We start from the raw sequence: 72,089 nt of genomic DNA, 5'->3' as shown, positions 1-72,089 counted from the left end.
GCTATAAATACTTAATCTGCAAAGCATACTTTTAAGACTTTTACCTTGATTCTTACAGTGCATGTTGCGATGTTGAGGGCTCCAACGTACAAGACAGTCTCTGTATAACGAAGACTGTTGCAGTACTTATTCCTTATTTCTCACAACAAGAGAGTTTAAAGTACGTTTCCTGACGTAAGAGTGCAGGGCCTTATACATGGTGGAGCAACCAAAAGTTGCCCAGATGAGTGGATGGGTTTGGACGTGAATATATGCGTATAATCACAACCCGTATCGCGTACACCATGTGTACACCCGCCATGAGATCCTTACCGGCTAAGAGCGTGAGACGGGCTTGTGAGTATGAGTGCAGCTGTGATAAAGAGGACGATGGTATTCACAGTAGAGTAGCGGGTGTCCATTGCGGATAGTTACGTGACAAGAAACCCGTGCGAGCGGTGTGAATAGTTGTTTGCTGACACGTTCAGTTGTGTTAAAGTGCCAGCAAAGAGTGCCATGCAAAGCATAGTCCGAAAATGGTTTCAGATAGGACCTCTTCTGAAAAAGTCAAAAAACATTCAGAAACGTTGCTGAATACACCAGAAAATTCTTCAGAATCCTAGCAAATCAACCCGACACCTATCGCAAGAGACCAGCATATCAAGTTGGTCATGCGGACGATTACTACACCTGTACCTGCACATGCGTCGCTACCGACTGTCTGTTGTTCACGCATTAAAACCATTAGTTGCTCCTCAGCGCCGTCAGTTTTGTGAGTGGCTATTCACTGAGATAACAATGAATTGCTTGTATATGGATCTGTTCTTTATGTCTGATGAAGCTTGGTTTCAACTGAGTGGTTATATCAACCCACAGAATCACAGGTTCTGGGCAGCGTGAAATCCGCATAACTTCCACGAAAGAGCACAGTATGATCCGAAGGCTGGAGTTTAGTGTGCAGCGTCTGCATGAAAGATTATTGGTCCCATCACTGGAGCCTTAAAGTGTAAGGTGTAACGCAACAACTCTTACACTCCTCAAAAAGTGCAGCAGAACATTTCGAAAGAGACTGCAGCAATTTCAGCAGTCCAACTTCGATCTATCTTCAGCACCTTCTCGAGCAGCGCCCAAAAGTGCAAAGAGATGAATGTTGGTCTCTTTCAACATCTGCTGATGTGAGATGAGTACTGTATTTCCTTTTCTCTGCTGTGCTTCTTTGCACGCTGGAACTCTGTTCACCCGACCACTTTCATTTGGCCAACCTGTAGTTCGGTGTATTCTGGATACGTGGCTAGCGCTGACATGAGCTTATTTGGCATTGTCAAGATAGCCACTCGTGCCACTTATGAGTTAATAGTTTTTTTGAGTGTGTTGGAGAGGAGTCGTACTGAAGTTCTTAAGGTGCGGACCGGTCACTTTATGTACGCACCACTTAGTTTCGAGACAGCATATGGATATTTACCTATTTAAAATGGGTGGATTTAATGACGAACAGTATAGGAATTTGAGATGTGTTGGGTTTTTGGCGACAAAATTGGTTTGAGTGGTTTATCTACGTTTGAGTGACGCTCAAGATCATATCTATTCTGATCGTTGTTGAACGTGGTGATAAACTCATGAGACAGTAAATATTTCATTAATTCGGTAAGGAAATACTAATCAAAGCAGTGACTTACTTTGGAGTGAGAATGAGAACCTGAGAGGAACAGCATGAATTACACCAGATGTTCATATCAAAATGTCAGTGGCCTTGAAGAGCAGTAAATGCACTGTACGTAATCGGCATGTTCTCACCAATAAAACTAAGTTGTAGTTTATTGCAGGCTAATTCATGGAATACGTCTTTCTGTTATATGTGAAATACAGAACATGAACTGAGTGTGAGCTTCCTCCCAACATCTTCTGTTAATGCGACTGATGCCTCTGCTACATAATTCACCAAAATAATAATAAATTAACTGGAAGGGAATATTACAGTGAAAGGTAATCACACGCAGTTCTCTTAAGAATATGCCGCAATTGATCTCCGAAATATCATTTGGATAACGTCAATACCTAGATGCATGATTTGAATTTAAGAGCAAGAGGAATAGTCACACAGTGAATAAAACTGGTAATTAAATGTTGTGTGATCCAGCTCTGAACAACACTAGCTTTTTTTTGCTTTTGAATATTAGTGAAACTGACATTTAAAATAAAGGTTCAGTCAACTACAGGAGAAGGAATAAACGCAAAATGATAATTTTGTATTCAGATATACCATTTGTGGAGAAAAGGTCATTCACAGAACATGAAGACCACATTTAAGGTCTCCCAAAATTTAATAATTTGGACAACACCTCTGTAATTGCTCTAGGAATTCTGATATATTCACTAAGACACATATTGACTTTCGAGAGTGGTTTGTGTGTATAATTCATAAACAGTTTGTGGTAATTTACTATGCTATAGTGAAGTAAAGTCACAAGTCGAACTTATTAGACTCTATGTGAAGGAAAGTCTCAGGAAGTACTATGAGGACTTTGAAACAATTTTCACCAGTGGAGGGACTGATTCACGAGGATAGCTTGTGTGCATACTTTATAAATATTTCGTGAAAACAGGCCAAACAACGACTATTTAAAATCCCCGGTCGCGATTTTTGTCGTTATGTGAAGGCTAAACACAGGAACCACGGTAGCGATTTTGATGCGGTGCTCACTAAGCTCACTAATACAGTGATAGTTGAGGTAACTTTGCGTATATAATGTTATCACCACTACGCTAGACAAGGTGTCCAACTAAGATACTTAGTGCTACCCTCGAGAATCTAGAGAGTGTAGCTGGTATTTAGGGCGTCCCTCCAAAGAATGGTTCAAAATGGTTCCAATGGCTCTGAGCATTATGGGATTTATCATCTGAGGTCATCAGTCCCCTAGAATTTAGAACTACTTAAACCTAACTAACCTAAGGGCATTACCCATCCATGCCCGAGGCAGGATTCGAACCTGTGACCGTAGCGGTCACGCGGTTCCAGGCTGAAGCGCCTAGAACCGCTAGGCGACAGCGGCCGGCCTTCAAAGAATAGTCAGACTTATTTGCTCTGGTGTTTCACCAAGTAGTTGCAATTTGGCTTTTGCAGTGTGTGGCTGGAATCAGCCCAAAGAAATACCATTCATCATATCATTCGCGTTAATAAGGAAATGGTTTTCGAAGTCGAACTCTACGTGCCCATTCGTTAGAGCGGTCCCTCATTAATGTAGTGTGATATTAGGTTTATCAATGTGCGTCAACAGGACAGAAAAACACGAAGATCAGCCAGTACTGCAGCAGCGACTGAGTGACGCGCCAGCCGCTGCTGGAGAGCTGTTCATTTTTCGTGTTTTTATGTCCCTGTTAACGCATATCGATAAAACAGATATGGTACCAGAATAATTTGGGACCGATCTCTTGAATGTCCACGAAAAACTCAGCTTTAAAAATAATTATCTTAGTAGCGGGAAACAAACCGCAGACGGCAGAGTGAGTTCGGCGCCTGTTATAGCCACTTCCAGGCACCTGACTTTAGCGACTGTCGAGACTGAGCGCCGTTATCTGTGAGAACTTTCCCTACATCTCCATTCACATCCATCAAACATTTATTATATACCAGAAAAATGTGTCTTATCTGTTTAATGTCTCACACGTCCTGGTACTGAACATTGCTTACGAATAGGCGACGTGGTGTTGAAGCCAAGCGGCCCTGCTGAACCCACAAACCATCCCTTGGGTCATTCTATTTGTGAAAATCGTGTCAAAATATGTACAGTTGTTCCTGAGATTAGCCTTCACATACAGATAGAAAATATAATTCAGGGGGCTATATAACATGTATGGATGATTCCAAGGAGTTCTGCCATTCACTGGTAGACATCAATGGCACTGTTTTCATAGCTGCGGAGGACTTACATTTATCATAGTTCAGCCATTTTGGACGAAATGTTTATACATCATATAAAAAAACGTCCTCACACAGTTCATACAAACGACAGACCACAATTTATTCCATTAAAGTCATTATTGTTGAATACTGTATTGAGCACATGACTCGCACTTCTTAGAAATTTTAAGCGACGGAAATGTGTAATGGTGACTGATTTCAATCTATATTAATTAAGTTATCTTTTTTTCAAAAAAAAGGGAAAATTAACTTTTTTCTCCCTCTTCCAACAGAAAAACTGATGCCTGAACTGTACCCTTGAAATAAGAATTATCTTCATACATTAAAAAAAAATCTTTAGATGTTGGTTGTCAGAAAATTACCGCTGAATTTAGCTGATGAGAAGTTTCTAACAATGAATGTACGTGGGCTGTCACTTGTTAATAAGAGAGTGTTTATCCCGTGTGTGTCACAGCTAGACTTTCTGTCAGTTTTTGTTCAATTTAATTAGGTGGTAGACTATAAAGGACTGGGTATTGTCTGAGTTACTTCTCAAACAGTAACCAAACTACGTTCTCATACATAGCGACACGTTAGTAGTTTCTGACAACTGTGAGGGTATAACTAATGACAAGTATCACAAATATGTCACTGAATGTCTAATTTCTGTTTGTGGTTTCAGGACAAATACAAGTTATAACCCTTGTGTAATACACGGTACCTTTCTAAATGAAGCATCCGCGCCAACTTCTCCTAGCTGAATTGTGGTCAACTTGCTTACCTTCTTCCAAAGATGATTCGAAGTCGTCATCCCAATTGATTTCATCATCGCCGGAAGCAGGCGCTAACTCTCTTGCCATAAATAGTGCATAATACAATGGCAAACGAGAACGTTCCAATTTCACTATAATGAGGAAAGCAACATGTTGGGGTGCCAACTAGTTTTGCTTTATTCATCCTATCAAACATTAGTAAACCGACTTCTGGAGCCCGTCTGCTACCGATATTCATAGCAAAATTCCTTGATACTAATCATTATTTCGCGAGCACCATAAGAAAAAGGAAAAAAGAAAATGATTCACACGATCTTAGAATACCCGATCTTAGAATACCCATGAAATCGCACATATATATGTTTGCAGGATAAAATTTTCACTCTGCAGCGGAGTGTGCGCTAAATGAAACTTCCTGGCAGGTTTAAACTGTGTGCCAGACCGAGACTCGAACTCGAAAACGGTTCTGAGCAAATTAGGACTTAACATCTGTGGTCATCAGTCCCCTAGAACTTAGAACTACTTAAACCTAACTAACCTAAGGACATCACATACATGAGTGCCCGAGGCAGGGTTCGAACCTGCGACCGTAGCAGTCGCGCGGTTCCGGGCTGAACTGCCTAGAACCTCTCGGACACCGTGGCCGGCAGACTCCAACTCCAGACCTTTGTTTTCTGCGGGCAAGTGGTCTACCAACTGGGCTACCCACGCAGAGGCAGGTTCAATCCTCACAGCATCACTTCATATGTGTATTTCCTGAGGCAACTCTTAACAAACTCTTCCGTTAATATACGAAATAGCACTACACACACTTAATCATGTGTTGCGTCTCTGGATATAGTAGACAAGACATGATTTTGAGATCAACATTGGAGTGTATGTGTACATCATCCGAAGCAATTTACAACAAATTGTTCCGCTTTATCTGAGATCACATTTCATACATGGATTCGTGTATTACCTCCTCGGAACCCGATGGTAGACTACAGGCACTAGTGAGCTACCTTAATAGTTTGGCGTTTGCCCACCCATGTCTCGACTATGACTGGCTCATCTTATCTACAAATGACTATTAATTGCAGCTAAAATTTGTAATTATTTTATTTATTTATTTATTTATTTAACCTGATCAGATTAGGGCCATCAGACCCTCTCTTACATCGGACCAGTGTTCCACACGTGCAGTATTTCACACATCAGAGTTACATCATGACAATAGTTTAAATGAGAACATTAGATTACTCTAGTGACAATATGAATAAAGAGTAGTGACTAAGACCTAATAAAGTAAATGCTGGCAGTATTTTACAACAGCTGCTATACGTACAGATCATGATGAAAGCAATAATAATAATAGTAAAAAATCAAATAATAATTATAAACATGACTAAGACCTAATGAAGTAAATGCTGGCAGTATTTTACAACAGGTTCTATACGAACAGATCATGATAAAAGCAATAATAATAACAGTAAAAAATCAAATAATAATGATAAACATGAGAAAAATTGGCTATAGTAATGAAGATTTGTGCAGATGTACATTAATATCTTGGTGGTTAAAGTAGATGTTTACTAGTGTAGCGAGTTTTGGGGAATGGAGATTTAAGGAGGGGGAAAGAGGGAAGTAATGAGGTGAAGTGCATTCGTGTACAGAGGAAGGTGTTATTGTTGCTTAAGTAGATACGTCATTAACTGTTTTTTGAATCCGGACATGTTTTTAAGTTCTCTAACATAACGAGGAGGTTATTCCATAGTCGGGTTACTGCTACTGTAAAGGACTTGGAGAAGGTGACTGAGCGATGCAGTGGAACAGAGAGGATTTTATTATAATGGGAACGTGTGTTCCTGTCATGTTGTTCCGACATGAGCGTTAGGGACGAGGAGAGATATGAGGGACAGTGTACATTTATAAGGCAGTAGATGACACAGAGTGTATGGAAATCTCTGCGTTTGTCTGCACACAGCCAGTACAATTTTGCATATGCTGGTGAAATGTGATCAAAAAGTCGAACGTCGCAGATATATCGTACGCAGGCATTCATGACCAGTTCTAGACGTCACGAATTTTCCTGAGAGAGGCCTCTTAGGATAATATCACTGTAGCCAATGACTGGGAGTATAAGCGTTTGTACTACTTTCTTTTTCAGATCGAATAGGGAAGAGTTTTTTTATATTTTTGTAGGAACATGAAGGGGTGCTGATGCTTTTTGCACACTACAGTTACGTGCTCTGTCCAATTTAGATTTTCATCTATTATAACTCCCAAACTCTTTGCTGAGGGAGAGAAGTTAATATTTGTTCCATTTAGGATAAGAGATGGTACGGATTCCCGATGTTTGGGCTAATGAGCTTAGAGTGACCAACAAGTAATGCTTGGTTTTTAGATGGGTTTAGTTTTAGACCTATGTCCTGTGCCCATTTTGACAGTGCATCGAGGTCAGTATTGAAATTTTCAATAGCTTTCTTGAGATTGCTTGGTTTCGCACATAGATACAACTTAAGGTCATCAGCATACATATGGTATTTGCAATAGGTCAGAACCGATGACACATCATTGACAAACAGAGAGAAGAGTATAGGACCTAATACTGAGCCTTGGGGAACGCCTGATACTACCTGCCGCCATTGTGATTTTATATTACCAGACAGGACGCGTTGCTGACGAGACCTCATGTATGAGTGAAACCATTGCACTGCACTTGGTGAGAAATTTAGACCGCTAAGTTTGGCTAGTAAGATGTCGAAGTCGACAGTATCAAATGCTTTGCAGAAATCTAAGAAGCAAATGATAGTCACTTCTTGTCTGTCCATGGCAAGTTTCAGATCATCTGTCACCTTTATCAGTGCGGATGTTGTGCTTCGATGTTTACGGAAACCAGATTGGTATTCGTCTAGCAGATTGTTAGTAGTTGGGTAGTTGGTGAGCTGGTCATGAACTTTATATTCTAAGGCCTTTGATAGTGCAGCAAGAAGGCAGATGGGGCGGTAGTCAGAGGGTGCTGTGGCGATGTCCTTTTTAGGCAGTGGCTTAATTTGTCCCAGTTTCCAGGCCTCAGGGAAATCACTTGTGATTAATGAATCGTTGAAAAAGTCTGTTATAGAGGGCAGTAGTTGGTCAATAATAAGTTTTACCATCTGGATAGTGATGCCATCATGTCCAGTAGATGCTGATCTAATCCGCATTATGGCTTTCTTGACAGTACTGCAAGTGACGTGCTGTAGATAGAATTTTTCTTTGCTACAATCATTCATCCCCATGAAGTAATCAATGATTCTCTGTTTCTTTGCGGTTCTATTGTAGTTGTAGGTAATGTGAAGGAACTGTTTAGTTCTTCAGCTGGGACCATGGGATTTTCTGCAACTTTTATTTTGCCTAAGCCGAGACTGCGGAGATTTTTCCACAGGATAGCTAGTAAACATCTATTGTGAGCTAATGTACGGGCATGCCTGAGCTTAGCGTTTCTCACCGCTTGACTGAATTTGTTTCGTTTCTGCTTGTAAACAGTATGATTTTCAGGTGTAGGGTGTATCTTGTATGCTCGATGTGCAGCGTCTCTGAGATTCATGAGCTCTTTTAGTTCATCAGTCAGCCAAGGTGCAGGTTGCCTTTTTACTTTTCTGGTCTTTATTGGAGCATATTTGTCATATAGTTGAGTAATTTTGTTAGTGAAATCCTGGAGTTTGTCGTTTATGTCCATGAGGGGAGTAGAGGTCATCCCCCAAACTATTTATTGTGCCTTACTTTCGAGTTCAGGCAAATTTATGCGTTCGAAGTCTCGGTATGTAGACAGTTTTTGTTTCTTTCTAGGACATTCTAGTGAATACGTCATGAAAATGATGTCATGGGCAGACATGCCGGGCGCCGATATTTGAGAGGTGCGGATTATTCTGTGCGGAGATTTCGTTGCGAATATATCTACGAAAGTGTGACTGGTAGTCGTGTGATGAGTAGGTGCCAGCTGAAGTAGCGTCATATTTGAGGAAGAAAGCATTCTCTTCAATTTCTCAGTGGAAGGACTATTGCGCAGAAAATTAATGTTAGTGTCACCTGCTATAATTACATGTTCATATGACGATTCGAGACTAGAGAGGGCAGTTTCGAAGCAGGCGAACCCGCCTACTTTAGGAGGTTTGTAAAGGACACATATTAAGCACTTTCTGTTAAGGGATTTGATCTCTATGAACGTATATTCCTCTTGTTTATCTGCATTTTTGTCGGATGTGTGTAGTACTGTAGGTGACAAATCGGAGCGTATGTACGCCCCTACCCCGCCCCCTCGTCTGCATCTGTCGTGCCTGAGAAAGATACAGCCATCTAGGTTTACGGAAGTTGTAGGAATACTTGGTTTGAGCCAAGTCTCTGACAAAAGTATTACGTGCACATCAGCAGTTTGAAATATATATTTGAACTCGTCGAAGTGAGCTGGCAGAGACTGGACATTTGCATGTGCAATATGCAGCTTGGTGGGTTCGGGTGTTGATTGCCCGAGGAGGCTGCCGATCGATGTTTGCGGGTCGTGGTTAGCGGTGACAAGAGGGTCTGGCATGAGGAATGCGGAAGGCGTGTGGTGGGAGAGGGGTAGGGGGGGGGGAGGGAGTGTCCTCCCAGTTTTGTGCAGTGAAAGCGGCCGGGAGGGGGAGGGGGTGGGTGCCCAGGGAGGCAACGGGATCTGCGGCCAAGGTCAGCGAGGTCTGCAACGGTTCTGGAAGTAGCCGTGGGCTGACAGGGGAAGGAATTTCGCTAAACACAACGGGAGTAATCTGCGCGGAACGGCAGAGCGTGATATTAATTGCACTTATGAGGATAACAACCAAAGTATGATGACGGGTTGCCAATTGAGGGTGGAAATGAGACCACCTTATGTAGTAATTAACAAGAGTACATGAGAAAAACTAATTGAAGATGAAAACAGTTATGTGGAAAAACGAAAAGTTGATAATACAAATAATAAAAAAAACTACACGAGAAAAAATAATTAGCGACAAAAAAAATAGTTATGTAGAGAAACGAACAATTTGATAATACAATAGTTAAGCTATAGTTGACAGTGTAAACAATATAAACATACAGGTTAATGGCAGCAAGATTAGACACGATTTAGCTTCTAAAGCACAGGCTTTCGAGTTCATTTACACTGCAAATTGTTTTCTTTCCGTTTTCGGTCTTAACCATTATCCTGCCGTCATTTGTCCATACGTTCTGCAGCCCAAACTTCGAAATCGCGCTCTTCAGAATGTTTAGTCTTTCAGAGGTCAGATCCTCGCGTACTGTCAGACCCGAATTCACGAGATTCTTCTTTGCTCTGAAGACTTCAGATCTTTTCCTATATGACATAAATTTCACTATTATAGATCTTGGTTTTGTAGAACCTGGCGACCTACGACCCACTCTATGACTTCTGTCAATGTCACTCAGAGTCACCTGCACGCCTAGCTTTTCTTGGACAAGGTTTATCACTAGTTCATCTGTGTTCTCTCTGCTGCTCTCTGGAATGCCGAACAGTCTGAGATTATTGCGTCTCTGATATTGTTCGAGCTCGTCCGCCTTCCCGATCAATTTCTGTTCGAGCAGTGGTACTTTCTCCTCACTTGCTTTTAACGATGTGTCCAGTGCACGGATGTCGCTCGCATTCGCCTCCAGAGTTTTCTGTATTTTGTCCGTCACTGCTGCAGTGACAGCATCAGTGGTGGTTTGAACAACGAGCCCGAGCGTCTCCTTTGCCTGCAGCGCGGCACTCCCTCACCTCAGCCTTCACGAGTGCGGCGATGTCAGCGATGGCGGGCGGAGCGGCCGCAACTGCCGGTGTGGACTCCACGCCTGCGCTGTCGCCGGCCTGGCCGTTGCCTGCACTGCGCGTTGTTCGGCGATTTTCCATTTTAAGTGCGGATCCTTGCAATTGGTGCTCAGTATGTGATGTAAAATACGACACTCGGTAGTAGATATACAGCTTTAGTATATGTAGATTAACCTAACTGCTTAAAACACCGCCAGATTTCACGTAAACTTGCGAGCCAAGCTAGCGCACGTCACTCAATCGCCGCCATGTTATAAAAGCGTCTGAATAAGAAATTAAAGTGAAAGATATATTGTTAACATGTTATCAGTGGAAGAGAAGTTAGCAGCTTGGTTGGAGACGTGTATTAACATTTAAACAGTACATGTAAATAGTGAAAGGTGCACTCCCTGATACCGAGTCACATGAATGAATTCGCACTGTCTCTCCACGTTTTAGAACGATATGGCTTCCACACATGCCAACGTTCTCCCTTTCTAAGCCAACTACCAAGTAGTGGTATGGGTAAGTCAACAGTGCTAACTTCCCGCTATAGCTTCCAGCGACACAAATCTTTATATGCGATTGGTTAAAACTTAATAACAAAATACAATAAAATGTAGATAGATTTGTGGCAAAACGCCATAAGTTATTTACTCAGAAGTTGGAAAGCCTGTTTTTTGTATTTCATTTGAGTTCCATAATATTAGGTATTGAATGCAACTGTCCGTTCATTTCTCTTGATTTGATGTAATTTTGCTGCAACAAGAATGTTCTTACTTCATCGACAAATGTGTGGGAAGCGATTTTAATACATTATTCACGTTTCTTGCTAAGTTCGCCACCTTTTAACGTTAGAGCTATATTACAAATCCAGGGACTGTAATTTATACCCTATACACCCCTAAGCCGTTGGAGTATTTTACTACTAGAGCAAATGATGACTTACGAGACTAGGAGTCGATCTCACTCCGTAATGATTTCATACTAAAAGAGTGGATGGGGAAATAGAGATATAGGTCATCCATTAGCCCTGCTGATGAGGATGTGTCATAGGTAATGGCAGACTGTGTCGTAATCAATGTTTCTCCATCAAATTGTATGACGACTGGAGTATTGATAAAGGAGTCCAATTCTCTGGGATTTTAATGAGTCCTCTTCATTGGCAAAACAGCTTCAAAAGTAAACATTTTCCAAATCACGAATCAAGGTGAAATTTCAAGTGAAAATATTCCACAGATAACAATATATTTGTGCTAATATTTCCAAGATATAGCAGGCATCACTAATACTATATCGGATTCCGATGAAAGTGAAGAATCGAACGGAAGAAACAATGAAGTCTCATGCACGATTTAGAGAAACGAAGGAAAGATCACTTTCCCATTTGATATTTATTTCTTGCTATTATTGTAAGCTGACTGTACCCACTGCCCCTTCAGCACCTTAAAAACATTTACGTTATTTGCTTTAGGGTGCAGTGAATGAAAATACCTAACTTGAACACTAGTATCCCAAAGAATCTCTTGCTGGGAACTTTCCCGTTCATGTGGCACAACATTGTACAGATGTATTCACAACGTTATCTGAAGCCAGTGATAAGCAGCTTCATTACATTTAGCGAACGGCATCGCGAAGTTATAAAATGCTATTGGAACAACTGCTTTAAGTTGATACATGATACCATTCTTCATTTACATATCTTGTTGCGTAACAATACATGTAAAATCTAATGAGAACGTCAATATATCCGAAACATTCGCAGTGTCAAGTGTTGAAGATAACAATTCTTCCTCTACGTTCCATCATAGGATACACATAAATTAGTGGGTAACTTTTTATGCTCTTTTTAATATATTAACTCCTATATATCGTCGTCTTTTACACTTTACAATAAGTAATTTGGTGTTTAGTGTAGCATGTAAACTTTGATCATTGTGCAAGGCACGTAGGAGAGCGAAATTTGGAAAATCGGAGATAGACGTTCTGAAAGAACTGAGCTTTTACTGGTGATCATGAGTATAATGTAGATAACAGAGTTAAGAAGTGCACTTCTTGCAAAGGGCAAGGTCCCGGGCTCGAGTGTATGTCTGTCAAACAATTTTAATCCTCCAAGAAATTTCAGTTATCAGGAAATTATTTAGAAAAACGTTTGCAGTAAAGTAATTCCTTCATAGATAAATAACATGAATTTCGCTTTTCTAACCATAGCATGCACAACTTTTAGTAAAAAGTACAAAACAATTCTGATGGCTTAGATAATTTGAGCGACAACTACTTTACTTTCATTATGGAAACCAGAAAAATTGCTGCTCTTCAGTTTATGCATCTTTATGTAGGATTCTGTTGTTTCTCTTTCGCTTATTATGTGAGATATTAGCAATTAAAAATTTATGAGCAGCATATCAAAACTCACTTCTGAGTTTAAATTATATTGATACTAAGGACCAATAAAAAAATTGGGCATTCAAAAAAGACTCCATGATTTTTAGGATTGTAGCATAGATCAAAACAAGACCAAATTATCAAGTGAGCATTGACACTAAAATGAATATCTTTGCAGCTGTGAACACTTGTTCATATTTTGTGGGAAATACATCTTTTCTCCTGCAAGCGCTTTCCTGTTATGAACGGCCTACAAAATGCAATAAAGAAACGAGGAAATATTCCTCTGTTTTCGTCCATGGATACAGAATGCAGTAAACACATGCTAGTGTTACCGTAAACTATATTCACAATCCTGTGTAAGTACTGTCTTTCTCATACATTAGTTTCAGTGAAACCATTTCGTGTTCTGATGAACTGTAAGGGTGAAGACCAGGCTACAATTCAGAAGAATTCACAAATTTATTTCAACACCAAATGGTTCCACTGGAGCTCATGTACGGATTGCACTCATCCAGAGCTGTGAATATGGTTTATAGTAACAACACACAGATATTTACTAAATGTTGTATCCATTGACAATTACAGCAGAATTTTTCCTCATTTTTTCACTACATTCCCAAAATTGATGAATAGAAAGAAGCTTGCTATAGAAGACATGTGTCCTATGATAACGAATATAAACAAGTGCCCATAGGCCTAAGGCCATGCATGTTAGAGCCCATGCTTACTACTCATTCCTTCTTTTGGTCCACACTACCACCTACGAAAATACTTAATACTTTTTTTAACACCCTATAAATTTGTTTACATTTTGGAAGTAGGTGGTGAGGATACGAAGAAACTATAAGCAGAAATAATTGGATAGCTGATTAAATAAAATAAGGGATGAAAATAGCGTACTAAATAAGAAAGCGCAAACTATCAGTGCATTTGAGCTACCAGGAGCTAATTATAAAGATGAAAGACATGTTTAATAGATGGAATTGTTACACACTTCAGATACTCCTTGTAAAAAACATTAGCATGGAATGAATAAGGTGTTTTATTGGCAGCATCATAATTAGATGAAGTTATACCCCACAAACCAGTACTTCGGAAAATATATGAGTAAGACTGGATACGATAGACACAGATATATATTACATACTGAATCCAAACTGTCATAACCTAATATACGACAAAAATTCATTTTTTCTGGAGACTGGCCACCAGACTAAACAGTTGAATAAAGGGCAGTTCCACAGAAGATAAAGAGAACACAATCAGAGAGAAATAGTGAAAGTTGGAGACTCACAATAATAACATGACGCTTCACATGTTAAAACATGAAAAAGCTGATGAGATGAGATTAATATTTCAACAGACTAGAGATAGGACAGGTGACAGATTGCTCTCCAGTAAATTTGAAAGATTTGGCAGGGTAGAATATGTCTTTGGTATAATTTCGCAGTTACTAAAATTAGCAGCTTATTTAGGAAACCAGTGATTTTTTTAACTTGATGGGCACTGCTATATACCAGATTTTTCGGACAGTAAGGAAAAAACTGAGCTATTAGCATTAGTTTCATATTTTACACTTGCAAATAATGGCCAGTAGTAACATAAAGTAGAAAAATAAAATAGTAGAAAAGGTTTTTACGCAGTTGAGGGAAAATGTTAGATGATGCCACCGAACTTGAAAACACTTTAAGGCCTTTAAGGATACCATTAATAAAACATTAGAAGATTGGGTAGGATCTAACTCAGATGAGGGAAAATGCTACAGGATGCCACTGAACTTGATAAAATGGAAAGAATACTTACGATGCCGTTAATTGCAGTACAGAAGAAAATTTGAACACTGCAGAGTTAAAAGGAGGATGGCCTCAAATGAGTAATCAAGTCTAATAAACTCTAGTTTTGTGGAAGAACTACTTCTCATATACAGATGGTTAATTATGAATCATGTAATAGCTGACGTTATGTTTACATTTTCTTATATTTTATGTTTTAGATGTACTGGAATCATGAATATTGTGTATTGGTAGATCCGATAATTGTAACAAACTGTAATTATTTCTTTGGACACAACGCTAAAGGGACATAACCAACGTGACAAAGCTAATTTGTTTAGACAAGTGTCCCCTACTGCAACTAGTGCAGTTAATTTCATTGCTGTGTTCAGTTGCTACTTCCTCACTCAAGTGAAGATTTGAATTAATTTACTTATTAAAGAAATAATAATCACAACAAATAGGTAAATTACTTGATTGGTATAAATTGTCATTGTTTATTATTCAGGTGAACATATAAATGATTTGGAACTGTGTATGAGGATATGTCACACACTATAGATAACAAATATTGAAAATGTCATTTGAAAGAGTGTGCATAATAATTTAAAGTAGCAGTATTGTGAACAACTGTATTATTCATTTGAAATTTTTGTCTTAGCTTATATAAGATATACAGTTAACTTTTGCTATATGTCTTCCAATTTTGTACTAGTACTCCTATTTTTTTTTTTTACTCCAGACTACAGTGGAGATGTGTTTTGAACACTGTACCACTTATCAGCCTCATTCATTGCTGAGATTTCATTCAGTGCGGCGCACCTGGAATAGCATGTTCAGCAGGACGTAAGTTCCGTTGAGCACCTGTAGGTAGAACAATACCTAATTAGAACAGATTAAAAAAGGCTAAACAATGAAAAACCGTGAAATGTGGCTGTCGGATTCATACTAACACCTCACATACAATTCATTAACAATTTCAAACACGTAAATCTTACATGTTAGTGTGTTGTGCTTGTTATGTACGAACGCGCGTTTTCATACTTTCCTCGTTACTTCAACGTTATTTTTATGATGTTCATTGATATCAGTATGTTCTTTTCTATGATTATAGGCTTCTATGGTTTGTATGAATTATCAAACTACATCTAATATGATCTTAGGCTGTTGTATCTTGTTATATGGTTTGGTACCTACCACCAATATGGCTGCAGCAGAAACACCTGTACGAAATATATTTCACTATGCAGTACCCTATTCTCAAATACGTTCAGTAATAGATTCACGTGTGTAAGTGGAGTGCGATTCAAATACAAACTAGTTCTCCTCGAATTTTCGAGAAGATATTTCTCAAATAATGGGACTTTCTGTATTAGTTGAATACATAGGTGAGAAACGATACGTATATTAGGTTTTCGTCACAATATTTTCTGGCAAACAGATCTCGAACATGAGACAGACTTTGCTGCATTCCTGTCTTGCCTTGATGCCAGTGAGGAAACGTTCAGATACAGAAAGGTCACAAGAACTTTGTCAGTTTGAACCTAACCATGCTGACATAGAAATTTCCATCATTCTAAAACACACGCGAATCCTTTTTTCGTCTCTTATTCTGTTTACGTGTATAAAATGAATATATTTCCGCACAGGGCACATTATTTATCTATATAATGCAACACAGAAAATGTTTCTGCATTTTAAATAAACACTTAAAATTTCTTAAAAAGTCTGTCATTGTATTAAAGCTATGCTCCAATATAGTCAGGGGAGTGTGCATCTGAAACATTTGAATAATTGGCAGCTGAAAAAAAAATTAAAAGTCACTCTCACACCAACCGGGAAAGCCACAAGACCACGTCAGAAGCAACGAAATCAGCATTGTTCGGCAGTTTCCTTAACAATATAGCTACAAATTTTATTGCAAAATTACTAGCACAAAGCGATAAGGAGTCAGAATTGCATAGCAGAATGAGATTGAGGAAGTACAGAGATGAATTATTTAGCCACATAGTATGCAAAGCTACAAAGTGTAGAAGAAGTACAGACATACAGAAGAAATAGATACCCATGGGCAAGCAGTTGCCATTAACAGAAGTACTGTACAGGTTTCAGTACTGAAACAAAGTTGAGGCAGATGTTTCTAAAACAGTAGTTTTGTTCTGAAAGCAGCATTACATGCCAGTAACCCAGGACTAGGGGACAGCCGGGGTGGAGTAATTAGCAGCTGAAACGTGATGCTGCTACAGAAGAACGATAAGACTCAAGTGGACAGCGAAAGTTTGAAATGAAGAGCTAGTGGTATGAATGTCATCGTAAAGGAATCTGCGGACAATCCTCACTGTTAGCAGAATATCAGTGATGAAAGACCTGTTGGGGTGTAAGGCAGCACCGGTTTAAAGAATTTCAGTTGTGGCTGTAATTGATGAACTAACAGCTGGCAAATGACCGACATTTCGCGCCACACTACTTTCCCCACAGGCTCTTCGGTACTCCGCCAGTCTTCCCATTTCCGTGACTTCATCATACTCCTGCTCCCAATTCATAAGGAAGACAACCTTATGTATTATTAACAGATGACACATACGTCACAACTGTCCCTTTTCGAAGGAGGCGACAGCTCTACAGTACGTGTTGAGTAGTTAACTTAGCACGGGAGGGGCCAATAGAGAGAAAATTTACGGAAACAGGCAGAGATCAGGCAATGTATGTTCAAGATTTATGTGCTGCTTGCTAACCTGGAGCAACATCTGCTTCGACAGCTGACACGTCTTTCCCACTGTGATCTCGACTGGCTTTCCCACCATCATCATGAGGATGATCAGGTTGCGTTTGAAGTGAGCATCGCAGTTGATCCAACCACAGCCGAAGGCCGAGTCGGACAGCCTCTCACTCTGTAACATTGAATGTCTCATTAACGACGAACTTGGTAAAATGTTTCACAGTCACTACTGGTGGTGAGATAGCACATCTGCAGAATTCGTAACGCCGTAGTTCTTACATTTATTGACAGCGTTTTGTATGTGTATATCCTCTGGACACCGAAGTTAAAAGATTAGCTGACAATCACTAGGACTACTGACGCTACATTTGTAATGAACATGTATTACAGTTTTATAGTGACCAAAAATGTGATAGCACCATGGCATCAGAGTAAACCGGTATATACATTTTTGAAGGTGGATGTAGTATAGGGCTATTTACTTGTACAGAATTGTTTACTTGTGATAAGAGCCCCAACGGAATGTGAGAGTCCACAGTGTCTGTGAAGAAACATGGTTTTAAACATAGTAATGGAACAGTACTCTGGAAGACCTAGCTGTGGTCAGCTCAGTACAGATAGCAGACAGTTCATTGCTATTTGCAATGAGTGACATAGTTACAATTTAAGTATCTCAAGCAATGTCAATATGAAATTTGTAAAGAGACCACTTTCAATGAATGGGTCCTGAAATTTAATCCACTGAAGAGGCAATCCTTGTAAACATAATTAGATAAAGTCATTATCGTCCAGGGTAAAGCCTCAACAGCGAAAATACATACGTACTGAAATAATCTTCTCGTAGCATTGGGAACAGCAAGTTAATTGAAATCAAAAGTGCATAGAGCGTTATCTTAAATTTTTATTGATTCAACTGTGAGTTCTTAGTGAAACATTTATGTTGCATTAACTACAGGAAATACTATTTTGACTTTTTTCTCATTTTTTAAATTCATTTATGACATAGTTTCCTTGTTTTAAGTCATTTCTACAATAAGACTGTTGATTTCAAAGACAGCAACCAAGCAAAGAAAAACTGTCAAAATCTTAATCTATCAGTGCACGACCCACACAGTAAAATTTATCAGTGTTGGCTCCTTTAACGTAGGTATATTTGCATTGTACACCTATATAATATTCATTAGGACAGTATGTAGTCTAACTATGAATAGAGACACTTTGGATTATGTGGACAGGAATGTGTATTTGTGTTATAACCTAATTAGGAATAAAGACACCAAAGTTCCCATCCTATGTGGAAGTTTACAAATTACTTAAGAGGGGTGAATAATTAAATTGAGGCTACTCATTCCATAGTAAAAGTGGGGATATGCGCATCAGTTTTTTAATACCTAATATTTACATTGTGTGAGTTTTACCCCAGTTCCTTCTACGTGTCGAACTTCTACATCTATTGCCGTTCTATGGTCCTAATTTAAACGATATTCAACAAAGAATGGCTTTGCCTTCTTTAATCTCCAGCTTCAACGATGTTGTCTGAGCCTAGTACAGATCGTATACCCGGTGTATCTTATATATCAGGACTAACACTCTTGGTAAAGAGTCTTATGAACCTCTCTTCTAACGATGGTAGGGTGCTTATTCTCTGCGTTGAAGAAACGTCTAACAAATTCAAATGGAAAACAGATAAGAACAAAGAAACTCTCTGTCTTTCCAAATTTCCTTGTCCAGGTAGAAATTATACCTATAAATGGTGATCTTCACCACTTCCTATTTGGTCTATGTTGTTCGCTGCGTAGATTAAAGATCTGGCTTCTTTATCCACTTTTACAACTGAGAAAGTTTTCAGTAATGTTGGACTTTAAATTACTGATGTAGCTATTGGCTTTACTGTATTAAACTACGGTTGTTATCCTTCTTGGGACATGGTTACGGAAAGGAAGCCGTGGATCATATGGTGAAATGCTGCATGTTTATAAGCTGTGGGATGTAGAGAAGAAACTGGGACGAACATGTCAGTAAAGGTGCCTCTCCAGATAAATTTAAAATTTCCATTTACAGTTTTGTATCTGTAAGTTGATTCTAGGAAAACAATGGTGGAAATCCCCAACTCAATATTGAATTTTATGTTATAATGGCAATGGTTCATATTTTCAACAACCTCTGGAGTTGTCTAGTGGAACCTTTCCTAATACATAGAATTTTATTAGCATGTTAGTTGATTATATGGCTGCAGGACTTATTGCACTTTGTGTTCACATGCATGTTGTTCTTCTTCTCTCTTCAGATTTTATTCAATGGAGCTACTAAATTTCGCAAACAGTCTCTTGGTAGGTATCTGGTACTGCATCAATGAAATAAATCTCAGTGTGCGACTGGAAGATCCACTCGTCATACACGAGATACAGCACAGGTTTATTAAAAAAGGATTAGAATTTTTTTCCATTCTTGGTGCAGGCTAGTAGAGGAATTATCTCTTAAAGATTTCCACTCAGTTTGGCCAACCCTGCTGGTATAGTTTACAACCCCAGGCGTGAGTAAATTCGATTTGCATTTCTACAATGCCAGAGTATAGTTTTCCTTCTCTCCATGGTGGTAATTTTTTGGCTACAGTCTTCCAATTTCCACGCAACTCTACAGCTTTTTATACAGGGATACAGTATGTAAGACTCTGAAATTAACGAACAAATAAAAAATAGAGTTCTAAATTTATGTGATACAATTGAGTGGCATTCTATATATCACTACATACCTGGTCAGTTGTGATTTGTCCGAAAATGCAGTACATCCCTGTCTGGAAGAGGACGGGAGGTATCGTGAAGAGCGCCTTCGTAGCCTTTGTCAGACTTCCGTCTCTCTGCAGCAGCTATTCATAACAGAACAATGGTTGAGTGCCCTTGAAATCAGCTGGCCATATTTGTATACCTATATTCCTATGACATAACACTGGACATATGTATTTATGAAGCTACCTGCGTGTGCACTAAACAACACACACACACACAACTGCCTACAAAATAGCAGAGCAAGAATTCTGGGTAAGTATGCAAAACATATGACTTCTACGTTAACTGGTATAAGAATGACTACAATCACTACACGAGAATCAAAAGTAATTAATACCTTGGTAAAGTGTCACGCATTACTCATGACTTAGGAAGCAATAACAGCGATTCTGCGAGTATCGCACGAAAGGAATTTGACAAACACGACACCAACCTGAAACCTTATCAAGACCTTAAATGTAGCGTCCTAGTTGTGTATTACAGTCGAGGAACATAAGTGCAATGCACGTGGACTCACACGAAAGAAAATTCGGATGTCGGCCTAAGCGTGTAAACAAACCTGCGAATTGCATGGATTTTTTAATTAGCTTAATTTGTAACACATTCTAAATTCACAGCTGCGTCAGCTTATCACAGTTAATATTATGAAAATTATGTTGCACCAACAGAGCACGTATTCTGCTAGGTGAAGTTGACAATGCACATTGCTCTTGACAACAAATCAAAAATAGTACACGCTAATCAAGTCAGAATTTTTGTTGCGATCGTTAGATATAATGGCATTTTATACAGGAATTTTTCTTGCTTTAAAATTACGAATACTTCCGTTCTCGTAAACTTAATGTAGTTAATGGCGACAGTTCCCAGAAGAAGGTGCTACGTGTAACACACTTTCAAACTGCTGTACGAAAAATATTAGCGAGAAAGTAAACCCCACTATGAGCTCATGCACTTGATGCTACTCAAACTTTCATGTCAACACCATTACAATCTTACTAAAAATTACGTAACGAGTCAATGTGAAATACAAAAAATCTGCTAGTTAAAGAATCACTATTCTTTAGTTTAGGTTTGCTACCATAAACTTGAATCGACGAAAACAGTCCCAAAAAGTTGCGATTAGTATAGAAAACAGGAAAATATACATTAAATGAAAAATTACTTAGAAACATGCTAATGCCATATTTTAATTTCATTTCATGTTACTGAATGCAGTGTAAGTTGATCCAACAATGATTTCTGCTTTGTTGTAGCAGTATCCTCAGTTTTGTCTGTTGGCTTTGACTAGCAAGATAACGGTGTCATGAACATATGCCACCTCAACATTAGTGGGGAAAACAAGCAGCGATTGGTCAGTAAGAGAGTGATGAAAAAGCAAGTTCGGTCGCTGTATTACATCATATTAATTGGAAAATTATTCGTAGATTACGAGTTTCTCTTCTTCCTCACAAGCCACGCTGGGTAGCCGATCTGTCTGAAGCATCCCGCCGCGGTTAGCGCGGCTGTCCCCCTCATACGTTCGAGTCCTTCCTCGGGTATGGGCGTGTGTGTGTTGTCCTTAGCGTAAGTTAATTTAAGTTCGATTAAGTAGTGTGTAAACCAAGGGACCGATGACCTCAGCAGTTTGGTCCTATAGGAACTTACCACAAAATTTCCTCCTGAGAAGATGCTAGTGACATAAGCGCAGGCCAAATGTTTGGAAGCATTACGTAAGTGTACATGTGATACTTCAATATCACACATGCAGGAATTTGCTGAGACGGACACAACACAATTATCAAAGCAAAACAGCTTTGCACTAGTTGAACGTCTTCCTTGCTAAACATTTTCTGAGTTAGCGATGCCTTCGAGCTTAGTGTTGTATGGTGTCTCCACAGAAACCAATATAAGCGTTTGCTATATGCACTACTGATCATGCAAATTTTGTTTACACTTTAACATCTATGAAGTAAAATTACTTACACCACATGTGACAAACATATTGGAACATAAGTTTGCCATGTTGATAAACAGAAGAATGAAGATAGATATGTTCATTGACGTCTGCAACAAAGAGACCGACCTGCAACAAAATAATATACGATATGAAAGCATGTGTCTACCATACAATGCAAGATGTTTACATTAGACAGTAAATTTTCTGTTGTTTCGCATGACAGAGTGCTCTGCTCGTATGATTTTTGTCTCATCGTTCTGTGCAAAAACCCTGTTATCTTTTTTCCTTCTTTCTTTCAGTTTCATTAATCAACATAGATAATGGTGTTGCTATAAAAATAAAATAAATAAACAAAAAGTAAAAAGTATACAAGGACATTGTTGTAGGAACTTAAGTCGATAGTAGAATCGTGACTACGTTGTCCTAGTAAAATGTGAAATAAAAATTTGTCTTGAGTCACAAAGAATGGTTTTATTATGCTACAGTATGCATTTCGCTCATCGTCCTTTGTTCTCTGAAATACGACAAAGTGCTATGATCGTATGACTTTTATTATTTCGGTTTCAGAAAATGCCTTAATACTTTCTTTTCTTTTTTCAGTTTCGTCAATAAGTCATTTTTTCTTACATACGTGTCATTTGTTGAAAATTTACTCTTTGTTTATGCATAAGTATGGTACAAGTTTGATTGGTTTTCTATGTTATTTTATATATAAGGCCATAGTGGTTAAGTTAAGCTTTGATAGTCTTTTTCACACCAAAATACATAATTTAACATTAATAAAATGGTTCAAACGGCTCTGAGCACTATGGGACTCAACAGCTGAGGTCATTAGTCCCCTAGAACTTAGAACTAGTTAAACCTAACTAACCTAAGGACATCACAAACATCCATGCCCGAGGCAGGATTCGAACCTGCGAACGTAGCGGTCTTGCGGTTCCAGACTGCAGCATCTTTAACCGCACGGTAACATTTTAAAGCCCGGAAGCACCTCATCTGAGGACTTATCACAAATTACACAGGTCATCAATGCTTCGCAGTTGCTAAATGTGTGTACAAATTGTACGTATGTTCTAATCTCCTTCTCCCCTACTCTAACTGTACATCTCCTCTTCCTCCATTCTCTATCCATCTCCTCCATTTACGCCCCCCCCCCTCCGCTCCTCTTTGGCTATCTCCAGCTTCTCACCCTCCCACAGTCCATCTCCTCCTCGCATCCTCCTCTTGCCCTTTCTTTCAGATCTCAGCCTTGTTTATTGTTATTGTGGGCGAACGCTGGATAAGGAAATGGAGTCAATCAAAATGAATAGGTAATTTGCTTGGGGTTATTAATATCAGGGATACAAGGCAGACTTCTCCAACAGCTGAGTTTATGAGGAAAGTAGTTACAATGACAGTATTTCTTATAGTTGTAATCTACGAATGTGTAAGGTTGCTAAGTTTCGGATGATCAATATTCCATAGGAGTATTCTAAGTACAATTCGATAAGTTATATATACAACATTTCTCTTTCCTCTTAAAACTGACTGTGACAAAGAGGAAAAAACAACATACGGTCATATATACATTTTTTTGTTTAAAATTAGGTATATAAGGGGTAATAATGTATGTGGAATAAACGGTTTGTCTAATTGTTTAAAAGCCTTGATATGCAAAAAAGAAAAAAAAGCAGTCCGCACATTTTCGCAGCACAGCATGTTCTTTCTCTCAATTCTTAAAAAAATATATGTAACTCATGAGCAACTGAAGGTTAATAGAATACCGTAAAACGGTATTGTAGGAAAGCAGTTGAGAACTCTTACAGATTTTTGCTAACTTCTTTTTCCCTTTATATATTAAATACTTTTTTATATTTACATATTTTAAAGAAAAGCATGCAGCAAGTGTGTCCCTTAATTTATTAGAGCAGCTGTAAGAATCTGAAATAAGTTGCTCAAAAACGTTTTAAGATTTTTGCTAACCAAAGTTTCCTTTTTGTGTTCTCTATATATATTTACATATAATATGTATTTAAAAAATACTGCCTACTCTTGTCAGAATTTTTATGTAAGTATTGTGCAAAAATTTCAAGTACATTTGTCAAGAAGTTTCGGAGATTTTTGTTAACCACATTTCCTCCTTGTCTATCACATATGTATTTACATCCACATATGTTTAAAATGTATGTAGCCTATATCCGTCCGAAAGATTATTCTAGTGTAGAGAAAAATGGAAAAAACCGGTCAACATTTTCCGAGATGTTTACTGGCAATGTTTCCTCTTAATGTATTACATTTATATTTATGTACCATACATACTTCTAAAATATATGGCTTATATCCGTCCGTTAATTAGTGTATCATGTAAAAGTCTGTAGTAAATTTTGTGAAAATTTGATGCAAATCGCTCAAGAACATTCTGAGATACTTGCTAAAATCCTTCTTCCCCTGCTTATAAGAAGGTAACGTCCTTTCTTTAGGCCATTGTGTAATATTTTGAAGAAAACCTGTCAAGAGCTTTTCGAGATTTTTGGTAAAATTTTAAACTATAGTACTGTCACATTCCTTTCAATGAGATTTTCGTACTTAAATACCGTCCATATTTCCAACACATATATTTTATTTTCTAAAAAGAAGTATACATATGGATTTGCAGTCATTTTCACAATGGATATTAATTGATGGTCTGTACTTACGTTTTTTCACGTATTTTATTTACTTGTTTATTTTAATGCATTCTCTATACTGTTTCCACCACTAACCACTTTACTATTGTCTTGTATCGTCAGTAAGTAACAGAAAGGAAAACGGAACAAAATGTAATTCGTACATTTCACTGAAGTTGAGTAACGTTGAAACTGCCTGAAAAAATGATTCCGGAATCCATATTTTGAAACAAGGCAGATGTCACAATTTTATTCGCTACGTTTCCATGCATGTCCATAACTGAACCTTTGCTAATAGCTCCAGCTACTACTGTTATGGCATTTTTGTTGACATTATCGAGAGGTGTCAATGCAGAAGGTAGAATAGCAGCGAGAGGTTGGTGAGTTATCTTTCTCGAGAGCTGACAGCAGATAAGGACATGCAATCACAATTCAGTCATCTTAACTGTGGTAAAAGTATTCAAAAGCAGAGACTACGTTGAAAAGCGTTTACCCAAAAAAGTATGTAAAGGAACCTTTGCGTAAAAGCAAACTTTAATATTCGTACGCTAGGCTGTGCAGGGCATAATAGAGGCTCAAATAAATTATTTTCCTCTTCTAAATTGCTTTACAAAGCCCGTCAATTGGCACAAGGCTAGCAGGCTGCCATCAGCAGTGAATTTGCTGTGTGAGTTCTTTTTGTTCCGAAAAAAGTTGTCTTGCTAAAATCCAATTCATCTGACTCTCAGCACAGAGAATTTAGTAACAAATTCTGCGTTACTAAACATACGTGGGCGTCACTGCCCAATTAACTTATGCCTAAATGTTCTCTTGTCAATTAGAATCACCTAAATGAACGTGGGAACGTCTAAGTCTGTCAAAAACTCGTCTCTAATATTGCTATCAGGGTCAGCTAAACATTATGGTGACACGATGTTAGGGAATTAGTTTCATCTTGCAGCTGTTCGCCCCAGGTAGGTGAGTGATCAGCGCGACAGAATGTCAATCCCAAGAGCCCGGGTTCTATTCCCGGCTTGGTCAGAGATTTGCTTCGCTCAGGGACTGGGTGTTGTGTTGTCCTAATCACCATCATTTCATCCCCATCGAAGTTCAAGTCGCCGAAGTGGCGTCAAATCGAAAGACTTGCACCAGGCGAACGGCCTACCCGACAGGAGGTCCTAGTCACACTGCATTTTACATCTTGCAGTTCAAAACGTTTGTTGTTCTCTCTTGTAACGCAATGGAAACTACACGACTCTCTGATGCAATAGCATATTGAACATTTGTAATACACATTCATATAGGTATATAACGAGGGTTTTGTAAGCTTTTGCAGTCATCTAAACAGTATAGCGACTCCATGGTGGGATACCGACTTTGTCTTGCAGTACCAAACGTTTGCCATCATCTGTCGATAGCACCGAACGTTGCAGTACAACAGTAATACATATTTATAAAGGTAAAAACTAAAGATTGCCATGTTCGTCAAAACTGATGCGTAAAAAGTGACCCATGCTATGTCTGTGTGTAACTTGTGTGTATTATGTACACACATGTAGCTGCTAAGTGGGCAGTTAACTGCTTCTGCTAAGACCAAATGAATGTTACTAGTAGTAAAAAAAAAAAAAGAATGTTAAATTTATGGTTATCCATCTTCCGACACTATAGCACAACAAATCTTACTAAAAATGATGCGTTTTGATAACATGTATTATGTCTTACATCATTTAACTATATACTTTCGTAATATGCAAAAGGAAACTCCTCATCCTCAAAAGAAAAATTTACGTAGATTAAAACACAAAAAAGACGGAGCTGGCAGAAGACAGAGATGGAACATCGCCAAAGATGGTGTTGTAACAAGACACAGATTGAAGGTCGATAGCTAGAAAGCAAAATTTTGTCACGGAAGTATAATTAGAGATCTCTGAATTCAAACGTAAATTCGAACTTTGCAGATAAACTAACATTGTACTATTTTCCGAAAGATGTAAGATTTTGAACACGAAACACAGGTTACGGTTTTCAGGTTAAGCAGCACTTGTTAACACCGAAATTTCGATTGCTCTACTACACTTTGAAACACAATATGCTTTAAAATGGACTATTTCCACGTCTGAATTGTCTACATTACGTACTAAAATACACATGGCTCACTTGTAGCCAATAGTGAGATAAATTGTAAGTTAGTAGGTGGACATACTTTGATCCAAGTACCACACACGAAATTGGTCAGAACGTAACATTCATATACCCACTGTGGTGGACCTGACATTGATGGGCCACTTCTGTGTAGGTTTGGGTTGTAGTACAAGGTCATGGCGAGAAGTAGGCTGATGGTAACTTCATAAAACAACACCGAATTAGAGTCATGTTACTATATCTCGTATGACTACACTAATACGCCGCAACGTGGCAATCACACCTCTCGGCATATCAGCGTGGTAGGCGAGCTCCTGATAATATGGGCTAGCACCTAACCGGTAGGCCGTGACGAATGCACTTAGGAATAATGATACCTGCTGGTCAGCTACCAGCACGTGGTCCAGTTACGCGTAGCATGACTGCTTGTGAGTGGCATCAGCAGTGTAGACGATGGCCGAAAAATTACAGTAGTTGCCAGTCACCCAGTGGGAAATACCACCTCTGTGAATGTTGACGTGTGCCGCCATGATGCCCACACCAGCGTAGAAGGGAATGTAGCGGCATGACTGTGTCACGATCCGTTGCACCTTGGTCAGAAGTCGACCAGCGGCTGGAGTCAGCCTGGAATTTTTCCACCATGGGACCAGCACCTAGTCCCAGAAAATGTGGTAGGTGCCAGAAGCTAATGTAGTGGCGGCGACTGACGAAGCTCATGGTGGCTGCTTGCTCACCCACGCTAGCGATGCCTTGTGCAGCCCTCTTGTCATAGTAGGCTTTCGGGCTGTGAATATAGCTGGTAAAATGGTTCAAGTCGCTCTAGGCACTATGGAACTTAACATAAGTCCCCTAGACTTAGAACTACTTAAACCTACCTAACCTAGGGACATCACAAACATCCATGCCCGAGGCAGGATTCAAACCTGCGCCCGTAGCAGCTCCACGGTTCCGGACTGAAGTGCCTAGAACCGCTCAACCACAACGGCCTGCATAGCTGGTAAGAAGTGATCATTAATTACATGGAATAGCTGCTCATTTGTTGGGCCAGTTGTTTTCCTCAGATGTTCGTACTTCCTTCCGTGGAGAAACGGCTCGACCCGCTGTCGTGCACTGGTATAGAATAGAAGAAGGCTTTAAAGGATTCAACTAAGTCTGAAATTTTACGGAGGTTAGAATAGAGTGCTGAGAGACAAAATTCCACTGATGGTTGGTGTCTGTTCGGACCAGCGTCAAACACTGTCACAGGAACCCTTTGAGAAATCTGGATTTTGTGACTCAAGAAGGGTACTTGTAGGAGCCTCATTCACTCATTGTTCTGCATAAAACTCCTTTATTTCATTCAGACTAAACTATTACACAGGCGTCTATCTCTCAGAGTTAGTTCAAACAAAGTATTCGACTATTGCTCCCACAGATTTCAAAGTCCGAAGGGTGAGAGATAACAGAAGTTGCAGTCACTAGAAGCATTGTAAAGTACGAACAGCTCTGGAGAATTGCAAGAGAGAAAAGACTCTTATCAGAAGTTATCAGAGGCTGGTGTCAAGCGGCATTAAATTAGCGTCCAAAGTTGTATCTGTAGTCGGGCCATGAATCCACTGTCACTTTACAGTCATCGGCCTATCGGAACGTGGCTCTGCGCCTCCATGGTGCATCTTGCCAAACATGTCACCTAAGGACACATGCTGCTTGTCGTTCCACGAATCAGGTTATACAGAATTTAAGTAACTACAAATGTTGCCAGTTGGTACTTTGTGAAAATATTAAATCAAAAGTACCTTCAACCATCTACAAGGTGAGTCACTAACTATTGCCACCTAGAATAACTCCGAAAGTATGACAGCAACCGAAAAGTTTGTGGGATAAATGTTGCATGGTAAAATGGAGGCCATAATGTAACGTTCGTTTTTTGTTGCTAGGTGGGGTTGCGTCAAAGATATAAAGATCAACTTTGGTTTTTTTAAATTGGATGCTATAGTTTGGTACTTATTTTCTGATAGCGGCTAGCGAAGCGAATCCAGTGATGTGTAACAGTAAGGCCTTTGTAGGTCAGCGAAGGTCACACAGATGGCATGAACGTCCATTTGTAGAAGGTGATGACGATTGGTGTCAATACAGTGCTGCAATCTTCTTATCATGGATTGAGTGGTATTCTTTATGACTTCGGCGCGTATTGAAGCACATGCTCTTACAATTCTCTCTCGTATATCGTGTAAATAGTAAATATTCGCTGAATACGGCGTATCCATTTTACGTGCCATTGACATGTCAACATCATTTGACGGTTTCACAATACAACACTAATAGGAACAGTAAAACTAGTATCGTATCATCAAGAGAATTTGAAAGATGTATTCCTTCGAAGAACGAGTCGATATACGGAGAATGGCAACGAAATTTAATGAGAGCTAGAGCCTTATACGCAGAAAGATATCCTCAACGTACTCACCTTACACGTCGTACCTTTAAATATGTGTATAACAAATTGAGAACAACTGGAACTTTAAAGCATCATAAAGATACACGGCAAAGGAAAGCTACTGACGAGGAAACCTAAATCGGTAGTCTTGCCACTGTGTTAGTTCGCGTCAAATCGCAAGGGAATCTGGCATGAACCAGAGTATTGTTCTGCATCGCCATAAATATTATCCTTACCATATCAGTCTCCACCAAGAATTAACTGGTACGGATTCTATGCGTCGCACTGTATTCTGTCTATGGGCTCAACTTCAGATTCAGAGGGATGACACATTTATTAATTTGTTTTATTTACTGACGAGGCTACATTCACGAACCATGGAAATGTTAATGTGCATAACATACAGTATTCTCAGTTGAGAATTCATATTGGCTGCGGCAAGTTGCACACCAAAAACCGTGATCGGTGAATGTATGGTGCGGGATTCTGCAGGACAGAATTACAGGCCCTATTTCTTCGAAGGAAATCTTAATGGTAGGAAGTACACCACATTCCTGCAAGAAACATTAGGTCTGTTATAGGAAGAAATACCTTTTGGAACAATGAACAGAATGTGGTATGAACACGATTGGTGTCCGGCACATTCTTCACTGCTGGCTAGAAATGAGTTGAGGAGACAATTCCCAAATCGTTGGATTGGATGTGAAGGGGATGACTCGTGGCTGGCTCGTTCGCCAGACTTGATGCCTCAAGATTTTCTCTTGTGGGGATTACTAAAAGATATTTTTTACAAAGACGTTCTAACTACACCTGAAGGTATGCGAGAGAGAATTGTCAGAGCATGTGCTTCGATAGATGTCTATGTGATAGGGTATGCCACTCAAACCACGTTAATAAGATTGCAGAATTGCATTGATACCAATGGTCATCACTTCGAACACCTTCTGTAAATGGACGTTCATGCCACCTGTGTGACCTTGGTTGACCTTCGAAAACCTTACTGTTACACATCATTGGACTCGTCTCGATAGCCGCTATCAGAAAATGACTACAAAACTATTGCATCCCATTTGAAAATAGAGTTGACAGTGGTATCTCTGAAGATAGCCCACCCAGAAACAAAAAACCAACGTCATACTATGGCCCCCGTTGTCTCACACAACATTTGTCCCACCAACATTTCAGTTCCCTATATTTTGACTGTAATTTATTTATGCGACCAGTTTCAACGTTTCACCCCGCCATCTTCAACTACGTGACCAACGTGTAGGAGGAATACCACCTCTTGTGCAGTCGAGATAGGGGCGGCATTATGTAATAAGTATCCATAGACTTTTAGTTTCGACTCTCGAGCCTTTGTTCATCAACTGACTCTTTATTGGTAAATATTTTTAATTGTTTCTAGCTGATACGGCACACTATTGCATTATGAAACTCGGAAAACCCAAGCAACGATGCGTCATCTTCTGAATAAGCAAAAGCTACCAATGATTTAGCGCAGAGATCGTTATTTGTCCGCTCTTGTTCTAATTTCATGACTTCCAACATATACCGAAAATGAAGAAATAGTTTTCCTTACTGACAATGAATATATTACATTCTAGGGTAATGAAGTTACTTAGTCCGCAGCTCGTGGTCGTGCGGTAGCGTTCTCGCTTCCCGCGCACGGGTTCCCGGGTTTGATTCCCGGCGGGGTCAGGGATTTTCTCTGCCTCGTGATGATTGGGTGTTGTGTGATGCCCTTAGGTTAGTTAGGCTTAAGTAGTTCTAAGTTCTAGGGGACTGATGACCATAGATATTAAGTCCCATAGTGCTCAGAGCCATTTGACTGAAGTTACTTCAACACTTGAAAATGTAAACAATACTTTCTAGAAAAACAGTAATTGACTTCTAGCTAATGGACATTTGCTGAAATTAGGTACAACACATTACACACCATTTTGCGAGGCACAAGAGTTGACTATACCGCTATAAATAATGCATAACTTAAATTGATAAAGGAAACAGATTATTCCAAATTTTAGGTGTTCACATTGATAAGAAAATGAACAGGAAGTCGCATGTTGCAATTTTTGTTACACGTCCAAGCTGTGGAACATTTGGGTTAAGGACAATATCATATTGTACAATCAAGAATTTCGATTATTTTTCCCTATTTTTAGTCACTAGTGTATTATGGCATCACACTCTGGGATAATGCGTTACTAGAGACTAAGTGTTTGCGGCACAGACGCAAGCCACATGAATAATATGTGGTGTTCTCTTTACATTATCTTCTAAACAACTCTTTAAACGATTTGGCATATGGACAAATGTCCCACATTTATTTGTCCAAAACTTTATTGTCAACAGTAACTGTTATAAATATGAAAATAGAGGAATAAATAATTTACTCTACTGGTCTCTCAAACTTAGACCGAGCGAGGTGGCGCAGTGGTTAGAGACTGGACTCGCATTCGGGAGGACGACGGTTCAATCCCGCGTCCGACCATCCTGATTTCGGTTTTCCGTGATTTCCCTAAATCGCTCCAGGCAAATGCCGGGATGGTTCCTTTGAAAGGGCACGGCCGACTTCCTTCCGCGTCCTTCCTTAATCCGATGAGACAGATGACCTCGCTGTCTGGTCTCCTTCCCCAAACAACCAACCAACCAACCAACCAACCATCTCTCAAACTTAATGTGGCACAGAAAGGAGTGAGTATATTCAGCCGTAAAAATCTTTCACCACATATCTAGTAATATAAGGGATGTAATCCATAATACAGTTATCTACAATCTCGAACTGAAATCAGATGTGCTCACATTTCCTTATATTTCATAGAAGAATTCCTGATTGTGTAGTCGTAATGTGAATACGTGTTTAAATAAGCGTAAGAAAAACTGAACATATATGACGAGAAATTGAAAGAAGAAGAAGAAGAAGAAGAAAACGAAAAACGACGACGCGCCACTAAGGAATTATCAGAATACGACAAAGTCGGTAGAGGTTATGTACATGTATAGACCAACAAATGAATATAATTTCAGAAAAAAATGACTTACTCGACAGAAACGTCCCACAAATTGGAAAAGTCAGTATCGTGTAGGTGTACCTTTGACCCTTATGCAAGCAATTCTTTGGCTGGAAATTGAGAAACAAAGTCTTGAGTGTCCTCTTGTGGAATGTCATGCCAAGCTCTTTCGAACTGGCTCGTTAGATCGTAGGAATTCCGAGAGGTTGAATAACCTTTCCCCTAATCGTTCAAACGCTCTCAACTGATAAGCGATTCTGGGAACTTACTGGGCCAGTTAGGGATTGATAAGCACGAAGACAAGCAATAGAATATTTCGCGTGCGTGCTGAAATGTAAGCCCAGAATGGCCTCCCCAAACCATCACTCCAGGCCGTCGGGCTGTATGGTAGGCACAGAAAAGTTGGTATCCGCTGCTGCTCATTTGTCTTCAGTGACGAGTCCCGCTTCGAACTGAACCCTTATGACCAGCGAAGGCGTATCTGAAGACACGCCACACAGTGGTGGGACACTGGCATGATCGTTGCCCTCCATGCCGCCCGACAGCCAGGAGTAGTGGTCTGGGGTGTTGCTTCTTCTCATAGCGGGATCTCTTTGGTTTACATCCGCGGTAACCTTACAGCACAGCAGACGTAGGCAATATTCTATGCTCCGTTTTGTTGCCCTTCATGGCATGCCATTCTGGCTTACATTTTAGTTATATAGTGCCGACCCGCGCAGGGTAAAAGTTTCTATTGCTTGCCTTCGAGGGTGCAAAACCCTACATTGATCAGCAAGTCGCCGGATTTCTCTCTCCAATTGATAGCGTTTGGAGCATTATGGGAAGAGCAAAGCAACGAGTTTGGAAATTTGAGGATTTTACGCGCCTATTGGGTAGAATTTGGCACAATATCCCTCAGGTAAACATAAAACAACTACACTCCTGGAAATTGAAATAAGAACACCGTGAATTCATTGTCCCAGGGAGGGGAAACTTTATTGACACATTCCTGGGGTCAGATACATCACATGATCACACTGACAGAACCACAGGCACATAGACACAGGCAACAGAGCATGCACAATGTCGGCACTAGTACAGTGTATATCCACCTTTCGCAGCAATGCAGGCTGCTATTCTCCCATGGAGACGATCGTAGAGATGCTGGATGTAGTCCTGTGGAACGGCTTGCCATGCCATTTCCACCTGGCGCCTCAGTTGGACCAGCGTTCGTGCTGGACGTGCAGACCGCGTGAGACGACGCTTCATCCAGTCCCAAACATGCTCAATGGGGGACAGATCCGGAGATCTTGCTGGCCAGGGTAGTTGACTTACACCTTCTAGAGCACGTTGGGTGGCACGGGATACATGCGGACGTGCATTGTCCTGTTGGAACAGCAAGTTCCCTTGCCGGTCTAGGAATGGTAGAACGATGGGTTTGATGACGGTTTGGATGTACCGTGCACTATTCAGTGTCCCCTCGACGATCACCAGTGGTGTACGGCCAGTGTAGGAGATCGCTCCCCACACCATGATGCCGGGTGTTGGCCCTGTGTGCCTCGGTCGTATGCAGTCCTGATTGTGGCGCTCACCTGCACGGCGCCAAACACGCATACGACCATCATTGGCACCAAGGCAGAAGCGACTCTCATCGCTGAAGACGACACGTCTCCATTCGTCCCTCCATTCACGCCTGTCGCGACACCACTGGAGGCGGGCTGCACGATGTTGGGGCGTGAGCGGAAGACGGCCTAACGGTGTGCGGGACCATAGCCCAGCTTCATGGAGACGGTTGCGAATGGTCCTCACCGATACCCCAGGAGCAACAGTGTCCCTAATTTGCTGGGAAGTGGCGGTGCGGTCCCCTACGGCACTGCGTAGGATCCAACGGTCTTGGCGTGCATCCGTGCGTCGCTGCGGTCCGGTCCCAGGTCGACGGGCACGTGCACCTTCCGCCGACCACTGGCGACAACATCGATGTACTGTGGAGACCTCACGCCCCACGTGTTGAGCAATTCGGCGGTACGTCCACCCGGCCTCCCGCATGCCCACTATACGCCCTCGCTCAAAGTCCGTCAACTGCACATACGGTTCACGTCCACGCTGTCGCGGCATGCTACCAGTGTTAAAGAGTGCGATGGAGCTCCGTATGCCACGGCAAACTGGCTGACACTGACGGCGGCGGTGCACAAATGCTGCGCAGCTAGCGCCATTCGACGGCCAACACTGCGGTTCCTGGTGTGTCCGCTGTGCCGTGCGTGTGATCATTGCTTGTACAGCCCTCTCGCAGTGTCCGGAGCAAGTATGGTGGGTCTGACACACCGGTGTCAATGTGTTCTTTTTTCCATTTCCAGGAGTGTATATCAATGAATGCTAAGACGAGTAACTGCTTGTATGGTGAGATGAACCAACACGTTATTTACTTATTCGACTTGTGAAGCTCTTTTCGTGAATAAGTCATCCACTTTTCTGAAATCGTAATCATTTGATTGTTTGTTTACGTAAATTACATTTACCGATTTCGTCCTATTTGAATAATTTCTTCGAGCTGCGTCGTTTATTTTCTTCTTCCTCTGACTTAGATTGCGGTTAAGTACAAATTACAGCTTTCGTGTAAAAACATATCTTGACGTATTATGTAATGCATCAGTATGTTGCCATATTGTTTAATGATCGATTGTACATTCCGATAACTGATGGACTAGCTAACTGCCTGTTCGTCCTACCATGGATGGCAGTTATGACACCAAATTAAGCATTAAATTTTACTAAATTTTCCCTTCTAAAGCGGGTCTTGTATAACATCCCAATATTCACTAGATGAAATCATAGCAAGGCATTATTTGCCGCGAGATGTCATCTGAGTTGTTCAGCCGCCTGGCCTAGGTCTTTTGTTTGGCGCCGCATCTGCAACTTGCCCGTCTTTGTGATCATGAAAAGACGAAGTCATGGGAACAACACAGTCCTTGAACAAGGAAAATTTCCGAATCTGCCGAAAACTGATCCTGGTAACAACGATCTAGAGACAGCGACACTGACTGTTGGACCACTAGCTGCGGACTCCAATTCTCATTATCTACACGCGACGAATAGTCATAGGACCATATTTTCTGGCTGTCACGCTTATCTCAGTACCAGTAAATATCCATGTTTCTGAGTTCATTTTAGGTTAGAGTTACGGGTGTGTTAATTTTTATGCTCTTAGTGTCTCTGTTATCTCGGCACTGTTAGAGTCTGTTCTGTAAATAACTGCTAGGTTTCCAGAAGGAGATAATCGTACACAGTAAGCGTATATGTTCGTAAAACTGTGAATTACAGTTCAGTATTACAAAATGTAGCGAAACAGTAGCTTCGATCTAATATATCTTCTACATTTCTGTCATTGGTTGTTGACTGATCGTTCAAGATTGTATACCGCCAACAGTTAACAGAAGCTTTGTGAAAGATCCTCAAAATGACGTTCCATTCGGAATGAGGACGTTGTTTTCCACGTATTTATGTCAAGCAGTTGTCCCGAAGAAGAGATCACAATTTTTGAGACACATGAGCACATTTTCTGCCCCGTTCCTTTCACATATAACGGGCACATCATTGCCATTCTTTTGTATTGTCAGTGTATACGCAGTATTAAGTTATAGGCTCCTATGTTCCGGTGGTTTTCTATTCTTCTAATGTGTTACGTCCGACTACGCCTGTCAACCCATACTGTATATGACGTATGACACCTAAGAGGTATCTACATATTCTTTTAATACGATGACATTATCCGAGTATCTTATGTCGTATATAAAATAGTTATATATTGATTGCTCACACGTTTATGTACGCTGAATCATATCTGACTTACTATGTTTTTACTATTTTCTGTCAAGTAGACAGACTTGAGAGCTATATTGTAACCGAAACTACTAATAAATAAACATTGATTTTGTAAAGATGCGTGCAGATGTTAAAAAAATACATTTGCAGTGCCGATTATTAAATTTATTTTTTTGGTACATTGGGTAGTTGGTTTCAAGTTTAATAACCGCTACATTAAGAGTAAATCACTCTCGCTCGTTTGTCTTGCAGGTGCAATAGAACTCAACCCAACGTTATACATATTTATTCCCATAGGATGAAAGTGGTATGATTTAGGGCATGATTGCTTAATAAAATGATTACATGTTTTCTGTATGTAACAGTCCAATACCTTCAAATCTGAAATATTACAGAGAAATAGCAAGTCAAGACTTTGTTACAGCATGCAACGGGTATTGATACCGCATTTTCGAGAAATGTTGGCGATAGTGTATAGAAATTTGTGTAGACTACATTTCGTTAGTAATTTCAGAATTATTTCGAACACAACGTAAAATCTTACAAATATTTGTCACCATATTTACGCTACTACAGTGCAACTTCTCTAAAAGCTCTATTCATTACATTGTATGGAAGTTGTATGATATTAACTGCTCAAGAACGTGAAAAATGTGGATTTCATTTGTGTTCTAGTGCTAACCTGAGAACTGTCTGATGATGAAGAACGTTCTTCACTAGCCTTGAGAACATCTCCTTATCTGAACCATTCTGTGTGGTGTTGTCTGCAGCTGGAAATGACTGATCTCTATCGGACACCATCGACGACAGCTCGCTGCCTTTCAACCCACATAGATGGTTATCCGATACTTCACTCTTGAAGTGGAAATCACGCATTGTTGAAATATTGTGATTCAAAACTTCAATCTCTGCTGCAATCATCATCATGAGGCGAACAAAGAAAACGTCCAAACACATCGTAACCTCTGCTGTTAGTGTCAGACAGAAGATCTGGGTGACGTAAAGCAGTTCGTACATCGGCGACGAGTGTATGTCTGCAGGTAGCCAGAGAGGTGCAGGTAGCTGTCGCTGGTTTTCCTGGCCTTCTTTCTGGACGCCACTGGAAAGCAGCGGAGAGACCACCCACCACATCAACGAGGGAACAGCCATCACCTGAAAATCAGGGCAAGCATCACGGGCACTGTCTGCTGCGATTATCCTTCTGTCCTTAGGAATTAATGGTTGGAAGTAAACAATATGCTGCCTACCAGTAATAAGATTGGAATTAAAGTAGTCTGGCTGTGGGGGATGAGGGACGTGATATAGCTCGACGTTTAGATGTTGGCTAAAGGTCACGTATGGCATTAGGGTATACCCATGACATCACAATCCCCCCTCCCAGTCATAGCGTAGTACTTCACCAGCTAACATATTCATAAGTGTCTGAACGACATTTATTATCAATTAAAAATACGAAAATGATATTTATTTTAAATAGTATACCTGTCAACTCACACTAGTAACACAAAATAAAAATTATATAAAAATTTTACCTTATTTATTCATCTACAATAGGAGCAACACATACACCCACTTTTCCCATGAACTTACATGTTAAGCAATACTTGTAAACATCTATAGCTATACTTTGTACCACACTTGGTGTAAGGCACAACAGATCGACATAATAATCTGTTCTGTGATGCTTTTCAAGTGACACACACACACACACACACACACACTCACAGGCACATTCTTTTTCCATGGACTTACATATTAAGCAAAGCTTATAAACATCTGTAGCTCGACTTTGTACCACACTTGGTGTAAGGAACAACAGATCCACATAATAATCCGTTGTGTGATTCTTTTCAAGTGACACACACACACACACACACGCACACACACACACACACACACACACACACACACACACACACACACACAGAGAGAGAGACAGATGGACACAGACACCCATCTGACAAAATTGATGCTTTAAGCATGACTGTGGGCTTGCAAATTGTGTGTCAGCATGCTATTTCCACATTTCAGTTCTCACAAACCACATGTGGATAGAAAGTAACATCTTAAGATGGCAGTTGACACTTAATATAAAGACTGAATGAAACAATGTTCCCAAAAGAAACTTGCCCAAACGTATAAATGCTCAGAACATGTGTTAGCCAAAATACTGTGCAAAGCAGGCAAGCACACATACAGATAGGTAGTCTACATTACTGATAGCTGCAGGAAGGATGCAATTACTGCATGACAGCTACAGTGTGACAGAGACCTCTCAAATTAATTTTAACAGTCCTAGGTTTATATATAGATTGTTTTACGACTCTACAAAACATTTGTAGTGTACTTAGCGAAGACTTAATATTTTATACTTCTTTTAAATGAGAGACAGAAAAAGAAAGCCTCAACAAGCTCTATTAATGTGGGAGGAGAGAGTGAATTGTGATCTAAATTATAAAAATGAAATTACTGTTAATGATTTGCTAATATATCTTATTTAATTACGTTTTCAATATGGGACTTCCAGGCAGTTCGGTTCCTGTTGTGTTCTCTGCACCAACATCGCATTCCTGATGTTTCACCACAGCTAACTACATTAAAAATTATGTTTTTGACAAGATTTTAACCCTAGCAATACCAAAGCGTTTGCTCTGAAAGATTCCTAGCATGGCTATCGATTGTTATTCGCTACTTACAAACCTTTTGCATGCATGCTATATCGTGTCAGGTGACACCCATGCAACTAAAATACCCTTAGCAAGGAAAGGTAACACCTTGGGAAAATCAGATTTTACAATTATCGTCTTCGTATGATAATTCTTTCCCACGCAGGAATGGATAATTTGTACAAACACAGAAAAATCTGTCGGGATACAAAAAATCACTTGAATAAGTCAGTCAACGAGTTATTCAGTCACACATACAAAACTGCTCCTGTTTACTTGAAAATAACTGAAACTCTTGTTACGAAAAGCCATATAGTCATTTTGGATGTTTTCATGACTTTTGTATCTTACAATGCTTGGGATATTCAAAACAAAAACAAAAAAACCTTAGGGGATGGCAACTGAATTTTTGGTGTCGGATTGTTCTGGACAGCGGCATCTGGAGCTCGGTATCTAATGAGAGAGTTCCCGATTTTTCAAACAAGGCCATTACTGAAGGTCAGCTCCAACAAATGACGATAGCACATACTAATTTCAGAACTGAGATGCGACTATCTGCCTAATACGAATAACACAAATGTGCTTCTTAGCTGCCTGACTCCAGATAGAAGGTAAGACGATTCCTTGAGTTCATAGTTCCATTGTGTGATACTAAGCGAATTTTGTGTGACATCCGTAATGGGCATACGAATGCTGTGCAGACATTTACATTGCGTTATAACTCTATACTTTGGAAGTTGCCATCGCTTCAAGAATTTTGAGGCTGACCTGAGGAATGTTCTAAGTCAGACACTAATAGTAACTAGCTACAAGATACAGAGTACAAATAAATTGCTGACTAAGTGCTGTTACTATATGCTGTTACTATCTCACTGCATAAGTTTAATTTACATAAGTAAAGTGCGATTTATAAATAACTGGCATAGGCCAAAATACTGATTAAAAATCACAGTACAAATGCAGCAGATCTCAGGCCAATGAAGATGGCAGGCAGGGTGATGGTATCATTGCATTCGTTAGTATGTTAAATTTGAAGACTTTGAGATTTTAGCCATGTCTTTGTAAACAGTCATCTATATCTGCAAATGAAGTCTTCCACTTTCCCTAATTTGGTGTTCTGTATGAAACTATTTTCAGAGTAGATGTATATGCAAAGTGACTGTGTTATTTCTTATATTTTTTCTACTGCATATGGATAATAATGTAACCAGTTAATGATATTTGCATAATTAAATGTAATGTCTTTGTAAATCACCTGAAGTACAATTTTACTGGCTACATATATGATGTTTGCTAATGCCATTTAAATTAAATAAAAAAGTGGATCATAAGAAGAACGAAAATAGTTACAGGTAAATGATGGCAGGCACCAAATACTATAAAATTAATATTATGAAGGATATAACATAATTACAATGCAAGTTTATTTACGCGGTATTTACAGCAAAGGTTATTCAACGGACCAATAGATATCGTGATTTTGTGAAGGAAGTTGTCATAATGGCACAAAAGAATTCCACTCCATTCTGTATCAGATTACAAAAGAAAGAGCGTAGTTTTGTGTTACTTGAATAGAAATAAAAAACAGTAACATTATTTAAAGGAGCTTTACAAAGCAACAAGAAGTTACTACAGACATTGAAGGGCAAAGAAAAACGCACACCTGGAAGCATCGGTACAGCGTGTCCATCGTCCTTGTGTAATGGTTTCGGATGCAGTCAGTGGTCTCACCACTACCGTACTGCCGCCTTGTGGCGTTCATTAGCCGCACCAGTTCGTGTAGTGTTCCACCTTCTCCAATGAAAAGAGCGACCTGAAAAAAATTAGAGAAAGAAACAATACTTCTTATGGCAGCTTCCTTTTACGCCATCCTCTTAGTTCAGGGCATAAATTTCTATAATGAAGTATATGGCATCGGTAACGGCTTATAAACGCGGAAGACAGTTTCTTCCGACACCTTACCTTAAACATTCAGCTCTCTCGTACAGACACTACCGTATTAGCAAGATCTAGAATCAGTATGCTTGTTACTGAGGTGTTTTCCAGAACACTGGGAACTATGAGCTTTTCCTACCGCTCTGAAGTAAATAGTATTTTACCTATCTTTTACGATCCACATGGGAAGATTACAGCTACGTAATATGCTATATAAGACATATCACTGGGGTTAGATTTTAAGAGTCGTATATCTACAGTAAGAAGACAAAAAAGGAACACTGTTTATTCAGAAGACAACTATAGAAATAACTGCGTTTAGGCGACTGAATTAACAGTTAAGTTTACATTGCCTAATGAAGAAAAGTGTAATACTAATAATAATAATAATAACTAAATAGTAATAGAGAAATTAAACTGATTACCATCTTCTTCATTTTGATGTAGCACAGGAGATATATTCTTAGCACCGTCTCATATAAAAATTACAATGAAATGAGTTATTTGTTTATTGTCCACTTCTGTAATCACTGTTTGAAAGTGTGGTAAAAACAGGAAGTCGTTAACATATTCATAAAATAAGTGAAATTATTAGTCACTGTGCTATGTAATAAAATAATTCATAGGTAAGTGAATAATTTAAAATTAAACATAAATTAATGAGTGGTGGTTAATTTCGGTTATCAGTTGTTGAACTACAGTTCACATATAGACTGGCTACATGAAAATACGTAATTTACCATAGTTACATAGTAGCACGTTACCTACGATCCTGAGTTTTCAATAAGGCATGGCGATCTTATGTGCTGCAGTATCATCTCCTAACACCATAATATGGCATCAAAGAATACCTGGATATATTACTGCCCAATCACTCTCCACGCTGTGAGTTGTCGGTTGCACAAAATGTAAGACGTTAGTTCGCGTCGAGGATATGCGGGAGTGTGGGTGAATAGCAGAAGGGATGTGGCGAAAAAAGAGAGTTCAATTAAACGAACTTTGGATATATTTTCAGTGATGGTTCGCTCTGAGATGAGGGTTGGGGTGGACCTGGCACTCACTAGTGATCACTTGCGTGACTCAGTTCTCATGCTCGCTTTTGATTAACACAATAGTGTGGGTATGCTGGTTTATTCAGAAGATCGTTTCAGTCATCTCATGTCAGCAGCTATTACCAGAGTGAACTCCTTCTGTGCTGAAAAGCGAACTTCGTTGGTATGTAGGTGCTGAAATGGCATAAGGAGTGAAGCTTGGAAAATGCTTGAAGAGTGTGGCCGGTATATTTGAAACAAATATTTTTCACCAGTTTTCTAAAATATTCTCGACTTTATGGCCATCCTGTACATACTTCTCCCCCTTCCATGGGAAATGGTATTTCACCAGATTTACAAAAGGGCAGCAAACACTCCTTCAGAAACGCAGCTTGCCCAGTAGGTGCGTAGAGTCTATGTGATTGTTGTCTTACAGATGATGTCTGTAGCGTTTTCATAGGGATGTGGATTTTTATATTCTTAAATTTCTCTTAATCCTTACGGTTAAAATCCTAATCATCAAAATGAAAGTAATCTTTTGAAATAAACTTGTAACACTCATTCAAATAAATTATAAATGCTTGTCTTGTTGTAGTATTCTCCAATAATGAGACATACGATCACTAAGCAGACAGATCTAGGCCATTGTCGTTTCATTGATTTTGTGAAATCCTAACTTTCTCCCAATACACATGCTCTCATGTCATATCAAAAATAGAAATACTAAGAAACAACATGTTCTACTTTATGACGAATTATTCTCATATACTTAGATAAGGTAAGAATGAAATCCCAACTTTCAATGTAGAATGTCTTATTTCTTTAGCATATATAGATAGTCTCACAGCTAATGGTAGAAATAACTACAAATCTTGTGTACACATGTGTAATTAAGTTTGGAAAGGTATTTCTGAATACTTCAAAGGAGTTACTAAAATGAAATATCAGACTAAGAAGTTATTGGTAAGAAAGTCAGCTGATTATTAATCATGGGCAGGGAGAATAAAAGAAAGCTCAAACCTCAGTCCCAGCAGGAGAGCTTCAGGGAACATAACTAGACAGAATCTGTAAGAAGGAAAGCACGCTGCCTCAGTAATCATGGATGGGAAAGCGAGATAGAAAAACTGGTACAGTCACAAGGGGTTAAGTGCGAGGCACCCTTCGTTGACGAAAGAAGAAACACAGAATAGCGTTTGTAGCACAGCACGAGGATAAAAACTGAACAGGGGAGGCCAAAAAATGAGTCAGGCTAGTGTCACAGGCAACTGCCCATCGATATTGGCAGAACAGAAAACTGCGATGTCATTGCCTTAGCAGCACAAGAAACTGTGTCACCGAGTGTGTGTCCGAACGAGTCCTTGCCTGTCGTGATTGTAAGTAAATTCCTTCACAATGCTGAAGAGCAATGTAAGCGAGCCCGTGTTTATGAATCGTCGGCTAGATGTGAAAACGAGTGGTTTAATTTAACGAAATTAATTAAAATTAATCAATAATGTCGTGCAATACGGTTATTGTAGAATGGAATCCAAATACAAACGTCAGTTGACTCATTAAGAATTTTTAAGATTAATCCCCTGTTACTAAACCCACAATAAAGTGAAAATTCCCCAGAAAACTACATTAGCCTTGTAAATCAACTATCTATATAATTAACATTTCACCTATCATAATTTAAGAATTAAATAATAAATTCCATTTTAAATGTAAAATGAAACTGATAATTAATCTGTTCCTTCACAACGTATGCATAAAAAGAATTAGGTTCGATTGTTAAAAAGCTATTAAATACACTCAATAAAATCTAGAGTCCACAATATTGTACTATTGTAGAAAGGTTCTATTTTATGTTTAAACAATTGCAAGGAATATTTAATATTTCTGATATTTGATTATGGGCTTAAGGTCATAATTCTGTGCCTAACATTTCGTCTTTCACTTCTGGAGACTTCATCACAGGCTTTAACGACTCAGGAAGCAGTCATAGACAGCTCATCAAGCGGAAGTGTTAAGATCTCCCTCTACTCAACGGTCGGTTCATGACGTCATTAGACAGCATCCCGAGGCCCACGAGAAAGACAGGCCGCGGCGCGTACATCACGAAGGTAGTCTTGAACTCGCTCGCTCGCTCAGCTCAGCAGACAAAATGCGTTTGTAAACCTGTTAACTCGCAGGGGTGGGCGTGTAAGTACTAACGAGAATTGCATCTTCCACTGGAATGTGCTGTTATGAAGTCTTACTGATTAACAGTACTAAAGCAAAATTTAATCTAAGATCAGTACTCGATATAAATGGTATAACGGCTTGTTTATAGCATTTAGTCTTTTCTGCTTAACGGAACTCACTACATGCTGAAAGTGGTGCCTTATGCAACTGCTAATCATTTTAGCATGATTTTATTTCATTGTATGCAAGGACACCCGTAACAAATTATAAGTAGGCCCATGGACTTCCCATCGTCATAGGACTAATAAGAGTAAGATTCGATAATAGCGGATTCCAGTAGAAGATTCGGTTTTAGTTTGTACAGACACGCCTAGTTACGAGTTAACAGGTGTAGAAACGTAGTCTGTCTGCTGATCGGAGTGAGCGAGGGCAAGACTATCTTCGTGACGTACCCGCCGTGGCCTGTCTTTCTCGTAGGCCTCGACAGCTTCCTTGGACAGAGGAGCCCCGCCGACGTAAGCCCTGCAGCTTGTAGAGGTGGCACCGTTTATTTAGCACTAGGCAGTGGTCAGATGACGTCACAAGAGGACTACTGCGTGGGCACGTATAAACAAGTTGGTTTGCTGAAATTGTTTTGAGTTTCTAACAGCTTTCTGAATCGTTAAAGCCTGTAGTGAAATCTCCAGCAGAGGAAGAAGCTAGGCCGAGATATATGCTTTGGACCACAGACGTATCCTCTGAAATCAAATATGATCAATATAACAAATACCGACCATGAAAGTATATATTTTATGGAACAAGAGTCAGTTACCGTTGATTTCCCCAAACCAAATTTAGTCAGCTGCAAATAACCCGACCCAATACAGGTGCACAGCGAATAGGATGTACTGCATTAGCAGTTACAGTAGAAGTGACAAACTTCCTTTTACCATTCAGCAAACAATAAAAAATTCAACAGACGGTTTCACAGTTGCTTCAAAACATTTCATGCACTCATAAATAGTTATTGCTATAGCTATGTAGAGACAACAGTTAAGGGATCAGACACAGAACTAGTATGTGAACACTAAATGGTGATTCTTAGCATCAAAAATGTCTTAAGCATTCTCCTTCAATGGCAAATTCAGAATATAAGAGTAGTAACAGGCCAACGAAACTTATGCTTCATTTCTCAGGAACCAGTGAAAGATAATTCACACAAAAATTTCCATTGCCTAAAATTCTGTGTGGGATGTATAAAACGTGAAACTGGCAAGAGGGAGCCACCTGCATTCAGCAGGACTAAATACAAGGTCATAATGTGGTTAAAACAGGATGAACTTCCGATATTAATCATCTGTTACTCAATCTCTAATAAAACTGGAAATTCTCAAGTAAAACTGCGTTAGCTTTGTTAATAAGTTGTTTACTTTACTAGCATTCCACTTTTCATAACATGAACATTAAACGAACAATTCCCTTAAAAACATAAAAATAAGTTCACAATTTCCGCTCCAAAGTACTCTGGTGAGGAGGGGGTACTCCTTGTGGTGTGAGATGTAGCTTCCGCAGGACGGATAAGGAGACGATGAGAACGCACTGCCAGGCATTGGAGGCTGAGAAAGTGGGGAAGACGCTGTTCTGCGAGATGTGAAGGGTGGAAAGGGGAGAGGACGCGGCCACGCGCTGCAGAAGTGTGTACGCTGGTTAGAATGACCTCAAAGTAAGATGAACTTAGGAGACAAAACAAATCAGGGAAAGCTTAATTCAGTGTGGCAAGCACAGATTTTTTTGTCGTTTTCTGACGTCAGAAATTGGATGTTTCAATGTTTTCATGATGGCTCAGTGCAGCAAACGCAAGATTCATAAGATCTTAGTCAACCATCTTAGGAATCCTTCATCTACAAGGGAACCACAGTGTAGACACGTAAAGACGACATAACTACGATCAGAAAAGAACAAGGGTGTACAAGAGAACATTGTAACTTACATTTCAGGTGAAATTAGGCTAGTTAAAGCAAGCGAACACAAACAGAGTACCATCGATGGAGGAAAGCTTTGCAGAGAAAAGCAGAATGCAAGCAGTCAGTTCCGTGATCGTAATTAAAATGTATTCAGTACTTTTAACACTTACTTATTGAAAATGAACAGAAGAAGATGCATTAACTCAAATACAAAGCAGTGTAACATTAGAAAACTATGATTAAGTTACGTGACACGTTAAAACCATGTTTATTGACAGGGTAAAGCTAAGAACAATGTTTCCACTACCAAGGAAGACCTCCCATATTCACATATTGCAAACTGGTTATCACACGAAAATAACTAAGACCTATACAATAAATGAGAAAGAATATACTTCAACACCTTATTCCTACGCATTTATACTTATGTTGTAGTGCTTAAAAAAACTGAATTCTTTCTCACAAAACTCACTAATGTTTACAGCAACTTGAAACATATGAAGAATATGAGATCACACATTGTCTCTGTCATTTATAACTACAAATATCTGACAAGTACATGCACCAAACTTACATATAGTTTATGCGTGTTATAGATTATAAAGTACTTAATAAGGAATTAACTTCCTAAATTATATTATACCCAGTATACTACCACCATCACTTTCATATTCTTTGTGTAATCTAGTTTTATAGAGCAAGTATCACTATTGAAAAAGAGCCAGGTAGGAAACGAGCAACCAAGACATAGCAAATAGGTGTGGTGAAACAAGAAAGAGATAATGTTTTCTTCCCACAATTTGGCGTTTCACACAGTGTCTTGCTGGTTTCCGTGGCAGCAGATGCTGATCGTCGGTAACGACAGTGCAGGTACCTATGGGCCCAAAGTCTCCTATTCCCGTTGGTAATCTGAAAGACACATTACGATTGAAGAGTGTAATGGTATGAATCTTACCTTCCGAAGCCTGCACGTCACTGCAGCTTCGGTATCCGGGTTTGAAGTAAGAACTCAGTCTCACCAGGTTTAAAAATTACAGCCACCTATTGTGTACATAGTAGATTTCGATTCTGCCTTAGATAATTTAATAGGGACACTCCCTAGCAGTAATAAATTTCTTAGGAACGATAAAAGAGACAGTGTTTTTCATGACACCTAAGCTAATCAGAAGGGAATGCCACGTCCAACTCGGACACTCCGTAGCTGGTAATCAACATCTTGGCAGGCGGAAGATCCTTGAAAGTAGTTCACAACACTGCCTAATAATCAGAATAAGAACATAATTTCTAAGAAATACAGATCCACGGGTTTCCCTAATAGTCCACACCACAATCACTGAATAAATATTATTAGCAAGAAAATTCAATAACAGAAGCCAACTTAAAAATAACACTTAAGGGCATACATCCCTAAACAATGATATTCATGGCAGTGTCCTCACTGCTCATCACGTTTGTTTAACAAAACAGTGTGGGTAGTGCAATAGAGTACATGATAAACAAACTAAATGTTGTGCCTATAGAATTACAGCACTTCACCAGTCACTAATGTATCTGTAGCAGCATATAACAGTAGCGGCGTGGAAGAAAAGCCGAGGCCCAAAGTCAGCCCGCAGTCACAGCCAATCAGTCGGTCAACGCCCCTGCCTATACGGTGACCAAATCGGAAACTGTCGCATCCATGCCGTCTACGCTGTCAGTTCCTGAGGATATTACCAGCAACCTGATGGCTGTCTGCTGCAGATATACTGATCTAGTCATGTCTGGTTGTTAATAATTTTGATATTAGATCAGCACCTTGGGTCGTCTACACTTCCACCTCTTCTGACAAGGTGCTACTCGCCGACACCTTCCCATGTACCCCGTTATACATCACTTCCTAGTGATAGCATCACTAACGTCATAGTATAGCCACTAGTCACATGAAATAAACCTATGTTCTAATCTGTCCCCTTTTAGTGTAACCCTATGGGATTTGCATTTCAGCACACACCAACTTTCTCCAAATGATACGATTGCTGGTGAAGTCAGAAAGTTCTTTGGGTTTTTGTCCATTTAAAGCTATAATTTTGCTCAGAAGTTCCTTTTCGCTATCACTGAGCCAGCAGTGAAGGGAACGTATCCATTCTGTGCTTCATTGCAGCAACCGCACGTGTGGTCAGCACAAAGAGTATGCATGTGGCACATGGACTTGGGCAGTGTGAAAATCTTATCCATTCTGGGTTGGGATTTGCATTTCAGCACACACCAACTTTCTACAAATGATACGATTGCTGGTGAAGTCAGAAAGTTCTTTGGGTTTTTGTCCATTTAAAGCTATAATTTTGCTCAGAAGTTCCTTTTCGCTATCACTGAGCCAGCAGTGAAGGGAACGTATCCATTCTGTGCTTCATTGCAGCAACCGCACGTGTGGTCAGCACATAGAGTATGCATGTGGCACATGGACTTGGGCAGTGTGAAAATCTTATCCATTCTGGGTGTGATGGCAGCAACCACACGAGTGGTCAGCAGAGAGAGTATGCATGTGACAGAAGGTCTTTGGCAGGGTGAACAGTGCTGCAACTGCGCAACTGCAACGTGGCCTTCGGGAAGATGCTAGAACCCTCAGGCAGAGTAGCTGCAAGCAGGCTGCTTCGACAGACAGGTGACGGATGGGCCACATGGCACAGAGCAATGTAGGCCGTGCAACTGGATGGCAGTATGATTTGCAGCAAGCGGCTACTAGCAAGTAAGACGTGGCTACAGGTCGGCAGCGACTTGGCACAGCTCAACGACGGGAAGCACGTATCAGCTGATGGTCTACACAGCTATAGACTGCAGCGGTCTGATGCCACTTTGGTGACGGTATCATAATGCTGGTGATCAGTGATTAACGGACTGAAATGTGCCAAGTGACTAAGTGGCATTGAATATTATGGTCTGCGGTGTCGACAACGTGGCTGGCAGGCTAAGTCGTGCGGCAACTAGTGGGTGGTGTCCATGTAGACTTGGCGACGCTCTCAGTAGAGCCAGCAGGCAGGCACTTGGTGAGCGAATCCGTTGGGCAACAGCCAACTAAGGGTAAGATGGCTGTGAGCGGCAGCGTTAGGCTACATTCAGTGGAATCGTGTGCTCTGCACTCACAGCAGGCACTGGAAAGCATGTCACGAATATGTGTACTTTGTGCTGCACTCCATTGCGTGGTGAACCCATGGCTCAGTTCACAAGCCGCGTTGGTGGACGAACAGTTAGACTCTGACCCTGGCGTGGCTGAAGGTGCTAACACAACCCATTCCTAGCCTGTCCACAGCAGTGTGGGTACCAGTGGCGACGATTTCTGACCTGCCACACAGCTTCAATTTCAACCGAGAACTTCGCAGTCATTCTGGAGACCTAACGATAATTATACAAGTTGTACAGGTTATGTAGTGAGATTGGTGAACGTCAAAAGAGACTTGGTGATATAAAAGAGTTATTCATTCTCAATGACAGTTATTCATTCTCAGGATAAGAGCAGAGGCTGATAGCCAGTCTAGCTGCGCCGTGAACAAAGAAAAGAAACAGGAAGAATGAGAGGAATCACTTCTCACTTGTGTGGCTGGTGACCTGTCCTGGAGAGCAGGCCAGAGGTGAGCTGCACGAGGCCACCCACACTGTCCAAAAGCTAGAGACCAAGAAACTGTCCGCTCTGTACGACGACTAGGCGGCAAGTGGGAGATGAAAATCCACTCTGCCCTCTAAGACCCTCCGATAACCACACATTTGACTCACTTCACCCATTCGCTATTGGTTGACACTGTGCGTTGACACTGGGGTCTGAGTACGCTTGTTTATTCAGCAGAGCATTGATGGCATCCCATGTAACCATATTTTATTAGAGTAAACTGCTTCTTTCCAGAAAGTTGGTCTGGAATGGTAGGTAGGCACTTTAAAGGAGTGATAAACGAAATGGGAAAGTGCTTGAAAGAAGTGCCTGATACCTTTGACATACATTTCTTTAACCGATTCGCTAAAATACTATCGACTGGCTGACCAGTCAGCAAAGCATGCTGTCAGATTTCGGTCACCATAGTTACAGCTAATAGGCATGCTGTCACTGCAGGAGCGTCACTCCTTTATAGCATACTACAGTCCGCTATTAAGCATACCAGCCACAGGTTCAAATGGCTCTTAGTACTATAGGACTTGACAACTGAGGTCATCAGTCCCCTAGAACTTAGAACTACTTAAACCTAAGGACATCACACACATCCATGCCCGAGGCAGGATTCGAGCCTGCGACCGTAGCGGTCACGCGATTCCAGACTGAAGCGCCTAGAATCGTTCGTCCTCACTGGCCGACCCACCCACAGGGTTCACTTGGTATTGCATTGGTCAGCGGTCAGAGTTTCTGGAAATTAAACGTCGATGCAATGGAGTGTGTGCACTTGCATCGAGCCAAAGAAGCTACATCGTGCATTACGAAGTATGGATGTCATTCATCCCATCATGTGGGTAACTGCATGGTCTGGTACCATTTTGTCACTGTGTACGATCATCATACCTTCTCTGGTACCAAGTACACCACTATTTGATCTCCAAAAGACTAAATGTTACCCGTCAGCACTTTTCGTTTCCCTGCTTCGTTCAATGGCGCTTTATATAAGAAACTTGGAGAATGCTGATTTTTCCAATCACATAAGAGAGGGAGTTGTTGAAACAGAGTGAACACAATTCATTCATTTACTGCTGGTACAGTGTTCACAAACTTCCCCTAAGATTTCATTCAATCCGGGCATCTTTTCTAAGAGTTGGAGTTTCACGTTACATTATTGAGCACTACTGTAATTTCCAGGAAAATGTTACAAGAAAATAAACTAATGATTTATGCAAGAAGTGTCTTGACAGATTCACAAATTCACTTGATCAGTGGATTGTAATCAAGCGGTCATTTGGTAGAAACTACCTGACAAACATCAGTGATCTGATTTATAATCCTAATTTGTCACGTGGGAAGAATAGAATGGAATGGCGAGACAATGCAGTGGAGATGTAGTGCCCTGGTGAAATCTGACCAAGGGCTCTTCTTCTCGTCCAGGCCCATTTCTGTGAAAGAGTGTAGAGTTATTTGTGAGTTTAGATCAGTGCCAAAATACAGTCAAAAATTTTGCAATAAACCCTAACACAGGGAATTTGCTACATTCTAGAAACATTTCTTTCAGAGCTGTTGTGTTCAGGTGCAGAGAGGAATCTGCCCACGACAGGCAGGAATTTGAGATTTTAGAGCGAGTTTTTTCAATAAAAGAGTCATTCTTTAGGCTATATAGATAAGGGGCCTCCTTGGTCGGCTTGTGAGATCGTCAGCCAGTGATGGTGATCATGAAAAGATCGTAGTTCCAGTGTCCTGGAAGGATGGACGGTGAGGAGGTCGCTCATGTCATTGCCAACTGAAACCCGGTGGCAGAGAGAGAGCCCAGTCTGGAGCCGACACTCAAGGTAATGACCAGCAGCCAATAAGTGGTTTCTCTCGCAAGCATCCTGTTGTGTACTCATCATTTCTGAATGAACGATCCTGCATGGCACGTAGGCAAGAGCCAACTGTTACTCGAACATTACATAATAATATTAAAGCGAAAACTTAGAAAGAAAATAAAATATGAAACACCAGCTATATCGGCATGGTGACCTGCACATCCCTTCAAATCTGTACGTCACTTTTCCGAATGCTGTCATTATATGAAACGTTGTGAGCCTCACCTTGATGAAAGATCCTGAGCAAATAATAAGCATGTAGCTGCAGAGTGCCAGATCCTCCAGCTCTTCTGGAAAATCAGCACACAGTCTGAGAGCAGCCCCAGCGGGAACTGCAGCGACCGAGAGCAGAGTTACAGACGCGAGCAGAACTCCAGGCAAGTTCCCGCCACCTTGCTGCGGCCTCCAAAGACCCAACAGACCCAGCACTAGCGCCTCCGAACCCAGCATCTTGCTGGAGTCGCTTTTTCTGTGTTTCATGGTCCTGCAGAGAGCAACAGAATTCTCAAGCACATGACAGTAAAATCAGGTTCACAGTTCGCTGACAAACAAAACAGTTCCATTCCTTGTTATTGAAATGTGAAAGAGAGGAGTAAAACTTAAATTGTCGACTCCGAAAAATCGATATACGAATTTGAGACTAGGCGAAGGTATTAATCCTTCTCTACTCATCCATCCTGAAGTGCGACATTTTTTCCCTCACGACTTGACGAAGATCTTAGTTACAGAAGCCTGCATTTTCCCTTTCCAGGGGTGCTATGTCTGGAAAATACTAAGTTTTAGGTAAGATATGTTAGCTCAAAAATACGTCGTGTGTCGCTGTGCCCTACACGCAATGAGCTGAGATGATGTCGTGGAGCAGAAACACTTCCTTGGACACTCTCAGACCTTTGAACAACACGATCTCTTAGCACTTCACAAGGGCAGTAGCAATAACACTGACTGGGCATCATGGTGACACACCCAGTGCCTCCATACACGGAAGCGCCAAGGCAACTACTATAGGTATGCGTATTCAAATACAGAGATACGTAAACAGGCAGAATAAGGCGCTGCTATCGGCGACGTCTATATACGACAGCAACACTCTGTCGCATTTGTTAGATCAGTTACTGCTGCTACAATGGCAGGTTATCAAGATCTGAGTGAGTTTGAATGTGGTGCTATAATCGGCGCAAGAGCGATGGGACACAGCATCTCTGAGATAGCGATGAAATGGGGATTTTCCCGTGTCACCATTTCACGAGTGTACCTTCTATATCAGGAATCCGGTAAAACATAAAATCTTCGACATTGCTGCGGCCGGAAAAAGATCATGGAAGAACGGGACCAACGACGACTGAAGAGGACGCAAATTGCAGCATATTTCAGAGCTGGACCATCAACAACTGTCAGCGTGCGAACCATTCAACGAAACATCATCGATATGGACTTTCGGAGCCGAAGGTCCACTCACGTACCATTGATGACTGCACGGCACAAAGCTTTACGTCTCGCCTGGGCCTGTCAACACCGACATTGAACGGTTGATACCTGCAATCATGTTGCCTGGTCGGGGGAGTCTCGATTCAAATTGTATTGAGCATATGGACGTGTACGGGTATGGAGATAACCTCATGAATCCATGGGCCCTGTATCTCAACGATGGACTTTCGAAACTGGTGGACACTCTATAATGGTGTGGTGCGTGTGCAGTTGGAGTGATCTGGGACCCCTGATAAGTCTAGATAGGACTCTGACAGGTGACACGTACGTAAGCATCCTGTGTGATCACTTGCATCCATTCATGTCCATTGTGGACTCCGTCAGACTTGGACAATTCCAGCAGGACCATGCGACGCCCCATACGTCCAGAACTACTACAGAGTGGCTCCAGGAACACTCTTCTGAGTTTAAACACTTCCGCTGGCAACCAAACTCCCTCGACATGAACAATATTGAGCATATCAGAGATGCCCTTCTACGTGCAATTCAGAAGAGATCTCCACCCCGTCGTACACTTACGGATTTACGGACAGCCCTACAGGATTCATGACGGCAGTTTCCTTCAGCTCTACTTCAGACATTAGTCGAATCCCAGCCACGTCGTGTTGCAGCACTTTCGCGTGCTTGCGGGGGCCCTACACAATATTCGGCAGGTGTACCTGTTTCTTTGGCTCTTCAGTGTATAATTAATTCCATAACCAAGAGTTGGAGCCAGAGAGGATGGATCCGGGTGTCGACAAAAGAGTGAAACCAAGGACGTTACAAAATATTAGGTACTGTATTTTAGAGTTCAACTACGTACGCAAAAACCCTAACCTCTAGTAGATCTTACCAAACAAATAGATCTACGGCTTTTTAACGAACAACAGGTGTCGAAATCATATAGAAGGTCTCTGTCCTCAGATAAAATGAAACGTCGTCTGGAGGAATCTACACAGCGTTGCCACCTCATGTTATGTTGAAACCATATAGTACCCGACCGTCAAAGGAAAACGAGCAAAAACGAAAAATTAATACTACCTCCATCATAGCACAGCTTTTACATTGGAAATATACGGTTAAGTCGACGCATTAATTGACAGGTTGACATGAGAATCCGCATCTGATCAGGTCTTACCTCCGGAGGGGACTTTACGTAGACACAGAGGGAAGGATAAGGCCGCGAAAGCTGCAGTACCTACGATCCAAATAAACCGCAAAAATGTTGAAGACCAGATACGTGACGGTTTACATACTTTACGACTGACCAGACGTTTTAAATGATTACTGTCCAGAAACAGAATTCAAAAATCAAACAATAAGGTTCCATAATAAGAACCAAACATTGTTTGGCAACATGCTGAACATAACGGTCACACTTTTCTAACTATGGACCAAAAGCCCGCAACAGTGGTCGATTGAAGCTGAAATGCTCCCAAATGAAGGAACAAAACCGAGATGCAGTCAAGGTAAAATCTTTGTGTTTTTCTTCTAAATGCTTATATTCGAAATTTATATTTCTGTGTATATTAATTGATGCATTTATATCGATAATACCGACTGTGTTAATAGGGATGTCAACAATGTGTATTATATTTTTGTTGCACAACAGTTAGTTCCGTGCCATGAATGTGTTCACTGTATAAAGACAGATTTATTTATATTTACCTTCTTCTAAATAAATATTCAACAGATGATAGTAGTCTGCGGTTGTAAACCAAAAAAGAAGAGCATCATTCGCGAAAGTAGCGATCGGTTATGAACTAAAAACAAGGTTGTCTTCGAGCTGTGTGCTTTGTGAATCTGGACATTGCTGACATGCAGACCATGGTAACTGCAAAGAGAGCTTGTAAATGTGTCTGAAAACGTGAAATGCTATTCAGCGGCTTCGGGAGCAAAAACTAGCACCGAAAAGGTGGGTATGTGGGTAAAGAAAATATGACTGCAATGAACGACGTATACGTATCAGTCTCGAACAAGCAACTAGAATTGGTAAGCCGTGAGGAAACCGCATTTGAGATCATGAAAAATTCTAGGAGCTATACTCCAAAGAACAGTTCTATGAATTGTGTGTAGAAATAGTCTGGACAAATTAAGTTAAAGGACTATAGTGGCATGGCAACATTCCTAAGTATCGTTGAAAAAAAAAACAGCGAATAAATTAAAATTAGCATGTGAGAATGTGGCGGAAAAAGCTAAACTCCATGTTCAGAACCTTGCCGGAATCCTTGCGTTATATTGGTGGTTAGATTGACGATTTGAAAGAAGAACACGATCAGACAATGCAATATGTTAAAACTGAACTTCTAATAGTGGATTTAGGAGAAATGATGGAAGGGAAAGTGTGATATCCACGTCACTTTTCGCTGAAAGGGAAACAAGTACGAGTTATAAGAAGCAGCTGCGTTACGAATGTCGCAAACCAAGAGATTTCAAAAGTGGCTGTTGCCCGTGAAGAACTAGCAGAGGTCCATGCATACGATGCGGGCATCATTTACGAGGCGGTCGCAACTGTTGGCAACATGGACAAAGCGATCATCGCAGTGGGGACAATAACTGGTCATGTCGTCAGAGTAAACAGAGTTGGAGGTGAGCCGCCAGTATTGGTGGATGTGGGGAGAGAGATGGCGGAGTTTTGAAATTTGTCATGAACTGCTATATTTATATATGATGATATCAAGGTAAATACATTGTTTGTTCTCTATTAATATCTTTCATTTGCTAACTATCCCTATCAGTAGTTAGTGCCTTCCATAGTTTGAATCTTTTATTTAGCTGGCAGTAGTGGCGCTCGCTGTATTGCAGTAGCTTGAGCAAAGAAGATTTTTGTGAGGTAAGTGATTTGTGAAAGGTATAGTTTAATGTTAGTCAGGGACATTCTTTTGTAGGGAATTTTAAAAGTCAGATTGCGTTGCGCTAACAAAATATTGTGTGTCAGTTTAAGCACAGTCATGTATAATTGTTCAAAGGGGACGTTTCATATGGCTAACTGGCATGAGCAGGTTTGTAACGGAGGAACAACCTACAGTGGTATGTAGCTCTAATAATGTTGAGTCAAGTGACAACTTACAGACTGATCGATTATTGACTAGCGATTGTTCAGATCATACTGCTAATAAAGGGAACTATATGTCTCAATGCATAAACTTAATGGAGCCTTTGGATGTAAAATTAGCGAATGGTGAAGTTCTGCTAGCTACAAAAGTTGGGTATTACAGTTTATGATGACATGGTCCCATTCGAAATGAAAAATATATTTTATATCAGATGCATCGACAGAAATTTGATTACCTGAGTAAAAGTAACAGAAAAACAAAAACAATTGTAGCTATAGGTGAGATCTCGAAGATTCTGTGATAAACACAATAACTTACTTTCAATTGCTTTGAAAGAACATAGGCTGTGTAATACGACAAGTAAAATTTACAAGAAAGTGATTAAAGTCAATAGTGACAGCAGTAAGGATAATATGTCGGTAAAGGACAAATGCATACATCCACTTGGAGAGGTAAATTTTAATGATTTTAAAACGTTGTGTAATCATCAGGTAGCTCATGAAGTGCCAACAAATTTAGAGGCTGAATTAATGAGGTATAAAGTCTGTACTGAAAACAAAATGCACAATTTACTTTTCGAAAACAATGGAAGCAAAGCAATAGAAACATTAGAGATTTTTCGAACTGATTTAAATGGACCTCATCAATTCATGATTTGCATGGGTAAAGCTAACGCACTTTTACTGACGATCATATTACAGCAGCTAGAGTATACACAGTCAAATTTAAAAGTCAAGTTTATAGTTGACTTACAGAAAATGCAACTGTAATTTAAAATGAAGCTCCTGAAACTACTAACAAACAGAGATGCGACAGTGGGAAAGAATATTTAAATTCAGATATGTATCAATTTATAAGACAGAAAGGAATCATTTTAAATGAATGTCCTCCATGCATACATAAATGAAATCGTACAGCTGAAAGATACAACAGGTGAATTATAAATGTATCAAGATGCCTGTTAGCTGAAGCGAGAGTAGGTAGGAGACTTTATCCTGAAGAAGTTTGTCCAACTACAGGCCTTAAAACAGAGCTTCAGCTAATATATTAAAAGGAAAACTTCTTATGAGATGTTGTTTGGGAAGAAACCTGATGTTAAACAGTTAAAGGTTTATGGAAGTGGTCTTTTTGTACGAGTGCCATAACAGCTGAGAATCTCAAAGTGGGCATTTTAATATGGTATAGTGAAGTTCCATACAGAGTACTGATTAACCAGAAACTTATCATTTATATTATGGAAGATGATGTCAGACAGAATATAATAATTCCAATCCCAAAGAAAGCAGGTGCTAACAGGTGTGAAAATTTCTGGTACTATCAGTTTAATAAGTCACGCCTGCAAAATACTAACACGAATTCTTTACCAACGAATGGAAGATCTGGTAGAAGCCGAACTCTGGGAAGATGTTGGAACACGTGAGGCAATACCGCCCCTACGAATTATCTTAGGCAACCTAAGGAAAGGCAAACCTACGTGTCTAGTATCAGTAAACTTAGAGAAAGCTTTTAACAATGTTGATTGGAATACTCTCTTTCAAATTCTGAAGGTGGCAGCGATAAAATACAGGGAGCGAAACGCTGTTTACATTTGTACAGAAAACAGATGGCAGTAATGAGAACCGAGGGGCTTGCAAGGGATGCAGTGGCTGGGAAGGGAGTGAGACAGGCTTGTAACCTATCACCGGTGCTATTCAAACTGTATACTGAGCTAGCAGTAAAAGAAATGAAAGAAAAATTCGGAGTAGGAATTAAAATCCATGGAGAAGATATAAAAACTTTAAGGTTTTCCACTCTGTCGGAGACAGCAAAGGACTTGGAAGAGGAGCTGAACGAAATGGACAGTATCTTGAAAGGTGGAGATACGATGAACATCAACAAATGCAAAAAGAGGTTAACGGAATGTAGTCAAATTAAATAAGGTGATGCTGAGGGCTGAGGGAATTATATTGGGAAATGAGACACCTAAAGTAGTAGAGTTTTGCTATTAGGGAAGCAAAATTACTGCTGATGGTCGAAGTAGAGAGGACAAAAATTGTAGACCGGCAATGGCAAGGGAAGCGTTTCTGAAGAAGGGAAATTTGTTAATAGCGGGTATAGACTTAAGTGTCAGGAAGTCTTCTCTGACAGTATTTGTATTGATTGTAGTCCTGTATGGAAGTCAAACATTGATGATAAATAGTTTAGACAAGAAGAGAATGGAAGCTTTCGAAATGTGGTGTTACAGTAGAATGCTGAAGATTAAATGGATAGATAACATAACTAATGAGGAGTTACTGAACAGAATTGAGGAGAAGTGGGATTTGTGGCACAACTTCACTAGAAGAAGGGTTTGGTTGGTAGGACACATTCTGAGGTATCAGGGAATCACCAATTTAGTATTCAAGGGCAGTGTGGAGGGTAAAAATCGTAGAGGGAGACCAAGAGGTGAGTACACTGAGCATATTCAGAAGGATATAGGTTCCAGTAGTCACTTGCAGATTATCGAGATAGAGTATCCTGGAGAGCTGTATCAAACCAGTTGCTGGAATGAAGACCACAACAACAACAACAATGATGTACTGATGTTAAGGAATCTGATTCTGAGTGAAACAGCATAGACAGTGAATCAGTAACTTAGCAACTGGAAGATAGTGATAACGAAGAGTATTCAAGCGATCGTAGTCATAAACAGGAACAAGAGTTGAGAAGGTCAATTGGAAAATGCGGAAGGTCTGGTAGCTTTAATGATTATGTCATGAGTATCTTCAGCTATGTAAACTTCTGTAGTGCTGACATTCCGTGATGAATAGTAATAAGATATTTGGAAGTGAGCAATAATCGGGAATTGGAACTTGTAATAAATATAAAACCTAGAAACTATTAACTAAATTAGTGAATGTAATTGTTCTTCATATGAAATGGAAAATCAGGTAATACTTTTAAAGCAAGATTAGTTGTAAGGCGCTTTTAACAGATAGAAACAGTGGATGATATTTATTCTTTAGCAGCTATGACACAAACAGCCGGCCAGGGTGGCCGAGCGGTTCTAGGCGCTACAGTCTGGAACCGCGCAACCGCTACGATCGCAGGTTCGAATCCTACCTCGGGCATGGCTGTGTGTGATGTCCTTATGTTAGTTAGGTTTAAATAGTTCTAAGTTCTAGGAGACTGATGACCTCAGAAGTTAAGTCCCTTCGTGCCCAGAGCCACTTGAACCATTTGACACAAACATCGGAAGTTGTCATTCTGTTCTAATAAAGGGTTTAAGTGTAGGACAAATGGATGTACGACTGAGTTTCATAGTGGTACAATCTTCTCAGAATTTATGTGGAGCAGGCCCCTGGGCACAAGGACAGAAAAGATAGACTTTGTAAGTTATTTAATGCGTTGTTTGGTTTGATGGAAAGTCCATAGCATCGTATGACTATTTAAATGAGACTTTGACAGGTCACGGGTTTCAAAGAAGTAAATGTAATGAATGTCTGTAGGCCCTGATGACAGAAAATTGTGCAATTTACATAATTATGTTTATTAGTAACATGCTAATCTGTTTTAAAGATAAAGGGAAATTACAAGAAATAAAAATCTGATATCCAAATGATTTCAGATGAAAGAATTGAGCAAGGTAAATAATTATCTTTGGATAAATATTAATTATAATTATGCAGAGGATATAATGACTCTGAGTCAGGGAAACTATACAAGATCTCTAGCTAATAATATCAGATTGAACATTCAAATTTGCACAGCACTGCAATGGAAAAAAATTTCACACTGAAAGTGGCACAATATTTAAGTTACGATATGGAGTAGGTGCTCTCCTGTACATCAGCTCAAGAAGACAGCCAGATATAAGCTACAGTGCGAACTATTTGAGTAGACTTCAAAACTATTAGAATACTGCTGTAAATATGCTTTGTGAGTTCTGAAATATTTATATCAAACAAAAGGTTTCATGTTAACATATGAAAGAGCTGAAAATATTGATTTCTAAAATAGTTTTGTAGATGTAGTTTGGACAAGGGATTTATAGATTATAACTTCACTCTAGGTTATGTAATTAGATTATTTGGAAATTTAACGTTTTGGAAATCAAAGAAAGAAGAAAATTTCACAAAATAATTTACTTTTGCTGAGCTATTTATTATTTACTTATTCGTATGGTTCACATGCCGTTTAAAAATACAAATGTATAACTTTAGTTATACTATATATAACATGAATATGAAAACACAAAACTACATATAAAACTAACTAAATGTAAGTATCCAAGATCATAATCCATATAAGAGCTATATCATCGGCTTTCATGAGGTTGTTCCAACTCCCTTTTTAGGAACAAAAGGGGCATTCATCTCTAAGATGTTTTATTGTCTGATTTGGAGCCCCACAATCACAAACCGGATACACTGTAAGGCGCCATTTGTAAAGACAGTCGCCACGTGTGGTACCTGTGCGGTCTGAGGTTTTATGTCACGGTTTGCGCCGCACCCCCTGTCGGGGGTTCGAGTCCTCCCTCGGGCATGGGTGTGTGCGTTCTCCTTAGCGGAAGTTAGTTCAAGTAATGTGTAGGCCTCGGGATCTATAATCACAGCAGTTTGGTCCCATAGTTACTTATCACACAATTTTTAAAGAGTCTGCACATCGTCCATGCCCAGTGTGAGCTCTGTTCAATTTGACCTGTAGTTTCCTGTCGAGTCATGTGCCAGCAGTATCACAGTTACACTTTTGGAACCACTTACGCTGTTCAGGATTTTCAATAAGGTGACAGCTCTGGTCCCACAGGTCTTCCACTTAAGTATTACTGGCGTCTAGCTGTTCTGCTTGCTGTAATGGTGGGTTTCTTGAACGGAGCCTATTTCGTCGTAGACTTGGTATGTCTTCCTGTATGGGCAGTTCCAGATTCTCCTATAGCTTGCGGTATTTCCTAAACAAGCCCCCACCCCTTTCTGCGAATTGTGGGTGGATAGACGATGCTCAGCAGAGGAAGCAAATAAACTGGTGTTGGTCGGATTGCCCCAGTTATTAACCACATAGTGTGGTTCAACTGAACGTCGATCAATTTCGTGTGGCAGCTATTCAGCCACACAGATTCATAATACTCGGCTGCTGAGAAGACCAGACTACACTTTCGCTGAGTATGTAGCATCGTCAGAAACCCTCACTGGGATTTAAAAAAATTAGAGACATTTTGAATATTTTTAATACTAAGTCTGGCAAGCCTATTAAGGTACATGAATACAAATTTAAGTACACTACCATTTTGTAAATGAGTGCTGTATGAATGGAATTATAGACATTTGTAAAGTCGATTCAGCAGGCAATGTAACAAACGTTTTTAGCAAATCTTTGAGTAACGATAAATTTGTGAAATACTCAGGAATGTTTAATGTAATTTGACTGCAACATAAATGTAAGGAGGTAAGATGGAATGCGATACATTTACATGGATACTGCTGAGCGTGTGAATAAGGATCTTAACAATGAGTATAATATTTTACTGTGTAACAGTTAGTTCTGTGTCATGTATTTGTTCACCGTGTAAAGACAGATGTATTTGTATTTGCCTTTTACTAAATTCATATTCTTCATACTAATTTTTAAAGTTAGTAATATCTAATTTTTATCATATAAAACAAAAATTTGGTTAAGAGCCTGAATAAGTCATCCGGATTAGTCCGACATGGCTCCTACATTGCTGCTGCTGCCTGTGTTCATCAAGCTTCTGAATGGTTGTGAGAGGTCGCGGATCCCATAGGGCGGCTTCCTTTATCAGCTAAGGTGGGTGCGTCATGCAAAATGTTGAAACCTGATCCATGGCTGATTTTAACTTTTTCTATAATCCCATTAACTGTTGCCATCACTATGTTAATCTCTTTGTTCGCATATGTGATGACAGCACAGCGGTATTTGTGAGAGAGTGCATCTTTCTCCTACAACTATGAGTAGCTTCACACTGAGTGGCCATATGCATTTCCCTTCAATTATTGGTTGCAGGCAAAGGTCTTCTATATTAAATTGGATTCTGAGCTTGATCTGAATTCCCGCCGACATATCGGATAGAATTATGTAGTATAACACAGATGAAACAGGACATTTGTTTTGCACAATTTGAAAGATTTAACTGTCCTCTTATGTGTAAGTTTACATAACTGACAATGCTGGAAGAACACAGCATGCATTTTAATGTCTCTTTCACGCAGACCAATAAAATGGAAAATTCATTAAGTAAGTAAATTCTTTAACATCGAAGCTAGAGACTTGCAGTTTAGAAATCGTGCAATGTAATTCATCTTGACTCATTATACGAATAACATTCCACTAACAAATTATCACGCTATGGAGTTGATATCTATTTTAACGAACTACTTGTTGTAATGGTAGTCACATAATCTGCTCTTAACTCACCATATTAAAAAAGTTATTTTATCCCGCAATTGGAGGAGGGAAATTGAGTGTGGCGTGGACTCTGTCGTTGTATCGACGAATGGCATATGCTTTAGGAATTACCGTTAAGGTTCACGTCTGTTATCCATCTTAGCGTTACTTTGTTGGAAAGCATAGGACGAAAATAATTGTATGGGCATCACGGCAGGATGTAGATGTTCCACCATTTTCGGCAATTCATTTCAGCGTTGTTAAAACGTTACTTTTCCTCATATAAGTCTCCTGAAGTTGGGGCAATGTCGGATGAAATTTTAATAACCTATGGTATTCGACAAAAGTTTAGCCCATCACTCAAATTAACTAATTAGTGTATTGGTAACACGTTTTGAAGTGGAAAGATGAAATACAGTTAGAAACTGAAATAAGATCTAGCACACCATTAAACTGTGTCTGATGCTAGTGAACAGATAACTGTAGAAAGAGAAGATCGGTTTGAAAGAGCAGTACATAGATTGAGCCAGAAAGCAATATATTACAATTTCAGTGTACCTACAAATAAGACTAAGATATCTGCTTTCTAAGGAAAAATCCAGGCACATGGAAAATAATAATAAATGTGAAAATCTTAGAACAAGTATCCCACTTCAGTAATCAGGGAAGGGATATTAGTTTTTAACTTCTGACTGCAGGCAGAGAGCAGCCTCACCGTGCCGCTGGGAGGGGGAGGGCGACGACTCCATAGCCACGATCGCCTTTTTCCCTCGAGGATTGATCCCCCGATAGAGGAACTACTGGGTCTTTTGCTGTCGTGGAGAGCTGGAACATACAAAACTTACCGCTCCCACCCGGTACCAAACCCGGAAAATTTACAATTGAAATCTAATGGCACTTGGAGTCTAGCTTCCACTATTGACCGCAGGAACTCTAGGGCTGGAATCTAGCACTCTACCCGCTAGACCATCAACTCCACGTATCTACGTAAATAAAAAAAAGAGTCTTGTGTTATGTGTTCATTATTATTTGTATTATACTTTTCATGACTGATTTCATTTTGGCGTTTAACAATTCAACGTGTTGTTATTCATTTCATTAACATAGCCTCCGAAAGGCGCCCGTGCGATAGATTTTAGGGAGGGGGGGTGGGTGTAAGACCTAGAGTATGGAGTACATTTAATACAATAGAAGACGAATAGTGACTTATAAAATGGTTCAAATGGCTCTGAGCACTATTGGACTTAACTTCTAAGGTCATCAATCCTCTAGAACTTAGAACTACTTAAACCTAACTGACCTAAGGACATCACACACATCCATGTCCGAGGCAGGATTCGAACCCGCGACCGTAGTAGTCACGCGGTTCCAGACTGAAGCGACTAGAACCGCTTGGCCACTCCGGCCGGCAGTGACTTATAAGCAGCCTAATTAGTACAAGTTCCGAACCTGTTACAAACCTGCGTAATACCGACTTTCAAATCATTTTTTTGAAGGAAAAAGCACCTGACTACACAATATTTATTTTTTTCCATTAGCTGCTCCCCCCCCCCCCCCCCCCCCCCGCCCTCCTGCGTGTATGCATATGGGCATCCTTGTATTCTAACTTCAGGATTCACCGACACTGAAGACTGTTGGAATTGACTTATGTATATTGAAACTTTCGAATGTAATTACGTCTTCCACCATTGTGGCGGATCAACTGTCTGACTAATGTATCGGGCACATCTAATTGAATGAATCAGTAGTGTGTACGTACCTGATACGATTGTTCACTTCTCTTCTTTGATACATCATCATCTTCGGTTTTACTTTTAATAAGGTAACAAGCATACAGTCTGTCCCATTAGGAATGGTCACTGATCAAGTGTCTGACACGAACGCTCATTCGAAGCAATTTTGTCCAGTTAACACGAGCTCTAAAATCCGCACCCTCAGAGCTACGAGCACTGATTCAATAGAAAAGAAGCGTTTCAGAGTAGCAAAGATATACAGATGGTTGTAGCTCTTAAAGAGTGCATTTTAGAAATCATGTTTGGTAAACGTCTTTGCTTCTAATGATCGGCCCTTTCACGTCCCTGAAAATTTACTACTCATTCCGGGACTTCCTACACAGACTGTCTCTCACAACTGTCGCCTTAAATGCTGTGCTTGTTTTGTTATCTACTACGTTTGGATGAATCATTTCTGCTGTAACACGATGCTTTCAAAATTGGTGCCACTATCGTGCACTAATTAGTTCTATATGGAACAAATACTGCGAAAAATATTAGTGTAGCCTAAGGTCTTCTACTGCTGTAAAACTACTAAAATAGAACATAAATATCTAATATTTCAGAAGGAAAGCTGCTCTAAAAACTTAATATTCCATTCCAGGATGGTAACTTACATCTGTTAAGTGCTATAGGGCGATACCATTAATGGTAACTGTCAAGACAGGGAGCCATATTTCTTATTAGGTAGTATTTTCATCGTCGCACATACCTTTTCCCTGCCGGCCGGTGTGGCCGAGCGGTTCTAGGCGCTTCAGTCTGGAACAGCGCGACCGCTACTGTCGCAGGTTCGAATCCTGCTTCGGGCATGGATGTGTGTGATGTCCTTAGGTTAGTTAGGTTTAAATAGTTCTAAGTTCTAGGGGACTGGTGACCTCAGATGTTAAGTCCCATAGTGCTCAGAACCATTTTACCCATTATTTGCTTTTAGAAACAAACTTCTTGCCAAACGTAAAGTTCCATGTTGGGCCAAACAGCTTAATTCACATTGTAACAAGGAACAAACAGAAGTAAAAGTGATCTTTATCTACCCTGATATCGCTTTCAGTATTAAACAAGTTTACACGTTTTAGAAACTTTTTTGGAAATCTTTTGCAAATAGTACTTCTGTATTTGCTCCGATGTGGTCTCTGACGTTATCTTACCGCGTGATATGGTCCTTTAACTCAGTGGTGCAGTTGATTAAACTCAGGAAAAGCCGTGCAACTACTAAAACGATAAGCTAGTAGCAATAAGAGCCTCTGCCGACAAATTAACAGGACGTTCCCAAGTACGCTGGCGTTCATCAGTTTGTGAACTCCAGAAGCAATATTAATTTCTGATTAAATGCTCTCTTATAGAAAGCGCATAGCAAAAGAAACTACTAAGAGCACTCCGTGGTTTTTTCTAAACTTTTCTTTATAACATAAATCTTATCTTTTCATACTATTTTAAAGATTTACTTAAGTACTAATTTCTTTCACTGTGTTTGATAATTGCAGATCTACTGACGTGTAGCGGTCAGAGACTGGGCACATGTCAAACGTATTGAGGAATATAAAAAGATTTTCCACATAATTCTCATTTATTATCCGTCACCAGTGGCACATTTTTTGTTAGACTAGGTGTTTCGATCATTCGGGATGACCCTCAGATCCAAGTCTGTGCTTCAGCAACCTGTCTCGTCTGCTCAGAACCATACAAATGGTTCAAATGGCTCTGAGCACTATTGAACTTAACTTTTAAGGTCATCAGTCCTCTAGAACTTAGAACTACTTACACCTAACTAACCTAAGGACATCACACACATCCATGTCCGAAGCAGGATTCGAACCTGCGACCGTAGCGGTCGCGCTGTTCCAGACTGAAGCGCCTAGAACCGCTCGGTCACAACGGCCGGCCAATCAGAACCATACATCACAGTGCTGTGATATGTGGTTCTGAGCAGACAAGGTGGGCTGTTGGAGCTACTACTTACATCTGAGGAGGATCGTGAGTGATCTAAACATGGAATCTAATGAAAAATGTGCGACTGAGACGGAACAATAAATGAGAATGGTCTTAAATATTAATACGGTTGCTGATTCTCACAAGATGAGTATGTTGGCTATACGAAAGAAATGTTCTAATACATAAATGAGCTTTAAATATGTATGTTCACATATTTGTTAAAATATTGGCTCAATTATGAGTGAAAGTACAAAGATGCGAAACATTCTTCCAGAGTAAAAGACACAAAGGCTAAAATAATCAACGAAGTTGAGGCGATTTATATGTACCCCTCACGTGTGACACCATGTCTTACGGCAGATGGTTGTGGAGACTGGTCTTACAACTCCATCTTAAAATTTGTTAATATTACGTGGTATGCAAATGATCGCAAACTACTGTTACCATTTTTTTCTCTAGGCTAATTTATCACATCCCTTTGAAACAGACATAACGTAAACTGTAAGGAATATAGTGTACAAACATCCACCAGTCACTCAAGCGTATCAGACAACGTATTGAATATATGCACTGACACGTGAGAAGAACAGTGCCGTAATATTTTTTCTAAAGTAACTAGCACTGAACAAAATAAGTACCAGTGCTTACCTCCGAATTGATAACATGTAACAGAACGCGAATAGACCGTTCAAACGAACTATATGAGGTTACGGACATTCGCTTACCGGAATGAGATGGTCTTATAACGTCATCTATAACGTTTGCAAATTAAACATAGAAACAGGCATTGTAATTTTCTACACGTTGAAAAACTATATGGGAGCTCATATATTGTTTTGCAATAGTCACCAAACAGTAAGGTTCGTAATATCGTTTATGAATGTAAAATATTAAAGAGAAGGAGAAGAAATTTTATCGGAAGAAACCTTATCTTTGTCCACGGACGGAAGTAGCCCTGACTGACTCTCTCCCTTCTGCAGTCCCCGGATTCCAGTCGACAAGAAATGGCCTGCTGGTCTTACGTCGGAATTTTAACTGTCGCTCTCGGGTCACGTGGACTGCGGCTGTTTTAAGAAACGGCCTTATTTGCTTGACATCGCGTCTCTCGAAGCTCTAATGTATACCCTGCGGTTCAAAGAGCTGTCATTCCTTCACCAAATGGAAAGCTTCATAGGCGCGTCAATCATAAATACTGGTTCCCGTGGCGTAGACAGACCTTTACAGGAGCCAACGACAGCTCTTACTGTCTGTGGAAAGCCTATTGAATAATACACTGACAAAACACGGAGCGCACCTTACGTGGACTCAAACAGTTTTAATCGCAGACCGCTAAACGTTTCTTATAGACATCCGTTGTTCGGCAGGTACTTATTCTACGTGCATTGTATATTAAACAGTCGCACCCGGAAGTATAGTTTCATTAATACAGATAAATTCGTTCAAAGTGGGATGACAATCAGATAACAACTGCGCCACACAGCACGGAGGTCTTTCCCGATGACCTCGTCGCCAGTAATGTAAGGACTCTAAGAGCTGTTAAATTTCATTTTTCTGTGTCGATATACTTATTCTAATATTTACACCGCATCCTATAAAAGTGAAACTGATTCTGTTACCATGAGGGATCATGAATGTTTGTTGAAGAGCAGCGCATTCAATCTGGGCTACGGTAGAATTCTGCAATGCATATAAATGTTAATTGTAGACATTACAGATACATATCCAGAATGGTCCTTACACTTTAATGCTATTCCACGGACGCTGTTTCCTGCATTTTTTATCACTTTAGATTCCTTTATCCAGAACGATCGCCGGCCGGCGTGGCCATGCGGTTCTAGGCGCTACAGTCTGGAACCTCGCGACCGCTACGGTCGCAAGTTCGAATCCTGCCTCGGGCATGGATGTGTGTGATGTCCTTAGGTTAGTTAGGTTTAAGTAGTTCTATGTTCTAGAGGACTGATGACCTCAGAAGTTAAGTCCCATTGTGCTCAGAGCCATTTTGAACCAGAACGATCGAGCTATGTCTGTGACACCCAATTTATATTCTTACTGCTGCTGAGTTGACTGGAGCGCTCTGCTTGCTTCCTGTAACATCCGAGAGAAAGTGTTCACATCATGAATAAGGTTTTGCATTGTTTAGTAAGTGTTTGGCAGCCTTCCAAAAAGCGCGCGGGTCTGTCAGACCGTTTACGTTACTAATTTCTGCCAGTACGATCCTATTATTCTTTTCGTGTAGGTCTACCACTGAGCTACTTTGCGAACTATTTTTGATGTCCTAAAACTGAAGAGAAAATCTTCCATACATTGAAATTTACAGAATTTTACATGATGATGAGGGTGAAGTACACGATTCTGTTCTGGCAGGGACCCAAATTTCGAAATAAACAGTGATCATGACAGTAATAGTGGAATAACTGGTGGTGCAGTGGAAGATGTTTGACTTTCTGTCAGCACCGGTGAACCTACTGTTGTTAATTCGAGTACATCTCCCGTAACTCAGGTACGTCACCTATGCGATTTAATAAAGGAAGGAATGGAGCAATTAAACGGAAAAAAACTTGTTTCCCACAAAGTGTTTGAACAAGACATCACAACATAGTACCATGCATTTGCCTGGAAGCATTCAAACTGTGATGGATGTTCGGTGATAGTAGAGGACGATGTCTCACAAAATATTCCTTATATTCATTGGTTTCACATATCTCAGCAAACACACGTTGTAATTGACAACACTGCAAATATTTCCAGAAATTAGGCTGATGTAATATTTCTGTGGAAAATATAATCAAAATCGAAGAAAGCTTCGCTCGCGTTGAAGTTGAACAGCTATGATTTGGCATGAGACGTAAGTCATCGAAGTAAAGCCGAATGCGGTTCACTTAACTGCAGTTCTCAGCCAGTGCAGCCGTATGGATATGTAGGAGCTGATCGAGAGCATGAGACTGATCTCATCTCATAATGAACAGACAGTTTTAAGTCCTTTGAAAAAAAAAAAAAACGAATCATGCAAAAATAAAACTAAAAGAATACCCGGAGTAATTTTCATTTACTTTTTACCTACACATCCTCGATTTCGGTGATTAGCTAAGTTGAACTCTGCATTCTGGTCGCGAAGGCCCTCTTTGGACCTATTGACCACCGTGTCACCCTCTGCCAATGGCGTCACTCGATTCGATGCGATATGCAGGAGAATGAGGTCAGCACACCGCTCTATTGGGATCTGTCGGCTTTCTTGACGTCGAAGCTAATTACTTCTTCCTGAAGTAGCTCCCCAACTGGCCTCAGGAGTGTGAGTGCGTTCCTTACCATTCCTCCTATCAAGGAAAAATCGTTCGCAGCGCTGAGAATCGAACCAGGGTCCTTCATGTGGGAGCCAGACAAGCTGAGCACGGAATTATGGAAGCAGGCATTTTCGTGAAAGGCACGTACGAAAAGTATATCGCAAATCAAAGGAATTGTATACACATATCAGCAAGAACTATGCCTGGCAGAGATGTCTCAGTTATTTCTAGATGCATTCTAATTTGCTGTCGGCGCCAGTGGTTAATATGTCTCACAACAGCCTTCAGCTCTTAGAATAGAAGTGTATTTTAGACACACACACCAAAAATTAAATGAAGCATATTGTTCGTGGTCATTCGGCTTCAGCCAACGAATTTATGTCATTTCAGCTACTTGAATGAGTGGTATGTTTCCTCCACTATTAACGGCAAGTCGTGACAGCAAAATACTAACACGAACTCTTCACAGAAGAATGGAAAAACTGGTAGAAGACGACCTCGGGGAGGATAAGATTGGATTCCACAGATATGTGGACACGTAGGTTATAACTGACCGTACGACTTATCTTAGAATACAGGTTAAGGAAAGTTTAACCTAAGTTTATAACATTTGCAGACGTAGAAAAAGGTTTTGATATTGTTTACTGGAATACTGTAAAATAACGGATATTTACAACTTGTTCAGAAAATAGATGACAGTTACAAGTGTCGAGGGACACGAAACGGAAGCAATGATTGAGAAGGGAGTAACATACGGTTGTAGTTTATCCCTGATGTTAATATGTACACTGAGCAAGCAGTAAAGGAAACCAAAGGGAAATTAGGGGAAGGAAATAAAATTCAACGAGAAGAACTAAAAACTTTAAAGTTTACCAATGACACTGTAATTCTGACAGAGACGGCAGAGGACTGGGAAGAGTAGCTGCAGAGAATGGACAGTGTCTTGAAAGGTGGGTACAAGATGAACATCAACAAAAGGAAATCCATAATAATGGAGTGTAATCAAATTAAATCACTTGAACCTCAGTGAACTAGATTAGGAAACGAGACGGTTAAAGCAATAGATGAGTTTTGCTGTTTGGGCAGCAGAATAAGTGATGATTGGCGAAGTAGGGAGGGTGTGAAATGTAGGCTAGCAACGGCAAGAAAAGCGTTTCTGTAGAAAAGAGATTTTGTAACATCGTGTATTGATTTAAGAGTTAGGAAATATTTTCTGAAAGTGTCTGTATGGAGGGTAGCCATCTATGGAACTGAAACATGGACGATAAACAGTTTAGGCAAGTAGAAAATACAAGTTTTTGTAATGTAGTGTTGCAGAAGAATGCTGAAGATTGGATAGATAAATCACATAACTAACGTGGAAGTACTGAATAGAATAGAGGGGGGGGGGGGGGGGAAGAAATTTCGGACATCACCTTACTAGAAGAAGGGATCGGTTGACAGGACTCATTCTAAGACCTCAAGGGCTCACCAGTTGAGTGTTGAAGGGAGGTTTGGGGACTAAAGATTGAAGAGGGAGACCAAGAGAGAAATGCAGTGAGCAGATTCAGAACGAAGTATGCTGCAATAGTTATTCAGAGATAAAGAAGCTTGCACAGGATGGAGTGGCATGGAGTGACACACCAAAACAGTCTTTGTACTTAAGACTACACCAACAACACCACTAACTGTGGCTCCCTAGAATCCCTCAAGCCCCCTGCCGACGGTATACAAAGAAAGGAATCGGTCTGCTGATGGAATAGTGGCCACTGAATGGTATCACTTTAAATGGTTAGAGATCGCAGAACACTATTGTAATCAACAATGTTTTCAGTATAAAATCATGCTAGTTCATGTACAACAGGAGCCATGTGTGATTAAACTTGCATTTACTTTAACGTGAACATAATCAGCCTTAAGGCTATTGAGGCTGCCATGGCAGCAATGAAGAGTAAGTTTTCCTATACAAAGTAGTTAGCTCATTATTGACCATTCTTGGAACGAATATAATTATACCGACTTAAATTAACCCCATTTCATATTTTCCATTCTTAATGTTCATTAATTTACTTCACAAAAACCGTATACCTAGTTAACCAATCTTTGACACAAAGAACTGTCCATAGGATAAGTTACAAATGTAATTCACAAGTTACACTTTTCTCGATGTAGATGTGTGAAAATGGGTCAGTGTCATGTATTGTCGAAAAACACAAAATAACCACAATCTTGGCATCAGGTGTTGTTGAGCAGTTCATAATAACGACAGTTCTCAAGTCAGATATATTTAATGTATACTAGACAATGATGTGTTTCACAAACTGTAAATAGATAAAAATGAAATGAAATTTACTTAAATCAGATCCCTGCAACTAGTGTGGGATGATGAAGACATCAAAATCAAGTCCAAACAATCAATACTGATTATTAATTTAAAAGTTCTGTTCCCCAGTATAATCAATTAACGGAAATTTACAAGATATGTATGAGAGCTGTGGATTGTACATGGTGCCTGTTCATTTGGACATGTCTGAAAGAACAGATACTATGCATTCATATAAATAATCAACTCTGTCTGCCTGTCGCTCATGGTAACAATAAAAAAACAGCATTATCAACAGGTAATAACATACTCACTTGCTTTATTTTCAATCATCTTCAGTGGTCACTGTAACAATTGTAATTTTTCTTGCAAACAGTTTGTCAAGATTATAACAAGTTTTCATAATTCAAATTATTAATCAGTTCTCACATTTTAAATTACTGTTACTACTCATGTAGCTTTCGTGTTCCTACTTCATTTACTATCGTTCTCCTACAAATAGATGTTTGATCTTTCACACACTGACACCTCACTGACCCACAATATATTTCTGTTTTCATGTTTTTAAAGGAAAAATTTACCTTGTGTACTTTGTTTTCATCTCATGAAATCTGATCATTTTTTGGTTTTACAGCTTTAGCAGCATCTGGTATGGTACTACTTTTTATCTTCCTATGTATATCTT

General features: G+C 40.0%; 1 protein-coding gene across 1 annotated transcript; it reads right to left on the bottom strand.

Moving 5' to 3' along the window:
- Positions 1–15,390: 15,390 nt before the first annotated feature.
- LOC124573172 lies at positions 15,391–63,920 on the bottom strand. Its single transcript, XM_047131136.1, has 8 exons — positions 63,880–63,920; positions 51,469–51,727; positions 40,348–40,497; positions 36,701–37,170; positions 22,054–22,153; positions 20,058–20,171; positions 17,322–17,477; positions 15,391–15,450 (listed from the first exon to the last, which is right to left on the bottom strand). Exons 1-8 carry the CDS (start codon positions 63,918–63,920, stop codon positions 15,391–15,393), a joined length of 1,350 nt encoding a protein of 449 aa, XP_046987092.1.
- Between the last annotated feature and the right edge of the window lie 8,169 nt (positions 63,921–72,089).

The sequence above is a fragment of the Schistocerca americana genome, chromosome 1 (assembly GCF_021461395.2).
Source record: "Schistocerca americana isolate TAMUIC-IGC-003095 chromosome 1, iqSchAmer2.1, whole genome shotgun sequence".
NCBI lineage: Eukaryota > Metazoa > Arthropoda > Insecta > Orthoptera > Acrididae > Schistocerca > Schistocerca americana.
This window is presented reverse-complemented; position numbering and strand designations above follow the sequence as displayed.

Coding starts and splice junctions, on each gene's coding strand:
- LOC124573172 (XM_047131136.1), bottom strand. CDS start 63,920: ATGATGATGTATCAAAGAAGAGAAGTGAACAATCGTATCAG. Junction 37,171..40,347: donor CGCTGTACCGATGCTTCCAG/GTGTGCGTTTTT, acceptor CCTGATTTTCAG/GTGATGGCTGTTCCCTCGTT. Junction 22,154..36,700: donor CATCATCAGACAGTTCTCAG/GTTAGCACTAGA, acceptor ATTTTGTTGCAG/GTCGGTCTCTTTGTTGCAGA.